This window comes from Mytilus edulis, chromosome 8 (assembly GCF_963676685.1).
Source record: "Mytilus edulis chromosome 8, xbMytEdul2.2, whole genome shotgun sequence".
Classification (NCBI taxonomy): domain Eukaryota; kingdom Metazoa; phylum Mollusca; class Bivalvia; order Mytilida; family Mytilidae; genus Mytilus; species Mytilus edulis.
The window spans coordinates 52,383,606-52,455,694 of NC_092351.1; the positions used below are offsets into that span (position 1 = coordinate 52,383,606).

At 30.4% G+C, this 72,089-nt stretch overlaps 1 protein-coding gene across 1 annotated transcript; it reads right to left on the bottom strand.

The window, feature by feature from the left end:
* Positions 1-8,300: 8,300 nt before the first annotated feature.
* LOC139485842 (transmembrane protein 272-like) lies at positions 8,301-45,247 on the bottom strand. Its single transcript, XM_071270484.1, has 4 exons — positions 44,507-45,247; positions 12,301-12,475; positions 9,835-9,894; positions 8,301-8,961 (listed from the first exon to the last, which is right to left on the bottom strand). The coding sequence occupies exons 1-4, from the start codon at positions 44,720-44,722 to the stop codon at positions 8,522-8,524; spliced, it is 891 nt and encodes a 296-aa protein (XP_071126585.1). The 5' UTR covers positions 44,723-45,247; the 3' UTR covers positions 8,301-8,521.
* Between the last annotated feature and the right edge of the window lie 26,842 nt (positions 45,248-72,089).

The window sequence follows — 72,089 nt, forward strand, 5'->3', positions numbered from 1 at the left end:
AAACAATTTATATACTATGTCGTCTGTAACTAGAATCAACGTTTAACAACTGTATAGGTGCGTTTCGAGGGTAAACTAGTTACAGGCGTTATTTACAACGAAACATATTAGAAACGCATGGCGACAGATCAAAACTGTATCGTTGACAATTGTTTGTAAATTTTAAATACTTATCCTCAAATTGATACAAGGAACCGTATATCAACAGCTACACTTATTTTACAACTAATGATATGTATTGTCTGTCAAATACAAAATTATCACGGCAAGTACAAACAAAACTGTCAACGAGTTGAGTAAAGTATTGTGTTGCTCTTTGTGATGTATGCATTTATATATCAAGGATTCATTTATACTGCTTCTCTATGGTCTTCATTTTTAAATTTCAATTGCTAAATATCATTAGCTACATAGTGTGCTAGTGACCTAATACGATATATATGGGTTCATTAAATTCCATATGGGTTGAGAGCGATTCTCGAATCCAAATATGGAATTTACTGACCCCATATACTGTACACCAACTAATTTTCGCGAGTGATTTATTTTCGCGACTTTCGCGAGTAGAAAAATATCGCGAAGTTAAATCGTCGCGAATATGTAAAACTTGGATCTTTCCGTATTTAACAACATCAAGTTAAATAGAAAACTGCGAAATTAAATTGCCGCGAAATGGACTCGAAAGGGCTAAACGCGAAATAAAGTATCCGCGAAAATAAGTTGGTTTACAGTTTACCGTATAACGTCACTAGCACACTGTGTAACGAATTTATCTTACCGACTATCTGAACGTGTGAAATTAAGACTAGTGACCTATCAAATAATGCAAATCTTCAATACTGTTAGCATTAAGAAACTACTTCCATTGATCCCACAAAAACAGATGCCAACAATAACAACTTGTAAGGTTTAAACGTTTTATGCATTTATTTTCATCCTAATCATCAATTTCTTCGTCTGTTGAAACCGTTAAGCTATTTTCTCAGTACTATTTTGTTTTTATAAAGGAACTAACTGTGTATGAAATAAGCCCCGCCTCCCTTCTTACCTATAAAAAAGAAGATGTGGTATCATTGCCAATGAGACAACTGTCCACAAGAGACCAAAATAACACAGACATTAACAACTATAGGTCATCGTACGACCTTCAACAATGAACAAAGTCCACACCGCATAGTCAGCTATAAAAGGTCCCGATAAGACAATGTAAAACAATTCAAACGAGAAAACTAACGGCCCTATTTATAAACAAAATGAACGAAAAACAAACATGTAACACATAAACAAACAACAACCACTGAATTACAGGCTCCTGACTTGGGACAGGCCCATACATAAATAATGTGGCGGGGTTAAACATGTTAGCGGGATCCCAACCCTCCCCTAACCTGGGACAGCGGTATAGTGGTATTACGTCCCTTTATAATTCATATAAAGGGACGTGACATCACTACTAACCGCGTATGAAATACGCTCCGCCTCCCTACTAACCTATTATGAAATATACACGTTGACGCTTTGAACCAATTATATTCATAGAAATGTATAGGAGGTAAGATAAACATATTTGTAAGACTCAGATCGACGTCCGGCCTCTAATCGACGTCCATTCCTCAAATCGACGTCCGTTCCTTAAATCGACGTCCAAATCTGACGTCACATTCTCAAATCGACGTCCAATATTTTTATACTCTAATCAGACTTAATGTATTGCCAAAACGTCGTCCGATTGGTTGTAGTCGTCTTTAATTCATGTTCAATATCAATAAATAATAAATTACTGGACTTGATTTACACTTATACGTAAACATGTTTTGTAGGGTTCTTATGACAACTAAGTTTTCAAACATTTATACATACTTTCCATATACATTTCTTCAAACTGTTACCTGAGGACATACATGCTCCCTTGATGAAGGCGTAACCTTGAACCATAATGGTTTACTTTTATACATTGTTATTTGGATAGATAGTTGTCCCATTGTCACTGATACCTCATCTTCCTATATCTACATTAATGTTTATCTTGATAAAAAGTTAATACAATTGATCCACATTATAGTGTGTGATTCCTATTCATAATGATACATTACATGCATGTGAATGTATGGCAATTACTAAGCAACCCAACGACAAAGAAAACCAAACGAAATCTAGAATCTTTATTCAGTCTTCAACAATAGACAAGAAATTGTTAAGATGCACAGCCAATTGTTTTGAGAATATTATAATCCGGACTCTGTAAGGTTTTTTTTCAAACAGATTTCTTGAAATTTACACGGGGAATGAAATGTAAACGCAGGAAATTGGCATTATGTTTTGCTGTTACACCACTGTGTTAGATAAAATGCGGTGCTCACTCACATGTTTAACCCCGACATATTCTTTATGGGCCTGCAGTGCATTGGTTTTTCGATGGTTTATGTCTGTCATATTTGTTTTTCGGATTTTTTTTATATATAGAAGACCGTTAATTTTCTATTTTGAATTGTTTACATTATTTATGTCGTGGCCTTAAATAGCCTTAGTTGTATGGGTTTTTATCATTGTTGAAAGCCATATGGTTAATAATTGCTCACTTTCATTTTATTTGAAATCTTGTGTATAGTTTCGAAATTCTCTCTGCAAATCATACCAATCTCTATAATTTATATAAAAATTGATATCACAACCTTTTTACATCCTTAGTCTAGTATGTATTAATTTGAAAGAAAAAAAAACAACACACATTTCTTTTTAAATAGATTTTATTTGTCTCACCTAATTAATATGTTTAAAGGTTTAAATGTTTCAGCTGCCATCGGTTCACTTCTGTTTTTAAGTTTGTGTCCAAAACGGACGTTGATTAGAGAAGCTCAAGATCGGACGTCGATTAGAGAATGCCAAAAAAAAGGACGTCGATTAGATAGACATAAAATTGGCCGTCGATTTGGAATGTTATTTCATTGTGACGTCAGATTTGGACGTCGATTTGAGGAACGGACGTCGATTAGAGACCGGACGTCGATCTGAATCTTACATATTTATTACATTGGTTGCAATGAATTACACTGATTTCCAAGTTAAATAAAAACTAATAATTTTGCATGTGAAATAAACGTGGTTATTTGACTCTCTGACGTCATACAACAAAAGGCGTTATCACGACTTCGATAACGGTGGATTAAAACAAATTGTGAATGCATAGAAAAAAAAGTTCCTTACATGTTTTACTTTAATTTCTTTAAAAAGAGCCATTTGCCAGTGTAATAAAAAGAATAACTAATTACAGAATTCAAATATCGAAAAATATTCAACTCGTGACGAACAACACTGATAAATAACTCATGCGTGTCAATTAATGTGTTGTTCGGTCACTAGTTGAATATTTAGTTATTCTATAAATCCACATATTTATAAACATTTTTAATAACATAGACTTTTTATTTTCTATTACCGGTGCCGTATTTAATAAAGTGGTGTGACTGGTGTTTGTCTTTTTTGTGTTCCTAGTTCACACGGATTGTTGGTTGATTTTAGTCGACTTGTTAATCTTAATTGTCCATTGTTATTTCTGTATTTCCTAAAAATCGTACTTGCTTATATTATTATACCTAACGAAATCTTATCTGGGTCAAGATACGTATTAATTTCTCCATAGGCAGTTATGGTAACGTTTTCTTCTGGTGCACAGTCCATATCGTTAACTAGGATATGTGTGATGGCTCGTTTCAAAGCTCAGGCATTTGCACATATGTGGTTTAATTTTCGGGGCACGAAGTGAGATTACCTTTTCCGAAAATTAGCAAACCCCGAGTGTCCTTTTGTGATGCGGCTCCTCGTGTTACAAAATCCCATTTTTAATTCTTATAAGTTTTGTCACAAAGACAGACAAATGCTTCTCCCTTGTAACTTAGCCACCTTCATTTAAATCTTTTATATTAGAAGCAATGAGTACTAGCTAACTAGCTTAATAGTTGAATAGGTGCAGAAATATTATTTCAAAAAGGTTTGACCCTCACCCTTTTTCACTGAGAAATGACAATATATTTTGTTTTGTTCGAGTACATTAAACATAATAATTCAAGATTTTCTTAATACAAGTAGATGTTTTTTTCTGTTATTTGCATATGATTTTTACTGACCAGGGGTCAAATCATTGCATACAAGCACATGTGATGATGTTTCTCACTTTACTCGTATGGAGTGTGTTATCTCTCTTGATTATCAGATATTCCTGTAGACCAGAGTTATAGTCACATAACAAAGACTATAGTGTGTCATGTTTACTTACAATTTGATAATATTTAAAAGTTATTTCTTCAATATAGTAAATTAATTCCGTTCGGATCTCTCTGTGGAAAACAAAGTTATGATTGTACCTAAAATAAAATGTTCAGCCCCGTGCCAGTAAAGCATTTTAAAAGCGAAGATTTCATTCGTATTAGTTTTTCCATATGCAGTAATGGTAACGTTTTTATCGTTAACTTGGATATGTGTGATGGCTCGTTCTGAAACTGAGACATTTTCACATATGTGATTAAATTTTCGGGGCACGAAGTGAGATTATTTTTCCCGTAAATTAGCAAACCCCGAGTATCCTTTTGTGATGCGGCTCCTCGTGTAACAAAATCCTATTTTTAACACAATAAGTTGTTTGAAAATTTGATAACTCCATAGATTTTACACATTTATTCTGTGTTACCCTACTTTCCAAATTAACACAAATGGCTAAGCTCAGTCTCTTGTTTATCATAGAAAAGTGTCAAATATCACTACACAGAGATTTTTTGTTTACACGTGACTTTTGAGTTCCTCATTTCAAGGCGCATTAGGGACAATGTCCCATCTAATCATTATTTACAATACATTGCATATTGAGATATATTAGCTAGCAGTTAGTTTTTGTGGTAATGTTAACGATGTTTATTATCAAAAATGTCATGTATTGTGTACACGGTATCACATACTCAATAAATGTATTAGCATTATAAAATTTTAAATTACAAGCACGTAAATCATATTAATATCAGATCAATTTTTTTAAAATTATAAATGTAAATGAATACTTGCTTTTTTTTTAATTGTAAATGGACAAAATAAATAACGCTTATAACCCCTTATTGTATTTTAACTACAACCATACAACTCAAAAGCATTAACAAATATAACGGAAATGCTATATCATGTTTAATATTAGATCAAACATGTTCGTGAATTTAAATATTTATACTTGTTGTGGCTGTTAATCTGACAAAAAAGCCGTTTAAATCCATTTTGAAAAAGGAATAATAGGGATATGACCATGTTGAATTCAACACAATAACACATTTAAGCTATGTATGTGATTGATGATTCAAGGAAAATGTAAAACAAAATGAAATGAGAAACGTTTGTAATCTGGTTGTATTTCGGTGTACGCGGTATATCACAGCATCTCAGATAAAATTGCAATTTCGTCAATTGGATCAAACTCGGAAATACAATAATAAAAAGTATTCAATCCATAATATTGAATTAAATTGAATACAAATTGAGAAATTAATAACAAAACTGAATACAGTACAAGCAGGAAGACCATTCAGTCCTTAAACCGCAACCATATACATACTTAACTTAAATACAAATTTAACACATAACATGTCCAATATCATAGTTTAAAAACTAATCATGAGATTAAAGATAATTCGTTTGACGTTTCTGTCAAATTCCAGGAAGGAGCGTATCATATATTGTAAGAAAAATGGCTGTAATTATATAATATATCATTTCAATTTTTATTAGAAAGTTGTCATTTTATAGCATATTTGCAATTGATATGTATTTCTTAAAACACTAAATGTTTTCAGATACATTTGTTCCATATACGACAAACACCAACATATGAATCTATCTTAAAAATGGAAACAACATGTCAATTTTAAAGCACGCCTCCGGGTGCGGGAGATTATCGCTGCATTAAAAACCCCATGGAGGTCTTCAGCTGTTGTCTTCCTTTTAGTCGGGTTGTTGACACTTTGACAAATTTCCCATTTTCATTCTCAATTTTGAATTATACTGTTATCTGATATTTCCTTGATATATATAGTTATGCGTTTATAAGGATGAGATTTAAAAACATCAAAATTGACATGGCATTTACATTTTTAAGATGAAATCATATATTGCTGTTTGTCGTATTTTGAACAAATTGTATTTATTCTAATTTTTTATAACAATATTCGTTAACCAATTTTTTGTAGAACCATGTTAACCTTGAATTGGTTTACATCCAACAATGTCTTGTCATTTTTTTGTATAGACATGACACTACTCTCGCGTACCCACCTGAAAGAATGTATTCGAAATGCTAAATCAAAGGCTCAAACACATTAAACGAACGGAAAACAACTGTCATATTCCTGACTTTGTTAATATATTGTCTTAGGTAGAAAAATGGTGAATTACACCTGGTTTTATAGCTAGCTAAAGCTCCCACTAGGTTGGAAGTCGCAGAAACATATATGTCGTTGCAAACTAATGAGCAAGAATTGGCTTGAATATATAGGCTTTCAGATATATTAAGAAACGCACGCATTATTCATTTATTTATTCGACATAAACGTATAAATTAGAAAATGCAATATTAAATAATACCTCATTGCCATATATGTATAATGTATAAGGTGTATATAATACACTGATTTTTGTAAAATAGATCAACGTATATTGGTTGATAAAAGACGACTTGCTCGTTTGGATTAAACGTTTATAAAATATGTCAGTAAAATGTATGACATAGTGATATTTGACAAAAACTATTCAATATAAGTAGATTTTACACGTGCGGATGTTTGTATAACCCAAGGAACGTGGTATGAAGCAGCAACAGCTAGCAAATTGGTAAAATTAACACATCAACAATATATCTATCACATATATATAATCGTTGTACAATTAATAGCGGGAACCATTAATTTATACACGTATACCAGTGATGTATCAACTTCAGAAAAGAGTCAACTCAACTTATCGCCAGAATACAAATATATGTGTTAATTTTTCACTTAAAGTTGACTTGCCATAAATACACATGCATCCTTATGAGTTTCTTGGACATCGTAATTTGCAATTGGAGAACATATTTTTTCGTGACTGACTTGATTCTGATCTAAGAAAACATGTTGTTTTTTTCTATTTTTTAAATGTTTATACTGCGACGAGTATGAACTTTTATTATTAATAATACAATAACAAACTAAACCAAGACTATCCCCAATTGTCACCTTGATTACTGGTCATGCTTTGATATTTTTTGTGTGCATGCTCATTTTGTTTTTGATAGAAGTTCCCTTATGGAAATATAAGCCCTCTGGCACATAGTTGTGGCAGCAGTATTGATATGCTGCGGCTTTGTTGCTGCAAACTGTTGCGGCTTCGATGCAGCGATAGCATATTTCGTATGCAAATTAGTTTTCTGGCACCATAATTGCGGCTATATTCTGGCACCGTTGCGGCAATATTCTGGCATCATGTTGCGGCACTGATGCGGCTAAAGCGTATTTCGTATGCAAATTAGTTTTCTGGCATTATAATTGTGGTGCTGTTGCGGCGCTAATACGGCTATATTCTTGCATCATTTTAGTGACAAAACATGCGAATAGGCCGTGCTTTGTATAAAATGTATTGTGCCGGCAAAAACAAGTTGTCAATACATATATATGACATGCATTCATGCATTATAAATTTGTATGCACAGGCACATAAAATAAATGTCAGTGTTATCTGCATAAAAAATAATGAAAATTTTTAATGTGCCCTAAGTTTAGCAAATAATATTGTGTTATTTACCAAACTACAAGTATGCAATTAAACTGCTGCAAAAAAAAAGACATCACAAACTTCACCGATACATGTATAGTGAACTCAGATGAGGCCATGTTATTGAAATACACAATGCAAGATTGATCTTTTCTATACATGCAATTACTTGATATGAGTTTACTTACAAGTCTTCAAATCTTCAAAAAAAAAACCAGCTAGAACACCAAATTCTTCAATACAATTATAATCACAAGCAACATGGTGGATTTCTAACACACTAGTACAGGGAATAGCTAAAAACGCAGGAAATGACATCATCAAATTTTCTGGCTATATTGTGGTGCTCATTAATTTTGAAAGGAATTAGTGTCGCAATGATGCCAGAACAATGCCGCTAGCAGCATCATCCGGCACTACTCCGGCAACAATCTTCTGGCAACCTGATTAGGTTGCAGCTTTAAAGCCGCAACGCTGCGGCAATGCTGCAGCAACATTTTAAATTTCATAAGGGTTGTCACTATTTGCTTTATCCAAGTATTTCTTCTCAAAGTCGTCCAAACTACAGATGATGTTTTCGCCAAAAAAAGTTTAAATATAGAGTAAGTAGTCAAAATAATTGTTTATGAACAATAAAAATATTCACAAATTACTGAAACGTAAAGTTCGTCACAACCTTGTAAAACGTTATGCAATTATATATATGTATAATAAAAAACGTGAACATATGAATTCGCTCATATCACGCATGATCAAAAATATTTGTAAATTTGTAACAAGAACCCAACACACACATTGTTAATAGTAGAAAAGCTAGAAAAGCATAACAACCAATTATCTGATATACAGCAAACATGTACACGTGTTTATCACACCAATTGCTTGGTTCATGTAGCAACTGTTTATAATGTGGCTGCCATATTTCAAAAACCCAATATGTACCAGCTATTAACCATGCTAATAAAAAAGTTGAAATTATCATATCCATCATGTGATATGTTTTTACTGCAAATGCACCATCGCCTCCATGGCTATCATAAAAGCTATCCATGTCGTCATAGCGACGGTATCGTATATTTCGCCATATTGTTCCGAGTACTTTTAGCATCCCAAAGCACCCACCAACTAGTAAGTAGACTGGAACTTTTCTCTGTTTTGGACATTCATTCAGGTATTTGACACCTTAAAAGTAAACAAAAAAATTTGAATACTAGATATCAACCATTGTTATTCATAAGTATATGCATATCTTGTGAAGATTTGAAATAAAAATAACTCTCATATGACATGTACATTGTATGACTCTAATGTCAATCAAGTCAGACCTGCACTTTTCGAAAGGTTGATGAGCTACATGTAGCTAATTTTGGTCATTCACATTTAGTACTATTACTTTGCAGTTGAATTATAATTGAATTGTATTAAAAGGTATAAAGCATATATTGGATTTTGCACGCGATTGAAGTTCACTGCAGATGCACGAGCGACGAAGATCCACAGATATTACTTACTTCAAATCAGTTTTAATGCAAACGTATATTCAAATTCAATACTTTCAATATGCACAATTATCATTCAAATATTGATGCTGAATGTTTCTCGCTGTGCTGAAGACCCATCGGTGGCATCCGATTGTTTTCTTAACTCGGTCGGGTTGTTATGTTTTTGACACATTCCCAATGTATATTCTCAATTGTATGTATTACACTATATTGTTGTTTCAAGGCTTAATTCAGGTTTCAATTACGTTTATGTTTCCATGATCAATTTATTGATTGATTGACGTTTGTTTGAGTCGTTCATTGACATATATAACATGCATTTTCGTGTTGCATTGTACATATACATATGCGAAGATAATTGTATATGCCAATGGCAGAGTAACCCAACCCGAAGACATAAATGCTATATATGGTTACAGTTTCCACATTATGTACCGCATATTATTTCGTTAATACATTTTCAGAAGAAGAAAAAAAAACATAATTACTGGCAATATTCTAAATTTGAAGTTATATTGCTCTCACTATTGATAATTGATCTGGATTTACCTACCTACTGACATCATGGTTATCGGTAAGGCCATTGATAAACCAACAATCACTGTTACAAACACTACAAAAAAAATGAAATTTTATTCACATCAATCAGTGCATATAATATTTGAACAATATTATACGTTCTTTCTAATCTCTAGATTAGTATATTTTCATATATTAATTAAAATGAATGCAAATGTTGTAATGTCGTGTAATCATACGCGATATTCACGAAGTGCATATATTGCAGTGTTTGTTAATCAAATATCAGTTTTAAGCCAAATGTATAGTGTCGATATGTATGCATAACTATTCCACTGCAAGTCTCTCCAAGGTTAACATTGGATTTAGTACCAATGAACACGTTAACTTCCTCCCGATTTTATACGTGCAGGTGAAGATTCTGTAATTTAGTGGTTGCTGTTGGTTGATTTGTGCTTTTGTGTTTTGTTACAAAAGTAATCAGTAATTGATCTGTATTAAACTGTATTTATATGCTAAATAAACTATAGTCGTTCCATGCAGAGACTTGCAATGTGCCTGTATACAAGATGTTTTCCCAACTCTTAACATCAACTGGACTTAACGCAAGAAATTGGCATAATCTTGTTACAATTTGCAATTATTATGTTTGATATCAATAAAATATCAACATAAAAAATCCGCGTCCTCAGATTTATATCCAACAAACAAACTTCACACATCAGGTTTTATTAAAATGAATGTACTCATAAGATCTATATTTATCAATTCATTTACAATAGCCGTGATCATAGACCATAGTGTAATGCATCATATAGTCAAGGTTGTCTATAATTTTTTTTGAAACTGATTGTGAATCAATAAATACGCGTTATAATACAATATGTATGTGTCGGCATTCTCCTGAAAGTATGGTTTAACCTTATAAATGTCTAAAGTATTATCAAAAAGGTTCATCATGCAGAGAAATACAGTCTGTTGTTTCACTATAGCATAATTATCTCAGTTATTGACAACATTGAGTTTTATAGCTAATGATGTTTAGAAAAAGAATGAGACAGCATTAATATGAAAACATAAAATACTTTTAAAACAATTTTATATGTTTATGTATATTCTGACGAACATTTATATTCATTACATTCCTGAGATTTCATAGCAGAATGTTTTTTTCTGTTTGTTTTTTTTTACTTTTTATGAAAAGAATGTAAATAAAACGTTGCATGTCAACTGTTTACGTGAACATTATAACTCATATATTTACGTTTGCGTAGCAACATACAATAAGTAAATGGAATTATAAGTATAAGACCGCCGTCCAACGGAATCAATACACACAATATATACAGACGGATAGGTACAATCTTAAGTGATATAAAAGATTCCAGAAAAAAGGAAATGAAATGCATACACGTGCTTTCTTATTGCACTTGTTTTGTCGACATCAACGTAAAAACTATTTGCTATCATTGAGAAACGATATAGTTATTTGCCAGTTGTTCTGAATGTTAAGAAATAGGATATCGTATGCAACTATTGTGTAATATCAATTGATATTAACATGAAACAGTCGCGGAACATAACATATGGACATACAAAACCTTTAAAGATTGAAAATGCGATTGTAGAATTACGAAACACGAAAAAAAACAATCAAGTCAACCAACAAAAAATATGAAAACTTAAGTCTGATAGGCACAAATCCCTCAGCAATCGGGACTTATTTTAGGTCCTTCGGAAAGATCTTCTTATTATTCGTTAAATGTTATACACAACATGTTGGTCATGGATATAATTAAAGTGGAGATAAGTCACCTTCGTGTATATTAACATTGAATATGACAGAACCTTATATTGGTTATAACAAGTATGCAATAGCCGTGTTAATTTTGGACAAGATCCACAAAGTCTGAAGTACATGTATCGTAGTGACATGAACTTATATACGTTCTTAGCGGGAATATTGCTACATGCAAATGGATAGTTTATAATGTGTAATTTGATATTATCTGTTTTGTATTACTCTTAACATCGATCTCGTCAAGTCAGTATAGCATAATATATATAGAATTAGCTGCATATGTGTAGTAAATATTGCAAGTTGTACAGGACTGAGAATAATTGCGATACAAACTTATTAATCAAATCTGCTCTGGAAAGAATAGCCAAATAGGCTCTGTATTAGCGAGACAAATTAAAACCGTATGTAGGAATTATTAAACATATAAAAAAGAAGATGAGGTATGATTACCAATGAGACAACTGACCACAAGAGACCAAAATGACACAGACATTAACAACTATAGGTCACCGTACGCATAGTCAGCTATAAATGGCCTCGATATGACAATGTGGCACAATTCAAACGAGAAAACTAACGGCCTTATTTATATAAAAAAAAAATAAGAAAAAAACAAATATGTAACAAATAAACAAACGACAACCACTTAATTACAAGCTCCTGACTTGAGACAGTCACATACATAAATAATTTATTTACCTGTATGACACATAATTTTACTACTTCTACAAATGAAATCGCACGTGTTTTCAGCCTCTTTGTTTGCCTCCTGGATTTGTATCATAATAGCTTCATATTGGGGCTCTTGGTCACAATTTTTGTTTTTTCTCCAATCAATGGATGTTTTACAGAGCTGCTTTTCATCGTCAAATGACTGAAAATTAAAAAAAAGGCATGTTAAATATCACAAAAAAATAACAGATTTAAAGATTAACTTTAGCATAAAACACATATCTCGTTTTCTAACATACACGTATGTTGGATTTATATCGATCAAAACAGATACCAATACAGCATTGTCGTGTTTTCGTACTAATCATATTTTGTATAAGTATCGGCTAACGCTGTTGACCAGGCATTCATATTTTAGCTGGAACTTTTTAATGCGTCTTCTGTCGACTGTTTTGATATGCTACAATTTATTGATCAATGCTTACTGTGTATTTTTTATCATATCAAATCATTTTGCTAATAACGTACTTTTTATATTACAAAATGGCTCAACGGATTAGTTTGGTAATTTATTCTTTTAAAAGCGACCTTCAACATGTTTTATATGTATCACATTTTGTATCATTGACATTCTAAAAATAGTAACGAGAAGCCACGTCGCAATGTAGGTGCGTATAATTGAAACTGACGAAATATGGATGATACAAAAACATCATGCACATGTGACGTACGAACATATATGACGGAGGACAATTTATGACGTGCACAGCCATCTGACGTGCTATAACATATGACACGACCATATGCAGTTTGTAATCTTATGTTTACAATATAATCTATAAATAATCGATCGACATCCTGCATTTTATTTATTTTTCTTTTTTTATATTTTCATAAGAAATTCATTGACTTCCATCTATTGTGAATTGTTAAATTATTTTTAACCAATCGACATATAACATATTGTGTATGGTTGGTGTGTGCAACATATAAAATCGTTAAAGGAAGCATAACGATAATGTGAACAAAAGTAGGAAAATAAAGTTAGAAATAAACACGTTATACTTAGTTATAAATAATAACAATTATAAAATATCTGGAAGTGAGTGTACACACGTTTGTGTGTATGTGATTTGTGTAATAAATCAAAGTTTTTTTGTTTTTTTTTTCTCAAATGCTTATATTCAACTAACACTGATTAAAAAAAGTCAGAGAAAAAATTGTATTGCGCTTCCAGATAATGATGTTATATTTTATAATGTCTTACTTAACGTAGATGTGTAACATATAGCGTAAATAAACATTGATGTTTGTGTGCTTCAATTTTTCAAGACATTTCAATTATTTTTAACACGTTTTCTTTAAATAGTTCCTCATTAAAATATGAATTTAAAAAAAACAAATAAAAACCTTAAACGTGTTATCTCTCTCCAATACAAACTATGTAATTAATTATATTGATATGTCGGTTTCCAATTTTACCATTATATAGTTAACACGTAAATGTACATCATTAAGACACGATAAGCACTCAGTATTCTTGAACCGTAGTATGTTTTTATTGAATAAACAATTATTATGAAAATCTCGTTGACGGAAATCCATATAAATATACTTGTAAGATTTTAAGTCTTGATTGATTCTTTTCTGTCATATTGTCAATCAACAATCAATTAAGGAAGCTTATTAGATAAAGCTGTTTATTTTGTAACATTAGAATTATCAAACAATATGGTGCATGAAATAGATTTATATCGTAAATCGGCTTCAAGCGTTTGATATATTTTCCCATAAAAATAAATCTTTATTTAGTTTAACAGTACATATTTTTGTTTTTGGAAGCATTTCAGACTTACTTGTCAAATAAAAATGTATTGGTTTTCATAAATGTAAAACGAAGCGTGTGTACATGTACAACAACTTGAAAGATGTTTAGCATCATTTTGCATGTTGTGGGGATCACGCATTACTCATGTTGATATGCTTAATACATTATCATATTCCTGTTCACAAAACTTAAGTCTCGTAATTGTCCGTGTGTATAAACCGCTTCCCGCATTTTTGAAAACAAAATAATAATTATCACCCAATAAAGTGAATATCATTCAGTAAAGTGAATAAAAAAATTTCTAATAACATGTTGGCTAAACTTTTCCCAGTTTTAATCTGACCGTATAAACTTAGTTATTTTAACTACAATTCATCTAGATCTTGTTATTATGGTTAATATAACCCAATGATGTCTAGTTTTTTTTTTGTATCTGGTATATGTTTATCACTATGTTCATGAGTTGTTATATATTTTGGTTTAAACACATTACTACTGTACTACAGTCATAATTCCCCAATGCCTCCTAAATGTGTCTGATTAAAATGTAAATATGCATCTCCTTTAGTTAGGGTGACAAAATATATTTCAAACGAATACTATAAATAAAAACCCTTTATTAATTTAACAATTGCTACTTTTTAATCTATAAACCAAAAGGAAAATATTATAAAATCTACAACAGAGTTAACATTTTTCAAACTGTTGGCTTCCGGTTTAAAGATAATTTAACCGCCTTGAAAAATGCGCAGTAAAATCTATTCAGTCCGAATCGCTTGTACATGTCAATAATGTCGATGTGATAAACATACTTATCATCCGATGCCCTTATTCATATTCGCGGGAAATGATATCGCAAATTAAGAAATGTTCGTTTTTTGGGTTGGTTTTTTTTTTGGTAAAAAAACATAAACACTCGTCTCACAAAATTATGTACTAATATCTTTTATCTTGAATAATATACCTCATATGCTCTGTATGATTTTCGAACGCTTTCTCTACCACTTCGAAAGTTTTAGTGCACGTTGATAACAAATGAATTTATTGTTTTTAAGATATTATAAAAGGTTATCACGAATTAACATGAAATTGTCTTTTAGATATTTTTAAAAAGTTAAGACGAACGGCTACCATAAGAGAAACAAAGGAATTGGTACACTTACCCCCTTTTTCCCGAAACATGTCATTTTCACTTTGACAGTTTCCAACCCGATATCGTAATGTGTAGTAAAGTTGTAAATGATAAAATATTGAACTGTGTTAATCTCGATCGAATGTGTAACAGTTGTGTTCTTACATCTGGTGCATTTGAATGTACAACACTTTTGTAAAGAGTTTTATTTCTATTTTATATATATAAAAAAAGAATATAGTTAATAATACAATGTGGATCATTCGGGAGAAGAAAAAAAAAACTGATCAAGGATTACATTTTTTAGAAAATATTGTCAACAAACCTGCATTGTGAGATATATGAGGTTGCACGTGTATCCTATTTCCGATTTAAGGATTGTCATAATTTGTAAATGTATGTTGACGGACTGTATTTCAATTATATGTAGAATCACATACTAGTTAGTATCTGACAAAATACATGTTGTGGGAAAATATTTGTAGAAAGAGAATATGGATAGATATACACATGAATGACACTATTGACTTGGCATTTCTATAAATATAGAGATACGTAAAATGGTAAATGTATTTAAGGAAAAAACATAACTGTAGGACAAATTAAACATTGAATTGTATTAAATATTCAAATTTGAATATGACTTGTACATGTTATATACTTAAATTGCTAAGTTGTACTCACAAAGAAGTGAACTTGAATTTTTTATTAAAAAAAATCCTTTATACTATCAAAATATCTATAAATGTACCGTTATTAATTTTTTGGATTTCCAGACACAAATTAGCAATCTTTTGTTCGTATGAAGTGACCTTAATTAAGAAACCTCTCGTTATAAGTTCCGTGATCGTACATCGCAAATGCAAGGGTAAAATCGTTATTACAGAATGTATACACGCGTGTTCTATCAGGTAAATATAAACAATAGATTTTAAAAGAATAATTGAAACATTAGGACGATTTTATACTTTACGATTATAGTCAACCACTTAAAACTGTTCTCGCATGCAATTTTCATATTATACTGGATTCATTTACTTCAAATGAAACCAGATTACATATAGTTGATTTGCATGCAAATTGTTCCTTTTTTCTTTATTAACATTGGATATGAAAGAAGAAAGATGTCCTCTACATTTGATGCATTTATGTACCTACCTGCGTAAATGAACGACAGGATGACAAATATCATACAGCTTATTCCATTTGTTATAAAAAAAAATGTGTTTTGTGTTCTAGAGTTCGAGATCACACATTATGAAGGTATTGCAACTGAAAATAGCAATTATCTTTAAGACAGTAAAGTTTTGCCTGAAAAACAACATCAAGATATTCATGTATCAAGGATTGACTTTTAATAACATAATGAAAATTGATCCTAACAATGACAGTGTTCTTCTCATTATTGATTTTAACAGATCCGTTGGGAGAAAAAAATCAATCAAAGGTACAAAATGTATCTGTTCAGTTCATAATTTGTCGTTAATTAATTTTTAATATGAAAATCGTGAGAAACACTCATGACGGATTTCGTGAAATTATTGATTAGTGTTATTGGCAAGCAACGAAAAGTGCCGCACCTCTTAAAGCGAGGACATATGCGTTTAGTTTGACGGAGGTTTTCTTCTTTAAACAAGAAAAATATTGTGAAAGAGATTCCAAACGCACAAAATGGACAATATATAGTGAAAGAAAACACAACGCACTTCATCAACATCTATCAAAAAGTCTCAAAGAAGGAATTAAATTGCTGATTAAGCTTATAAAAAGGCATAACGCGGAACACATAGTTTGTGTTTTTTAAAGAATCAAAATTATCTGGTTTTATTCTCGATGATTTTCGAACACTTTTTATACTACTTCGTAGTTATATTGATCGATGAGGACAAGTTAAATTGTTAAATTAAATTGGGTTATGTTCCTGATTAAGATTTTATGATAGATTATCACGAGTAAGCAAGAAATACATCCTCAAATTATACTTGAAAGGTAAAGAAAAATGACTATCTTCTTAGCATAAAAAGTAGTGACAAATTTAAACATACCCCCTTTTTACAAAACCATGTCATTTTCACATTGCTAGTGTCCGACATGATATCGTAACTTGTAGTAAAGTTGTAAATGATAAAATATTAACTGTGTTTCTCTGGATCGAATGTGTAACATGTGATAACTAACATCTGGTGCATTTGAAAATACAAAACGTTCGTATTGAGTTTTATTTTATTGTATCTTTAGAAAAAAAATACAGTTGCAATCACAATAGGGATCACCCATAATAAAGTACAGATTACGAACTTCATTTGTGAAAATATAGTTATCTTATTTGCAATGAAACATAATATGAATGTCCACGTGTATTTTTCTCAGGTAAAAGGAATGTAATTATTTCTTCATTTATGTTGACAGACTGTATCTCTATCACGTGAGAGATCAATGAATGGTTTATTACTTTTTAAAGTTATGTTGTGGGAAAAAACTTTATGAAACAGAATATGGACAGATTTAATATACATGACAATATCGATCCGATGTTTTTATAATAATAAAAATATGAAAATTATAGATATATTCATGATGTAGATGAAATTAAACGAAACATATTATTTATGAGAGAGAAATGAAAAATAAATAGTAAAATATTATTCTTATAGATTTGTAAATAGAAAATTAATCAAACTGATAATACTCCGATTTTACCTTGTTACATTTGTACAAAACGAATGCACTGAAAAACAAAAATATCGCATACATGTTATACCTGATTATATACCCACGTAACAATTAATGTCAAGGTTATAGTTCATATATAGCAATGCTAATTTTAACCATTCATACAAAAATCTTTAAGAAACAACAAACAAATAGAAAATAGATGACAGTTAAACCCTTTGATACATTTTGTTTATCGATTCAACTACATTTGTATTATTCCTTGCCTATTTTGCTGCTGCCACTAAAACTACTAAGACTGATGAAAAATCGACCAGACAGACGACTTCAAAGTCCGTCTTGTGACAAATGTATGATTTGTAATAAATGGTACGATTTTAGTTTCCCGTTTATTCGACGAAAGTTACAATTTCTGGGGTTTGAAGACACAACTGTATGTACGTTGAACGATAATGATGTGGTTTTATATTGATTTGGAAATAAGTCTATGACCCCTTTCTTTTTACGTCTTCAATTAAGATGTTTTAAATTGTCAATTAATTCATTTTAAGTAATCTTTAAACTCCAAATGTCGCATTTATGTACCCACTTGCGTAAATGGACAATATATATGACAAATATCATTTAGTATTATTTCCTTAACTATATAGAATCGAATATTTGTGTTTAGTAATCAAGAAGTCCATATTTCAGGAAGTTATGTCAACTTAAAGAAGCAATTATCTTCGATAAACGACATTATTCCCTGAAGAAAATAGTAATTCAGTGGTTGTCGTTTGTTTATGTGTTACATATTTGTTTTTCGTCTTTTTTTTTTTTTTTTTTTAAATAAGTAAGGCTGTTAGTTTTTTTGTTTTCTTGTTTTACATTGTCTTATCGGGGCCTTTTATAGATGACTATGCGGTATGGGCTTTGCTTATTGTTGAAGGCCGTACGGTGACCTATAGTTGGTAATGTCTGTGTCATTTTGGTCTCTTGTGGACAGTTGTCTCATTGGAAATCATACCACTTCTTCTTTTTTATATCAAAAAGTTTACATTTCAAAAAAAAAAAGAAATAATTACAGTTGTTTTCTTTTTGTAAAAGGGTTTCAAAATATCCTTTTACATGATAAATAGATATTCGTCTGTTATACAAACACGACAGCAGTGGTTTTCATTTGCTTACACTTGGACATTCTTGTTTAATTGGAAATTTTCTAGAACCAATCATAAGTAGGGAAATCAGGAAGCTTTGAAATGGTTAACATGACTTGCTATCTGTATATATTGATACGTGTGAATATATGATTGCATTATAGTTCGCAAAAATTCATATTCAAAAGAATAACGATGAAGATTGTTGTATTTGAATTTAAGACCATCATTATATTGTCTTTAGTTTTATCGTCGTGACTAAATGTGTCGCATGGGTTTATATATGTATTCATACATGTACAATACATGCTTTAACAAACAAAACACGTCTACCTAACGCTTTTTTAGTTGACTACCTTTAGATGGAGCCGGTTAAGTTATATGTATATTTAATGATTGGAAAATACAGCGATAATAAAATATTACTGATTACAAATTCTTGTAAAATAACATAGTTACGCTTCCATCAAGCTCATTGTCAAAACTAAAAAAAAACAAGTACCAACTGATATTGCAGTAACAAAAACAAAAAAAAGTATGATATATAGTATGTATGTGGTCAATAACTTTGTTACTACATCTCCTAATTTTTTACTTATGTAGGTTTGATTTTGATTATTAAATAACGCATAAGCAATGTCCATGACCTCCCACATCTGAAATAAAAGGCATATAAACCACAATAAAAACTGGTTCAATACGACAATAGTTCACCAAGGAGTTTCTGTTTTATTTCACGTCAATTATCCCTGGATACGTTCATGTACCAAATGATGAAAACTGTACTATATAAGTCTCATACAAAAACATATTCATACCTTAATGCGTTCAATATTCAAAACTTAATGCTATAAATAATCAAAACGTAGTACTATCAATATTTCAACATGATTGCTATCAATACTCCAAACTTACTGCTATGGATATTAAAAAAAATAATGGTTTCAACATTAAAAATAGCAAAACAGGGAACATTCAAGTACCTAATGTTAGATAGTTCAAAACCAAAGAATGGATGTTGTACACCTTTTGTATTAAGATACATTTGCCATTGTTTTTTGACTACGTTATTGTAATACCAATTTGATTAGAACATTTAAATTCAATTGGCGTTCACTATAACTCATTATAGGAAGTTACATGGAAAAGTTAAGATAACTCTCATAATTTGAAATTTATTTACGGGAATCTACAACATGCATCACTTTTCTTTCTATCAAGTCTATGACATGATGGCGTGTTTTGAACTGGAAAACACAATGTTGTTGTTCGGTTTGAAAATTGTCCCTGTGGTCAATAAAGCAGATGTCAGAAATTGTCATGTAATTCATTTGAAGTAATATGTTCTCCTCAAGTGATGCATTTATTTACCCACTTGCATAAATGAACAAATATCATTTAGTTTTATTCCCGTTACTATAAAGAATTACAGTTTGTGTTTCAAATTCTAACATATCACATTCTGGAAGTTATTTTAACTGAAAGTAGCAATTATCTTTGATACTCGATGGTTTTCCCTGAAGGAAACATCAAGAAATTCATATTTAAAGGATCGACTTTTGATAACATAAAAAAAGATAAAAAAGACAGAAAACTCATCAAAAGGGATTTAAAATATCATTTTACATTATAATTGGTGAAGTATCGTCATAGGTAGTGACACCAGGAAGTGTTACAATAGTCAACATTTCAGATTCCAAAAAAAAATGTGGCTTAAAGATATCAGATACTTTTATGAAAATAATATAACTCTAAATAGTCAGTTGAAGTGGAATTAACATTTTAGGAAAGAACTACAATGGGGAGATATTTGGCACACTTTGAATAAGAATTTTGCAAAAAGGAAAACTAAACAACGCCAATGGAAGTTACTACATAATATAATTTACACGGAAGAAAAAGTCAAACGGAAAGTGTCAATGTTGTAATGAAAAAGAATCACTGTTTCATCTGTTTATTTACTGTAAACTGATGGAAGACGTTTGGCGGAAATGAAATTGAGAAAATATGGCAATTTTTGTCATAAATTGGAATCGAAAAATTACATTATCGGAAACATCGGTATCATTTTTGGTGTCATAAATGCATATACTTCTTATTCTCAAAGTTTAGGTACGGTGCTTCTTATCACCAAATAACTTATTTGGAAAACAAGAAACATCGCAAAATATGAAAAGAAAGGGATAATTAAATTGAGGATTCTCAATATGATAAAACATGAAATGCATTTTTTGTTCAAATCTCTAAACTAAATACAAACAATGAAGCCTTTTCTACTATATGCGACACTTTTTGTAAATAAATATATTTTTCTGAGTGGTCAAGCCATTGTAGTGACCTCTTTAATACGAAATTGATTATCTTAAACATTGCTGTCAACTGTTTGTATGTATTATGCATTTTCTCTTGTGTATGTAAATTTTGTAAATTGAAAATACTTGTAACAATGACATGTAGTATCATATTATAACATATATAACAATGATATGTAGTATCATATTATAACATATTATAAGCAAATATTTACTCACCATATCTTTGAAAAATAAACCTTTTTTGGGAAACACAATCTTAAATCCAACTTTTATGAAAGAACTGTACACTTCTTTTAAGTTTATTTTTAACGAATAGCATTTGCCATAAATTAAATGTAATAGAAATTAACATAACAAAAGATTGGGTCGCAGTGCTATAAAATTGAAACTGTTTATAAATAAATACAGGTAGCTCCTTTGGAAGAGAGAAAAAACGTTAGAATGCATACTTTATTCAAATGATTATATTTAGTTTGAGGTATAAATACATAGATATGATTATATAACATGTACATTTGTACAAATATATATGACATTTATTAAGATAGATGTTACATGATTATTTAAAATGACAGTATTTTTTTCTCATGAGTTTTTTCCCGTCAAATGAGCCTGAAAACATTGGGGACCCCTTAGTTGCTTCTTTTGGCAACTTATGGTTGGTGTAACAGGTGATTATATATAAAATATGTAAAAAATCTAAAAAAAAAAAAAAAAAAAAAAACATTTCAGATTCAATAAATAAAGGCAACAGTAGTATATCGCTGTTCAAAACTCATAAATCCATGGACAAAAAACAAAATCTGGGTAACAAACTAAAACTGAGGGAAACGCCGTAAATATAAGAGGAGAACAACGACATAGCACTAAAATGTAACACACATAGACAAAATCCCACGAGAATAACAAATATAACATACATATATAACATCAAACTAAATACATGAATTTGGGATAGACAAGTACCGTGACTCGTCTTATCGCAATGTGAATTTACACTAAAAATAAGAGAAAACAAACGACACAACGTTATAATGTAATACACACAGAAACGAACTATAATATAACAATGGCCATGTTCCTGACTTGGTACAGGGCATTTTTAAAGGGAAAAAATGGTGGGTTACCTGGTTTTGTGCCATGCCATACCTCGCACTTTTATGGCCATGTGAAAAATAACATCAAAATGACAACACAGGACTACAATATAAATAAACTGGAGAACACAATTGACAAAGAATCACACGAACAACAGCCAACTAAAGGCAACAAGTTCAAAATTTTAATACGCCAGAAGTGTATTTTGTCCACACAAGACCTACGTGTGACGCCCAGATACAAAAGTTTGAAAGCCGAAACGAGTACAAAGTTGAACAGCATCGAGGACCAAAAGATCAAAAAGGTTATGCCAAAAACGGCAAGGGTTCTCTGTAAGTTACCAGAAAATCCCTATAATTTAGAATAATTTATACTTTTGCAAACAGTAAATGTTATAAAATGAATATTCAAAAGATGTACATGATAAAACTGAAGTATTAACTAATTACAGGAAACAACTGAAGTACATTTACATAACCAGATATTTGAAACACAAAAGTAGACACATCCGAATAAGTTTAAACCTCTACGCCCTATTTGAAACTGAAAAATGACGAAAAAATGACGTCATTTGAATTTGTAAAACAGATCATAAAAAAATGAAAAATGACGTCACATAAGAATGAATAAGATAGAATTGGGATTGATTTATTTTTTTTTATTGATTTAAGATGATATATTTGAACTAAATACTGATATTGCATTTAATAACAAAGCACATTTTAATACTTATTAATATCAGACTAAGGTAGCAATTAACCATATTATAAAACTATGTCCTGTTTGTTTTGAATCTAACTTCAAACGTAAAATATCGTACTGATTACGTTGAACGAAATAAAATCTGATAAATGAAGGCGGTGATTAATTTTCTTTACCATAACACATAAATATAATAGAAAAGACGTCAACACATTTGACAAAATCCGATGAGAATTACAAATATAACATTAAACATTTAAACTAAATACATGAATTTGGGATAGACAAGTACCGTACCACGTCTTATAGTAATGTGAGTTCTTATTTCACAATAAAACTACAATGAAGACATATCATAATCCGTAAATTTTAATCTTATAATTCAAAACCTTGAATAACTTGTAACATGGATAAATACATGTCTGTATTCGCGTCCAATACATTGTGAAATACCACAAAACAAGCATAAGTTTACTACTCATACATGAAAGTGACTTAAAATACACTTGTATTTAATTAATGAAACATGGAAAACATAGTATTTTTTTCATTGGACTGCTGGCAATTTGGATACAATGTTTTAAAATGCTTATAAAATAGCATACGATCTCATAAAACATATTGTCAACACTTATAAAATGACTCTAAACTAAGTATCATCAAATATTGGTCTCAAACAAGGTTAAGGTGTTTACCAATTGGTGGTCAATGACCTGATGATTACAAGTCCAGACAGTTAATTGATGTAGATTAGATTTTAAGTTATAGTTATTGACCAAGCAAGTCGGTATATGTCATTTAATCTGCACAGCACGAGATGACCCAATAACCCGAACGACGTAAGAGTTCGGGTTAGTGGGTCATCTCGTGCTGTGCAGATTAAATGACATATACCGATTTGATTGGCCAATAACTGTTTTAACACATGACGCAATCAATTTACGAGAACGTTTTAGAAAATGTGGACGTTATTCTGCAATCCACGGGTCCTAGGAAAGTTTTTTGTAGGGTAAAGTAAGGGGGAAATACGACTTTGGTAAATTTTAAATTAATCTTTTTTTATATTTAGATCCATTCTAAAATAGCGATTTAATGGTATATGTTTTTTAATCGTTTCCGTTAATTTATTCCAAATTTTTATTTAATTGGTGTCGATTAAGACTTCGATAAATTGTGTACTTTCAAATCGGTGTATGAAAAGAAACATAACTGCAAGGGTTATTGATTTTAAATAAGATTAATTGCTTTTGAATTTCTTTCCCTCAATGATATGATTATGAGAACCGTGGAAAATGTTATATTACCTAAATTTAAAATGTTAAATAAACAGAAAATACGTTTCTCTTTTAAAACCTTTTACTCCCCGTAATTTCAAGGCAGATGGCGAATTCGGGGGTGGGGGCGAACGGGTCGTTAACTGGACAAAGTATCGTGTTTTAGCTTAAAATCGTCAATATTGTCTTTAGTCTCGCTACACTTGCTGATATTTTTTTTAATTTGAAAGAATAACGCCCCTTTCAAAATCCAGGAACCTCCCCTAAAGGTAAAAATAGATTTGAACTGTGCAGTATATCTGAGGTAGTTAATGCACACCTTTGCTGTGCATTATCCAGATTATATATAGCACAGTAAGAACAAAGATGTTAATTATCAAATAACGCATAATTAAACTTCATTTCCGTAAATCTCTGAAATAAAATGCATATTAGCAAGAATAAAAACACATATAACATATAACATGTTTTATCAGACAATAGTATAGCAACGGTTTCCTTTTCTTATTTCACTTTATCGTCAATATTTCAACACTAAGACACTATTTTCAATAAGCTTAATTAGTTCTTAAAAATGCAAGTTAAACAATTAACCATACATTATGTCAATGACCTGATAAGAACTGCTCTAGAAGTAACACTGCTGTATATTAGATTTTAATCACAAAATACCGATTGCTCAATATTCATGTCCTATATCAGTTTCAATAAAATGCATATCTGCTACAATACCTTTTGACAACATTATTGAAACGATTTATTTTTTGTATTTCCTATTGAGTTTCACATTGATATTTACAGATATATTTATCTGCATAAACTTTTATATAGTAGAGAGTCAGCTGTGCTAAAAGAATAAACGTGTATCGTTAAACAAATAGAAGTATAGGAAAATATCTCCAGGGATTTTGATAACATAATGTTCACAAACAAACAACCTAAAGATAATCATGCATTTTTTCAAACAGTTTTTCCTGATTGATATATATTATGATATCGACAATACATCATATGGTCTGGTTATATGATGTTACCTCATTGTCTCATTATAACTGATAACTGTTTGAAAACCTTTAACACGAAATTGACATGAGCTGCTGAAAAAAAACAGTAGTCTATGTTGTATTGGAGAAAAAAATTTCAAATTACTTTGGCTAGATACACAGATTAGTATTTTATACTGTGGAAACATCGGATAGACACTCATATTAGTGACTTTGACCACTAACATAAAAAACATAAACAGTACTATCAGACTTTACAAATGATAAATGAAATAATGGATAAAGTTTGAAACACAAGGAAAAACAGACCAAAGCATCTTAAAATACAATCAATATTTCGTAGTCCATTACACCTGTCACTTATAGTTACTTAATCACTATATTTCTTGATATTTACAAACATATTAGTTTTCCGCATGCCAAAGATTTAAACATATTAAAGCAGATCTTTCATAATTATTAAAAATTAGCATACATTATTAAGTGAAATGCTAAACTGAGCAAGCTCACAATATGTTAAAGGAAGATTATTGGTAACATTTTTATGGATGCATAAAAAAGTCTATACTTCCGTACAAAACTGGCTTCATTGGCGGGTTTCTCTAATTGTTCAAGTGTATACTGTGTTCTTTAATTGCTTTTATCGTCAACATTTATTTAAAGATAAGCAATATACGTATCTGTTTCTTTAAAAAAAAATATACAATTTGAGCCATTTTTCTGAAATAATTGGAAAACATGAACGATAAAGCTGCCAATTTGCATATTTCGGATTCGTTCAGTCTTTTAAATCGTTGCAAGTCATATATAAATGCAAGAATCTAACAATGAGCAATACTCCAATATGCCATCACGGTTCAGCATTCGTACAGTAAGTACTGTGATGAAATTCAAATCATCTTTGAACGCAATTATAACATTTCCGCCTGGAAAATCTCTCTTAAAGACTTATAAATTGACAAGAAGAGTGCAAAAAGGAAAACATACTTTCTTTGAAATCTTAAACGAAATAACTTTGATGTTTAATCTATATTGCAAAATGCATTGAGGTAAAGTTGAACTCATCAAAGCATTCGGAATGAAATAGAATTATTGGAAACTGTCTGCTCTGTTTAATATTTATTAATTTTTTTTTAAAACCAAAAGAAATTTTAACTGATTGAAGTTCTAATCTTATGATTAATTGTCAATAATATATAACATCAAAAGTATGTAAAAGCATCATGACAAACAATCGTTAAACAAAATAGTTATTGTATCATACACACACCAAGATAACTACAGTATATAGATAAAAGAAGATGCGGTATGAGTGCCAACGAGATAACTCTCCATTCAAGTAACAAATTGTAAAGTTAACCATTATAGGTCAAAATCTGGAGCCTTCGCTTAAATGAAAATGTTTCAGAAAGCTAGCGAATTTCGAAATACTTCGTTTCTGTATAGTACAACCGTAGAAAACTTATTTATTTTATCAACCATATTACAAAACGCGTACACACTTTTGAATAGTGCGTTACCGCTCCCTATTTGATAAACATTGCAACGAATAATGAAACTTTATTGTACACCAATGTCGCTAATAATACATGTGCATTATCAAAGGCTGAAGTAAACAAACATACTGTTAAAAATTATGCCACAACAGAAACAATATTTTGCATTTAGTGCTATCAGGAGCGGGGGGAAATATATGAATGATCGCTTGAGAGTTTGTATGCTTTGTTCAGGATTGTTTGCTATACTTGTAGGTCAAAGATATTCTTTTTCCAATGCATGCGTCATAAACGTAGCCAGATCACGTATTTCAGTAATAATGCATAATGCAAATATGAAAAAAATAAAAAAGTTATATGTTATGATCAAAATTATGCTTTCAATTATGGATTTACTGTGATATGAAGTTTAGAACATTGTGAACAAAAATAGGTAATTTTTGTAAACGCAAATTCAATCATAATTGTGCAGGCTTTATCAATTTTGTATAATTTTATACATTGATAAGCAAGAAGAATGAGCAGAAATATGTTTCAATTGACTGAGCTGTACATTGATAGGTCATTATAATCTGTGATTCATAATCTTTAGTGCCAAAAGCTTTTAAATAGCGATATGTTTTATGCAAAATTAGGCATTACGTATAATTCGATAAGTAAAAAAACTATAAATTTCTGAAAATTAATTCTACGATTGATATTTGATAGTGTTTGTGCTAGCTCATACAATATGGTTATCACGTTTCTTATTAAAACATGATTACATTTTAATTCGTTCATTTGTAAGATTATTAGCAGAGGAGTATCATAAAAAACATTCATCTTTTCTTCTTTCTTGTTGCAATTTTGACATTTCGAACTTTCTGTTTGACATTTCTCAGCTTAAAATACACGTTAATCAGTTTCAAGTTGATAAATTTGCACGTCAAGGTTGACATAATCAGTTCCTTGTTATGATTCCACAATTTCATGTTGTCGTTTCTGTTTTCTTGAAATTGATACATTGGTCACTTGAACCTAAAATAGGTCAACATAATATAAATATTGTCCAAGCACACTATGTTTAATTTGGATTTATTTAAATAAATAAATTGGACCAACTAGAGTCATTCAACTCAATTATAATCAATTAATGTATAAAAAAAAGACGTATATCCAACATTTGTTCATCTTATGTAGTAAATGTGTTCTATTATACGTGAAACGTGTTTGTACTATATATTGTTCAACCCTAATCTTACTGTTCAAGAAAAATGATAAGACCGACCTTACTAAACATGTGAAGCTACACATTAGACCACTGCGATACTAACATTGCACATTTGTCTGCAACTACTTTATAATGTTACTTATCTAAGTAAGTTCCACGTTGAGACATTGAAGCAAAACACCGTTTTGAACATATAAAAAAAGGGAAGCATATTATCAAAATTACAGAAAGAAGTGATTGTATGTCCATCCATTTTTGCCTGACATTAATTTTATATTGTTCCGTTTACAAGTGCATACTTATTGGTGCTAGGTAAAACTCCATTAACTTAATCTTTTATATTTAGTATTAACAATTTTGAAGTGGTGTTTTCCTTGTTTTGCATTCATTAGTCATTTGGTTTTTGCATCGAGCATGATGTAGGTACAAATTGGATTAATTGTTATTGTAGATTATTATAACACCAACTATGAAGTCATTAATTCATCCTTTCAAATATGTTAAGAGGTTGATATGGGTTGTTTTTCCAATTCTTGATTTAATTAGTTCGTTTAACAGGATACCTAAATGCATGTTACAGTTTTCATGCCCAGATAAATGGGGAATCGAGACACTTATATATACTGTAGAAAGACTTTCAGTGAATTTTCATCACATATGTACCTTCACCTCCGGCAGTTATCAATTTTAATCATACTGAAGTTCAATTTATCCACATCCGATTAATCCAATTGCAGATTGATTGATTCCCGATAATACCTAAATTCATAAAAAAAACAACTAAATCAGCTTATGACAATACTGTTTGTGATAGCTTAATGATTTATACAGTATGTTTAAAATAAATTATATGCTACCAACTGTATGCATTGATCTGACCATGTAATGGAGATCAAAACCCAACACCACAACATACAATTGAACGAATTAATATAGGTGTCAGACCACCAATTAAAAATCCCTATCTGTTCAACCAAATTTTGCAATTCTCACAGCTTTCTAAATATTTTACCTTAAGTTTAACTTCAAGGAAACCAGGTATATCCTGAATTGTACATGTATCACCTTCCTACATGCCAATTTTCAACCAATGTTTAAAGTCTTGTAACAAATTTCTGATTTTGAAAAGACAGGTACTACCAAAATAACTCCCGGTTTTCTGGAAATCTTAAATTAGTGTACTATGTAGCGCATTAATCCTGAATTTTTAATGCAAACTCATAGACAAGTGAATTTTGGCTCAAAATGGTCTAAATATATTTCCCTTTCACCAAAAGTTTCATTTCTGCAAATTTGTTGGTTAGTTTAAGTAAACAATGACATCAAAAGCACTATTTTGTGTCAAAGTAGGACTACGTTCTAAATTGGAGGGAGTAATTGGTGGTCTGACACCTAAAGAGCCAAAAAAGTTGCTCAGAAATCTTTGCTTTGCTTTATTCTTAATCCTTAGTCAATTTGAAGTCAGAAACATCCTATCTGAGCATAATGTGACTTATATTACAAATTTCACAGCTCAATTTAAACTGACTGTAATGTATGACTTTGATAGAAAATACTTGAAAATTTCATTTTGGACTACAGGAACATAAACTTTCAATATCAAGATCAGTTTTGTTGATTTTTTTCTTGTTTGTTCTACTTCTTAAAAGACTTTCCACAATTTTTACAATGGGTTAAGTAAAAAATTCAAGGTATTGAAGAGTCAAGGAATATTGACCCCCCTTTTTTACACCTGGTGTAAGTAATGGGACTATTAAATGATCAAAAGTGCAGTCATGGTCATTTAACTGTTTTTATTTTCTATCAGTTGATACAACTTAATGCATAAAACTTTCATTTGAGATAATAAATGGGATTTTTGTGAGTTTTTGCAATGTTTACATCAGGCTATGTTATCTGCCAAATCTATTCTATGACGCAATGATATAAGGGATAAAAATCTAATAATTTCATTAACTTTTGATGACAAGAACTTTTTTTGGTGGTAAAATAACCATGTTTTAATGTTAATACCACAGACACATCTTGCTGTGCATTTATAACAATTTGGGACATTTTTTTTATGTGAAAGCATATTGTCAGGGTGGGAAAAGCTAAAAATAGCACAAATTCAGGTCTAAGGCCCTAAATTTGCAATATGTGACTTTTTGCCCCCAAAAAGATTAAAATGTGACAACTATCACTTCATATGATCAGTTAAGTACAAAAAATCAATTGTTTTCTGAATTTGGGGTTTCACCGCATTTCCCTTAAAGGTGTCAGACCACCAATTAAAAATCCCTATCTGTTCAACCAAATTTTGCAATTTTCACAGCTTTCTAAATATTTTACCTTAAGTTTAACTTCAAGGAAACCAGGTATATCCTGAATTGTACATGTATCACCTTCCTACATGCCAATTTTCAACCAATGTTTAAAGTCTTGTAACAAATTTCTGATTTTGAAAAGACAGGTACTACCAAAATAACTCCCGGTTTTCTGGAAATCTTAAATTAGTGTACTATGTAGCGCATTAATCCTGAATTTTTAATGCAAACTCATAGACAAGTGAATTTTGGCTCAAAATGGTCTAAATATATTTCCCTTTCACCAAAAGTTTCATTTCTGCAAATTTGTTGGTTAGTTTAAGTAAACAATGACATCAAAAGCACTATTTTGTGTCAAAGTAGGACTACTTTTACATACGTTCTAAATTGGAGGGAGTAATTGGTGGTCTGACACCTATATGTTGCCGCAATAACATTGACCATGACTATTACTTGTATATATATCTAGCGAAAACTCGTGATTTCATGCGAGTTCGTAATTGACAGGCTGACTGCAGTACATTATCATGATTATAGCGGTGTGTATTAACGAGCAACTTTAAAGTACTAAGATACCGTATATATCAGCATTAACGTTTATGTAAGACCTCCGGATTCCTGTAGATCATTTTAAAATAGGGATTTATCTTAACTACAAGGTAGCACTAACTCATAACATAACATACACGTTTTTTATTTCGCTTAATTGTGCCATGTTTAAACATTTCGGTAAACTAAATTATTGTTTTTGTTCATATTATACATCATTCAATTTTTCATATCAATGTTTCTAAGATCATATATTATAATTTAAGATCTACATTGAAAAGTGCAAAATTCTATAAATCATTAAAATAATGTAATCAGACTATGATTTATTACGATATGGATGCAATCAGTCAGAATATCAAACAGGACCATAGCCTATTACTGTTCGGTAGTATATTATAATGTCTGCATTGCAGCTTACTTGAACATGTTGAAGACGTGACAATTAAAATACTGTTATATGCCTAATGTGTACAAGAGTACATTGTTGTATACAATGCACAACAATTGATGGCATAATGATTGCTTTCAAATACGGTCAGCAGAGCATTCAGAATGTTAAAAGGAGATTACGTCCGTTAATTTGATGCTACCAATACTAATAAATAATGTTGTAAATTTTCAAAATTTATGTTATCAACATTTATAAAAACTTAATTCTATTATTTGTCAGAACATAATGCTATCAATATTCATCATTTGATGCTTTTGCTATTCAAAACTTAACGCTATCAATATTCAAAACTAAATTCTATAAATTTTCACTATAAATATTCAAAATAACAGAATAATAAATGAAAAAAGAACCCTAAGGAACCTGTTGTTAGATATTACAAAACTAAGGATCGAATGAAGTACTTGTTTTTATTTAGATATACAAGCCATTTTTTCTTAATTGCGTAATCGTAACATAGATTTGATTTGAACACACTTTTATATTTAGTAAAGGTTCACCGTTACTCATTAAATACAGGTATATTGCAAATAATTTTCAGCATTTCATTTGAGATTATAAACGAGAATCTGCAATATGCATCACTTTTCTAAATTATAATGGCGTGAATTTGAATTTTAAAACACAATGTTCTTGTTTTCTTTGTAAATTGTCCACGTGAGTAATTAAGCCAATGTTTTGAATTATAATGTACTTTGTTTGAAATTATATTCAAACTTTAATTGATGCATTGCTGTACCCATCTGTGTAAATGGACGATATCTATGACAAATATCATTTAGTTTTATTTCATTTGCTAAAAACCAATTAAATTCAAATTCTAAAAGATTACACATCAGGAAGTTATGTTAACAGAAAGTAGCAATTATGTTTGATACAAGACAGTTTTCCCTGAAGGGAACATCAATAAATTCATATTTCAAGGATTGACCTTTGATAACACAAAAAAGATAATGAGAGAACCCTTTGAAATGGGATTTCTAAATATCGGTTTACAATATATTCGCTGACGTTTTGTCAGATATACCAACAGGCAACTATAGGTCTTAGTTGTTCAAATCTCGTAGATTCATTTAAATATGCAAATTTTGAAAATCAATCCTGAGTGAATTATCTTTAGTCCATACGTTCCGAAACCAGGAAGTGTTAATATGGCCATCATGTCTTTCTATATATTATATGATTTCATCACACTTCCTACAAATCCAGATTTAACAATATAATGATAAAGTAATGGACGTTTCGTCCCCGTGATTTTCACCAGCCCAGTAGTCAACACTTCGGTGAATTTCAATTATATTATCATATTTCCTGTTTTCAAAAGTATGAATTTTTCGAAATAATCAGGATTGTCTTTATACCAGACATAGATAACTTGAGGTCGTATTTGGCACAACTTTTTGGATTTGGGGTCCTCAATGCTCTTTAAATTTGTATTTATTTGGCTTTATAACTATTTTGATCTGAGTGTCTCTTATGATACTTATGTAGATGAAAACAGTCTGGCGTATTAAATTAAAAGTCTGACAACTATTTATAATCTGTAAATTTGCAATTCAGACGACCATCATATTGTCTTAAGATTGAAACCATGACCAAACGTGTCACATGGGTAAACACATGTTTTTATACAGGTCCAATGAATCATTGAAAACCACAAAAAAACATATATTTTATTCACTATTTATACAATGTTTTAAAATGCTTGTAGAATAACAAATGATCACATTAACATATTGTCAACGCTTAGAAATGGGAAGACTAAGTACCAGCAAATATCGGTCTAAAATAAGGTCAATGTTACCAATTCGTGGTCAATGACCCGATGACTCCAACTCAAGATGTAGATTAGATTTTTATTATCAAACAACGCATAATCAATGTTCATTTCCTCCAACAGCGGACGTAAAATGTATATCAGCCACAACAATAAACATATATCACATGAATAACAAGACAATAGTATAGCAACGATTTCCTGTTCTTATTGTACTTTAAATATATTGAACTTGTTTTCAAGAAAAGGTTTCATGTACTAGCTGCTGTCCGGTTATACTTGTTACACCGTAATAAAGAATAAACGACCAATTCATCAATTAACATCGTCAACATTTCGACAACATTACCACTATTTTGAACAAGCTGATTAGTTCTGAAAAAAATGCAATGTTAAACAATTAACCGAAAGCTTAGCCAATAACCTGATAATAACAGCTCTAGAAGTAATACTGCTCTATTTAAGATTTTAGTTATCAAATAACGAATGGCAATGATTGATCAATGTCCATTTTCTGTAACAGTTGCAATAAGATGCATAACTGCCACAATACAACTACAATGTACACGCTGTGTGACCAAAATATCTCAACAATTTCGTTTTGAATATCATAGATGCATTTACAGATATATTAAACAGCATAAACTTTATCATAGTAGAAAGTCAGTTGTGCCAACAGAATTTAGTTATATCTCACAAAAAGAAGGAAAAATGATATTACCTCTTCAGAGATAATGTTAACATAATGATCATAAAACTATTAACCTAAATACGATCCTTCTGTTGTCAATCAGAATTTTCTGATTGAAATAAATAACGATGTTCACAATACATCATATGGTCTTGTTCTAAGATGTTTCCTCATTGTTTCTTATTGACAGATAACTGTTTGAAGTCCTTTTACTCAAATTGACATTTTTTGCGGAAGAAACAGTGCTCTTTGTTGCAAGATGACAAATGTTCTTTGGATAAAATTATCGACAGTCTATAGACATAACCTTAAGACAGAAGGGTATGGGAACAACGATGATATGAAATAATGACAACAGTGCCTATGACTAGTAATATAGCAATAGTCAGTGTAACAATAATTATAGTTCATTAGCAATACACAAGATTATCAATAACTGAGCTGTGTTTTTAAAAATTAGTGTAGGTACAAAGTTTTTCAAAAAGTCGCAAAATCAGTCAATTCAGTCTTGTAATTATTAAACTTCCTTGTATACATCAAATATAAAAATATTTTTTCTATATACATATTGATTTAATATTAACAAAAACTGCATATTACTTTATTTAGTATTCTTTCCCCCATTCAATGTTTCAGGCAATACTTTCAGCAATGTTTCTCCCCTGAAAAAGGTGTATGTGTATGGTAATATATTTTCCACAATTATTTACTATTCCAATAAAGATTTTTTCTCATATTATTCTTTAACTTGAAATTTCTGTAAATCTCAATGTTCATGTGTATTTCAAAATAAGGCAAAAATAAGTGAAATTACAATACAATGAAAAATTCAGACCTGTCAAAAAGAGAACATAATATAATTCAAAATATTCATTAAAGGAAATAAAGAAAATTCGCAGCACCATTTCAATGGGAACACGTTCATGAAGCACGTTGAAACAATATATGTATTTGTTTGGCTTTTTAACTATTTTGATCTGAGCGTCACTGATGAGTCTTATGTAGACGAAACGCTCGTCTGACGTATAAAATTATGATCCTGGTACTTTTGATAACTATTATAATCATGCAAACCGATAAACGGACCCTTGATTTTTAAAACGGAAAATGTATAGACTCACAGGGTTGTTTAGATAATAAGCTATCAGCCTAACACCTTTCTTAACTTTTTCTTCTATACCTTTTATTACTTTCCTACTTTAGACGTTTCAGTGATTAGTCTTCACGGCTACTTCAGATCTACTGACTATTTTACGCGTCAGTTTATATTCGAGATGGACGCTGGAGTCTCAGGATAGACATATTGGCATCTGCTATTCTAATATTGCGTTCTTCTTTCGCTTTTGAAAGATATCCATGTTTCAATTATTACAGAACATAAGCTGCATGTGATTTAATTCACAATTGAAGTTGCAAACTGAATTGTTTTAAGCAAGAACGTCATTTTTAAGAGTGCAATATCTTTTTTTAGACAAATTTCCCAGTTTTTAATTTTTTTTAGATCAAAATTGTTTTTGTGAAATGGTTCTTAAGTCATTGCTACTTGATTTGGTTTGCAAATCGAAAATTAATGAAAGTTTCTGACAATGAGCAATATACTAATATGCAATCAAGGTTCATTAATGATACAAGTACATGTATAAGATGAAACGGAATCATCTTTGAAATCGATTATAACATTTCCGTTTGAAAAATTTCTACCAAAGACTAATAAATTGACAAGAAGACCGCAAAAAGAAAACATACTTTCTTTAAAATAAAAATGGAATGTCTTTGATGTTACATCAATATTGCAAAATTCTCTAAGGTAAATTTAAACTCATAGGATTAAAGCCATCGGAATGAAATAAAAAAAATGAAATTTCCACTCTGTTTGATATGTATTATTGTTTTTTGAAAACCAAAAGAAATGTGCCCTGATTGAAGTTTTGATCTAATGATTACTTGTCGATAATGTACAACATCAAAAGTCTATTTCTGATTATGACAAAACAGCAATATACAAAATATTTCATGCATCATACATACACCAAGACAATAACACTATAAAGACATACTAGCATGTGGTATGAGTGCCAATGAGACACCTCTCCATCGAAGTGCCAATTTGTAAAAGTAAACTATTATAGGTCAAACAAAGGCAACAGTAGTATACCGCTGTTCAAAATTCATCAATCGATTGAGAAAAAAAATCCAGGTTACAAAATAAAACTGAGGGAAACACTTTAAATATAAGAGGAGAACTACGATACGACAGAAACACACACATAATCGAACTATAATAGAACAATGACAATTTTCCTGAATTGATACAGGACATTTAAAGAATAAAATGGTGAATTGAACCTGGTTTTGTCAACCATGAGTATTAGCCCACTCCTAACAGCAATCTAGAAAGATCTAAAATAAGTTATAAGGTTCTTTCTAAGTTGTTTGAAAAGAGTATGTTCATATACATAATTTTTGTTAAGGTAGTTAAAAAAAACTATATGAACATGCAATGTCTAGTCTTTGTCACGATAACATTATTTGAAATTATTACGCGATAGGATACTTGAAAAACCAAACAAAGAAATTGAAATGAATATGATTATCCATTCAATGGATTAAAAATACACAGAGTTGAATATAGTACTAGACACCTGTCTATTGTTGATGACTACATATCACATCATGAAATGCTAATGTTTCAAAACGCTAAAAAATGTAGTGAGTTTTGAAATAACTTGTTTCTAGGTATACTTATGCATGTAACATCTATAGTATACTTATTTATTTTATCACCCATATTTTAAAAAGCGGACACACTTTTTTAAATGTGTAACTGCTCCATATTTTTTTAACAATACAAAGAACCGTTAAAGTACCATGTACGTGCATTATCAAAGCCTGAAGTCAACAGAAATACTGGTGAAAACTATGCAACAACAGAAACAATATGTTTACATTTAGGGCTATACTAACTCAACTGCATACGTTTGCCTACACATGTAGCACATACGAAATCCTAATATGTATTTTAGTAACATGCCATTATGCAAATAAAAAAAAAATATTTGTTATATGTAATAATTTAAAGCAAAACGATCAATTATTCATTTCTTGTGATATGACGTTCAAAACATTATGAACAATACTATTTTTTTTTGCTGCATATGCAAATCAAATCATACTTTTGCAGGCTTTATCAATTTGGATAATTGTATAAATTGATATGCAAGAAATAAGCTGACAGTTCGTTATAATCTATGATTTATACTCTTTAAGGATGTACTTGGATGAGGTTAAGTAAAAATTAAGAAATTAAGAAATTAAAATTGATACTTTAAGCTGGTAGAGCATCAGTTAAGGATAACGATAAGCTAAAAATATTTATAGGTCATAGAGCTCCTTTTCGAGATATATCATTTATAAAATATGGCGGGAAAAAGCTGACTCTGACTTTTACCTTATGTTTGCATTGGTATCATTTGGGTCTCTAATCAAAAGAAAGAAAATCAAGAATCTGCTAAAATTTTGTGAAATGACCTTTTATGAGCTATTAAGTTTTATGTTAAAAGAAAAATAGGTGTTATGGGGCAAAATATTTTACCTTGTATCATATGGAAAAACACCAAGGAGTCAAGTTTGACAACTATTCCAAAACCTCACTTAAGTACATCCTTAATGCAAAAGGTTTTTAATCTAAAAAAAATGTATTATGCAAAATTGGGTGTTACGTTAAAGGAAAAGGAAAAACTAAAAGTTTCAGAAAATTAGTTTCATGATTGGTAATTTAATAGTGTTTGTGCAAGCTCATACAATATGTTTATGATTTTTCATATTACAAATGATTACATTTTAATTGGTTTATTTGTAAGATAACTGGCAGAACATTATTATGAAAAAGTTGTTATAAAGTAAAATCACAAAAATACTGAACGTTGAGGAAAATCAATTCGGAAAGTCCATTATCACACGGCAAAATCAAATAACAAAACGCATAAAAAAAACTGGACAAAAACTGTCATATTCCTAACTTGGTACAGGCATTTTCAAATGTAGAAAATGGTGAATTAAACCTGGTTTTATAAACATTCATCTTGCCATTGTCATTGCCATTGTGACATTTCGAACTTTTGACTACACGTTAATCAGTCCAAAATTAATAAATGCGCATGTCAATGTTAACATTTATCAGTTTCTCAGAATGATTTGACAATTTCTTCTTGCCGTTTCCTTGAAATTGAACAATAGTAGCTTGAATAAAAGAATAGTCAACTTAGAATTTGAGATGCGCCAACAGTATTGTATGTGACAACATCGTTCATGAACAATATGTGTGTCTATCTCTATAAGAAACATAACTAACAGAATATCATAATTAATTTCAAAGACTTATAGATTATCGGTAATTAGAATCCTGATGTGCAATAGTTGTTGTTTATTGATGTAGTTTAGAAGTGTTTCTGGATTCTCGTTTATTATATAGATTATACTGTTGGTTTTCCTAATATAATCGTGTTCCAGTAGTCATTGTTTGTGCCATTTATAGCTTGCTATTCGGTGTGATCAAAGACTCCGAGTTGGAGACCGTATTTGACCTTAAAAAAAATTTCTTTTACAAACTGTGACTTGGATGGAGAGTTGTTTCTTTGACACTATACCAACATTTTAGTATATATATTAGATTTGTTTATACCAATTATTCAGTTAAAAACCTACCGATTATCAGCATAATTATATTATAAAATATCAGCTTTTTTCGTGTAAGGTCCATACTGTGTTTTGCCGGTGGTATTTTACAATATCAATAAGCTGACAACCATACACTCGAGTTATTGAGTTGTTTTGTCTATGATAGAAACAAAAGTGCGTCCTTGTTTTATCAGCAAACCGGATGACGTCCTGATATGATCTGGTCAACCTTAAGTAAGAGTATTTCCTTCTGGTGTCAACAATGTTTGTTAATTATTTACAAATAAAGATAATATTGAAAAAACAAACGAAAGAATGCGGTGATTCTATAACAATATATGTTTGCCTGACATTAAATTTATACTGTTCCTTTTTTATACGAGCGTCACTGATGAGTCTTATGTAGACGAAACGCGCGTCTGGCGTACTTAATTATAATCCTGGTACCTTTGATAACGATTTCAACTGCGTACTTATTTTGTTTATTGAAACTTCCATTAGATTAATCTTACTTTTACGTGTTAACAATATGAACAATTTTGAAGTTTTGCATTTCTTTTTTGCGTTTATTTTTTTAGGCATCGAACATGATGTAGGTACAAATTGGATATACATGTAATTTTTGATTATGAAAACAACAGCTAAAAAGTCCTTAATGCATCCTTTCAAATATTTTAAGAGGTTGATATGGGTTAGTTCGTTTTACAGGATACATTAATGCATGTTTCCGTTTTCATGTCCAGGTAAATGGGTAAACGAGACACTTATATATACTGTGGAAAGTCATTCAAATCGTTTCAGGGAATTTCATCGAAAAAGTAATTGAATTTGTCAATGATTAGTACGTTTTGTTATCAATACAACAACATTAGATACCATTAGTGTTTCAGATATAATGATTTTGTGAACATTTAGTCATGCTGTGATTCAACACGAAAAGCGTAAAGTATTGCATATGTATTCCAACTAACACCTGACCATACTAGTACTTTATACATCGGAAACTATCACTAGATGTTATATACGTTAATCATACCGAATTATGAAAAATCCACATCTGTTTAATCTAATTAAGAATTTCATGCTATAACTTGATAAAGTAAATACATACAGACGTATATTTTAGCTGATGATGATACCGGTACCAATTCCACTGTACCATTGAATTTTACTAAAATAATGTAGCTTTTTTGATAGATAAATGGTGTATACAGTATGTGTTATACAATTTATGTATTACCACCTGTATACAAACAAACAAAAGAAAGTTTTTAACGACCTTGACTGGCTAGACAGCCCTTGCACGGTCGGACCTGTATGCAACGGTACAATCACAAATACATATGAACATAAACACCAACAATGCCTACAACTATAACAGATTGGTTTGAAACTACCACTTAAATTTAATGATAATGTAGGCCATTAGTAATAAACGATTATTTGGTGTAGTTTTTAATGTTCTTATTCATTAAGGACTATATGAATTTGCATTGTTCACACCCTGTATTGGATATCACAACCAAGTATCACATTAAATACAATTTAACTTATATATACATATATGTAGGACTCCATTATATGTCATGTTCCAGATCTGTGAAATATTCTTAATGTATGTTAAATTTAAATTTTAGAATCCTGTTTTATTGCATATTTGTTTACAAATGAAGAACTAGTCAGAAAATATCTGAGCAATAATAACAAAATTGCCTTAAACGAGTCAAACTGTCAAAAGTTAGCAACCAAAAGCTGCTTTCAAGTAAATGTCTGTATCAGAAAAAAACTTATTCAGAGTATGACTAGGAACCAAACACATTAACATGTGTGAACTGAGCATAAACTTTAGACGTGCAATGATGTGCCCAGAACAAATAAGCATATCTTACTATGTTCATGGTCTATGTGTGTTCCTTGACAACCACAAAAAACAGCTAGATTTGTAAAATCATTTGTATTTGAACGTTAATGAATCTTTTTTACGGATTACAATTTAAACAAAAGTCATGTTATGAATAATGATTTGCCCAAATCGGAGACTATCTAAAACAAATATTATTTCTTCAACAGTACGGTTATTTGACAGAAAGATAGCTTAGCATAATGTTCATATTTTTAGAAAGTGGATTCTTTTAATTTCAAACTTTTGAAAAAAAGTTATTTGCTACATTAGTACAATTGGTCACTGTTATAATGCTGACAAAAAGGTATTGGTCATGTAAAAAGACAATTAGAGAGTACCATAGGGATTCAAAAATAACAAAAAAGGCATAGCATAACGAAAGTAATGAAAGAAAAGCGAAATAAACATTAAAAATTCGTACAATTAAGGGAAGGGGCAACAAACGGAACATTAGAACAAGAAAAAAGAAGCAAATACAAACATGAAAATTATCACCAAAAACAATAAAATCATATTCTTTTGCATTGTGTCAATGAAATGCATGTTATTTTATTCATACACTAGACCAATTATACGATTTCATTTTATTTCATTATTCTAAACAAAAAACATACAGTTAAGACAAATAACCGATAAAAAAAGTTAAAGCATTCCATTTGTTCATGCTGACTTCATTACATTGCGGTCTTGTTTGTTATTACTGATGATAAATTCAGTATCAAACACAAGAACGCCATTATTCTATATTGCCCAAATTACACTGACCATGATATTATTGGTATATATATATATATATAACGGAAACAAGTGATTTTCTGAGAATTCGTAATTGACAGGCTGGTTGCAGTACATTATGCGGTCTGCATTAACGAGCAACTTACAGTACCAATAACACGTATATATTAGCATTAACGGTTTACGTAAGACTTCCGGATTCTGAAAAATCATTACAAAATAGGAATGTATCGCAATAACGAGGTAGGACCAAGTCATTGTATAACAAAATTAGAAGCCATAATAAATGTTTGAAATAATTTGCTTTATTTCATTAAATATGGCAAGCCCTTGTGGAATTTATTCCCTATTTATTAATATTAATAAATCATTTATTAATATTAAATATTATTTTTTAATATTAATAAATCGAATTTTTAATATTAATAAATATTTTTTAATATTAAAAAATCGTCATTTTTTAATATTAATAAATAGGTTTTATTTTTCAATATTAAAAAATCATTTTTTAATATTAAATATTCGATTTATTAATATTAAAAAATAATATTTAATATTAAAAAATAGATCCTATTTATTAATATTAAAAAATCATTTTTTAATATTAATAAATCATTTTTTAATATTAAAAAATCATTTTTTAATATTAATAAATCATTTTTTAATATTAAAAAATCATTTTCTAATATCAATAAATGGTCTTATTTTTTAATATTAAAAAATGAATATTTAATATTAAATATTCTGGTTGATTTTTTAATATTAAAAAATCATTTTCTAATATTAATAAATACGCCACCTATATGTAAGAGTTGTTTGAGCGCTTTTATTTACGATGATCATACCTTACTGCAAGCATGTAGCTGAACTAGATCAGTGGAAAATATGAATAACAAAAACATCTACGAAACACCTGCTTTTATCCGGCAATCAGCCAATTATTGTAAAAATAACAAGTTGAAAAATAAAGTTTGTTTTTGTTTATAATTATTATCACATTAATTGTTATGAGATTATCTATGTACTTTAACTCCGCAATTAAAGTACAAGCGTCTATTTATCATGAAATAATAGAAGCAGACATTGATTCATTACGCTACGCATAAACTAAGTCAGGCAAGAAAGAAGGTCCACGGCCAATTATCTTCTGGTAGTATGCTACTACATGTAGCTCTTCATTGCAGTTATCTTGAACACGTCGATGACATGACAATTAAAAGATCGCTGCATACCTAATTTATCCCAAAAGACATTGTTGAATACAATGCACAGCTATTGCAGTCTTGAACTGGTCTTTAAATACAGCTAACATGTCTTACAGTGTGATTAGCTGAACTGATTATGTAATCTATACAATCGAAAACAGCATTGACTTTTCTGATATTTGAATACATCGGTTTTTAATTATGTTAGAACATGTTTTTCGTCTATAACAAAAGTATATTTATTATCCTTAGACTAAAATTCTTAAGTGTAAACACAATGCCAACTGAATATAGTATTTAGAAAGCTGCCTTTTATTTGCATAATTATTTTATTAATTTATAAAACCTGTTCGATGACCTTGAGACCGGAAATGATGACTGAGTTCAGACATATACTCTTCTAATCGACAGTAGAACTGTTACAAATGTTGGGCGTCGTTGTAGCTGTGTGGAGTATATAAATCTGCAAATTCCTATTGTAAAGAAGGCCAAGTTTTCTGTAAATCTAATATATCTTAAAACTACATTTCAGTTGTCCATTACAGTACTTTATTCTCAAGAAAGCTTGACTTTCAGCTGCATTCACCAAAGTTAACGACCGACTTAGCTAATAATTAGTATAAAGGGATCGCCTTTAGCGTTTACACGTTTTTCTTTTGTTTAGTAATTCAACAAAAGTAGAAATGAAACGTAATTCCATAATAATACTTTTGGAGTAAACCTTTCTTCAAAAACTAATCATAGTATATTTAATATAGCTTTGATATGATACATCTATTATCAGATAGTCACGATTGGTATAAAAACATTTTTTAATTGAAAATAAAATGATATAACATGTATAAGAAATATTTATTTTGGTGACATGAAAAAAGAGTTCATATGTTTGCCGTTGCATTAGTTGATTATAATTAAGCTTTGTGACATTTAAAGAATATGATTAAGCTTTTTGTGAGTAAAATAAAATGCTATTCAAATATCATTGGTTGAATTCATTTATACTCAATTTATCAGTATTTACACATTCACGCAAATTCACCTTATTCATTTAAAGATGCGGAGAATAAAGTGAGTAGTGTTTTGTCATCGAATATGTTATTGCAATGTATAAAGCGATTCCAACTGACCTTGTGATAACATGAAAATAATGTATTAAGATATAGCTGCAATCCACCTGGATCAGTTAAATTAACCAGTGCATATACAAAACAAATATCGCATTTTATATAAACAGGTTAGTTTAACTACCATGAAACCCAAAACTACCCTCTGTCTTTGGAAGATTGTCTATTATAATTTCATTTTCATTGCACACTTACTTGATTAACGGATGATTTTCAACTTTACTAAATCAACATCATATTTGATATTTATTTTCTTTATTTTATATTCATGCTATTCATTTGTTTTTAATTGAGAAATACATATCTTGTAGTAATTCGAACATTGGATCATTCATTTACATAACAGGTTCACCGTCTTTGTAAAAGAATAAAATGACAAAAAGAGCAATTTTGAAGGAAAATTCAAATGTAACATCGCCCTCCTGGAAGCCAGTTCAATGTTATGTTAATACCGCTTTTATAAATATTTCATGGAATAAACATGGCATGTTGAAATACCAAACTATATAGAAATGACACGAAACGTACACATTTAATCGTTTAAAATTTGTAATACAAGAAAAACATTAGAATGCAAAATGCAAACATGAAAAAAGATAACAAATAAATTTACTAATTAAAATTAGAGTTAAGTACAGTAACGTCAACATATCAAATCATGATCGAGGCCTAGGTGGTCGACTGTTTCATGTCTAAAATCCTAAAACTACTAGGTTTCACCTGTTGAAATCGTATGTAAAAACTGATCTTTCAACTTAGATGTTTATAAAAATAAAACTGTCGTTTTTATGTGACAAACATTACTACCTCGTACATTTAAAAACACAGTTAAATAAAAAGGAAGAACAAAATAAGTGATCAGTACTAGCAAAATGATTAATTATGAACACAGTGCTCTGATGATAGTTTCCTACAAAAATAATGCTGGAAAAATAAATACTTACTACAATAGTGCTTGCAACACTCCTTGTCGGCGACGATTGGGGATATTGAAATTCGTGTTTTTTGACAGCAATGACACGAGGAGATTCTGGCATTTCCGATGTTGTTTTTTGTTGTTTCCTTGTTATGGATCCGTTTCCTTGTCTCCGAACCGATTGTCGTTTTAAAGACCCTCGGTTCTTACGAACCATCGTTCCCTTCCTGGTCAACATTGACATCTCCTAGTTCATCACACAAATATGAAATGTCGTCTAGTAAATTAAAATAATGTTTGTGTTGTTAAACAATCTCACATCTGTATTAAAATGACGAGCTGCATTAACATCTGCATTTAACTAATAGGGCGCATTTAAAACTGTATTAAACGTATGAGCTGAACAACACTGTCATTTCGACTAATCCAGTTTTGTCATATTTTCATTTAATTGATCTCCAGATAAATCAGTGCTTATGTATATCCAGATAATGTGTTTTCTTATTGAAAAAAAAGCAAATGTTCCCAGGTACACGACTTAACTTTGTCATTTCTTACTATGATGAATATCCAACGGCTTAATCACCAATACTGAGATTTTAACGATCTTACTGGCAGAAAATGTCAACGATGTGAATGTTTTTTCATAAAATATCAAGGAATTATCTTAGAATTTCCGATATATTCTGATACAGTATAATGATCCATTACCTTGTGCTGGTAAACAAAGAACAACTTTTTTATTGAAATAATCATCTTCTGAACATTCTCAAAGCTAATCTATTGATGGCGAAGACAAAAAATGACACAAGTGAAAAAGGATTATTTCCAATTAAGCGATTTGCAATATTAAAAGCCAGTTCCAATCAGCTGGTGCTGCCGGAACATTCATGTAAATGCAACAGAGTTTAATATGTGAATGACTAGTAAATTTAAGCGTATTGTCCCGTATTTCTCCGGGAGTCAACATTTCCCTAACTGAAACAAATGTTAATGTTCAGTACAGCGCTTTTGATCGATCCCTTGAAGCAATTTAACATCATTATTTCAAATAATGGCCAATGTATTGACATATAGATTTTAACTTATTCATTAAAACGGTATCTTGTGGTTTTGTTTACATATTTTATCTGTTCATGGCGCTTTGGTCTGATTCGGGACTTCTTATTTGTTGTCACGGTTGAGTGAATATAATTATTTATCAAAGGTACCAGGATTATAATTTAGTACGCCAGACAAGCGTTTCGTCTGCATAAGACTCATCAGTGACGCTCATATCAAACTATTTATAAAGCCAAACACGTAACAAGTTGAAGAGCATTGAGGATCCAAAATTCCAAAAAGTTTAAAAGCGTTAGCGTGTGATCTAATTGCATAACTGATGCTGTGAAAACATCAACAGGAATAAAATCAAGCATCATATCGATTAGTTGTTTGAAACATATTTGTCACTTTTGACAAAAATAGATCTATCATATGTTTTGAGTGTCAAAAGTCAGCATGACAATTAGTAGATGCCACCAAAAATGCCCTGTCATCGACATTGTGTGGTTAAACAGAAAACTCAGAAATGTTTCATTAGTTAAAAAGACGGCATATAAATATATGATAAGCCTCTATTCCCTAATCGCAATGCCATTTTGATTCAAAAAATGCTTTAAACAGATGTTCAAAACATCATACATATTGTTGTCTTATGCGTAAATATAATGATAAAACAAATATAGGAAACTAAGTAAAGATAAGGTGGCATTTTCTAAAATGCTTTACATGTGAAATGCGATGTTTTAGGCAGCTGTATGGGTTCAAATATTGCAGAGAAAGGAAAACAGTAGCAGGGCATAATATAAAATGCACAAATGAGCAAATACTTGCGTTGAGGTTAAACACTAATAAAAATGTATAATTTTACTGCTAGAAAAATATGAAGATATTTCATTGTTTCAACATATAAATATGATACACAGCAGGTTGTGAATTGTTTTAAAAGTTAATGTAATTAACATGATTTAAGATAATACAAAGCAAAGTATATGAAACCTACTTAATGTATAATTATTTAAAGATATAGGAAGATGTGGCGTGAGTGCCAATGAGACAACTCTCAATCCAAGTCACAATTTATAAAATTAGTTCATTATAGGTCAAGGTACGGTCTTGTATACATCTGATATAAGTCGAACTTCTATTTTTATTTAACACTTAATGGATTTTAATTACAATTGTAATTTAAAGTACAAGTCAATGATATAGGATCCGGTTGAGTTTACAACAGATTATTCAACAATAAACAAAAGGTGCACAATAGCAGAATATTTTAAATTAAAAAGAAATGACCCCCCCCCCCCCCCCCCCCGGCTCCCCAAAAAAAGAAAAAAAAAGATAATAATGAGGTGCAAAAATGTAACAAATAGAGACCACTTTTAAACATGTTAAAAAAGAGAATTAATAAAAGAACTACCCCTATAAATGCTGATCCAAGGGATTTCAACTCAGTGCTCGTGAACATCTAGTGGTTAGGAAAAAATGGCACAACCATGTATATTGTATTTCAATATTCAGATTAATTTATTAATTTGTTTATCACTGGTTACAACTTACCTTAAGGCAAACAACGTACTGTAATCTTGAAATCTCATTTGTAGATTGCATGTTCCTTGTATAACTATACATGTTGAACGATCACGTCCTTGATTCATTTGATGTGAAGGTGTAAAAATGAAGATCTATAGTCCCAAGTCTTTGATTCTTTTACAAATGGAAGTTTTTAACGACCTTGACTGGCTTTACAGCCCTTGCACGGTCGGTTATATTCTTTTCAAAGGTAGGTAATACATTTATTTATATTACCTGTTTGTCTGATTTTTCATGGTTTTCTATCGTGATACCAAAATTCAAAGTACTATGTTTTTCGATACAAAGTCTATATGAGCACGTTACATGTTGTTTTTTTTTTGTAACATTTACCATCTGGCCTCAAGGAAACGCGACATCAGCCTCTTGATACGTGCCAACGACTCGTGATTTACCTTGCGTCGATCTGAGTAAATACTTAAGTTGATTGTTGTCATGAAACAACTGTATCTTACTTATATGTTTGCGCGTCTGGCGTATAAAATTATAATCCTGGTACTTTTGATAACTATTTAACTGGCCTTGTGACGTAATCAAGTGTTCAAATGACAAATTAACAAAACATTAATTTGACCCAGAATCATGTTCAACAAGGAAGAAACTGTAACTTTCCCGTAAGTTGTACAAAGGGACAAAAGAGACTATTTCAATGAAATTTAATATGATAGGGTAGTGCACTCCACCTTCAAAATAAGAGTTTATTTTACGTATATTCACTATTATCGGTTTAAAATGAGTAGACTCTTTCGAAAACCCATGAATTTAAAATACACGTCAATGTAATAGACTTAATGAAAATCTCGGCTGTGGGGATAAGTTTCTGATAATGTTACATACTGAGGCAATAGCAAATATCCGAACCTTAGCACACAGGAATCCGCGACAAATTAAATAAGAATCAATTTCATAAGTCTTGTTAAACCATTTGTTTTGATTGTAGGTTTTCTTTGATTTGATGTAAATAAAACAAAAATAGATTTTTCAAATTGTGCCTCTCCCTGAAAAAATTTGTATCCACCCTTACCAATCTAGACCCTCATTGTCAATTGAACAACTGGTTTGCATCGGTTAGTGTAAACACATTATGTATAGTCAACACGTTGAAACACCATGACCATATGTTTTACATCATTTAATTTGTAACACAAAGAGGAAGAAACTATCAATTTAAACAAAAATAGATTAAGTCCGAGGAAACTGAAAATTGTAGACGAATGATAAAGATTTTAACATGTTCATTGAACATTAGTAACCTCTAGACATGCTAGACAGATTATAAACATGTCATTATTTTCTCAAAAACAACGTCGATATCATAATCCTTTTATTTTACATATTTAGATGTATATTATCAATATTTAAGCATGTACTAAATTTTAACATAACATCTATGTACTGGTTATATACGGATATTTGACCTTAAACCTTGTCAACTGGAAATCTGTTCGATCAAATAAATTTAAATTATTGTGGAAATTTGACCCCGTTAAATCCTTAATCACTAGAACTTAGAGTAAGTCGCAATGTGAATTTAAATGACAAATTTATGGATGCATCTTGCCGTTTATCAATACAATTAATTAGAATCAACACATCGTCTTAAATGTAAACAAAATGACTTTTAAATTAAAACTTCAACATGGTCGAGTTAAATTCTTTTTTTCTGGAATAATAAAGTGTAGTTCCATTCAAAGAATAATTGTCAAACCATTTGACGTGAATTTGTGATTATTTTGTTTAAGGTGGTACCCAACAATTTAGCTAAAATTTATTTGGGTCGTTTAATATTCTTAAAATTTTGACAAATTATTTACTTTGACCCTTTTACAAAAGTATAAAAATATCAAAAAATTTGAACCAACCGTTTTATCAAAAAAATTACACTGGTTATATAGAAGTTTGACAAACACTTATTTTGATCATTGAGAAGCTTAATATTCCCTTAACAATACAACGTAATTTAAACGTTTATCTGAATTTACAGAGTTATCTCCCTGTAGTGTTAGGTACCTCCTTAACAAACAAGCATGTTTGCAGAGTTTTAATGTAACAGCAGAAAAACAAACAGAGAGAAGCAATAATTAGATACGAATAAATGAAAACATAACTGTTGAATTGCAATTGTATTATTCAGTTTAAAAACACGTATGGAGTGGAAACTGGTATTGTCAGGAGGCCATTTAGTAAGACATAACCAACAAAAAAATCACCACATAACTCTTTGCAAAACTCATATATATTAAGCCAAGAAAGTCCTGGCATGGATAAAACAAAAACGATTAACCCATAATAAAAATACAAAAAATAGCCATGACAGTGCGTTTATGTCACATTATAATGTTATTTGTCAGTTGGAAGTTTACATACATACACAAGAAAACATTGAAACAGGAGGAACAATTTTCTATATTGTTTGCAATCATGACCATTGACACTTGCAGTTTTCACTGATGAATCGATTGGTTGTAATAATTCAACTATTTTACGCTATCTAAAAATAAAGTAAAATTGAGAATGGAAATGGGGAATGTGTCAAAGAGACAACAACCTGACCATAGAACAGACAACAACAGAAGGTCACCAACAGGTAAACACAATAGTCATATTTGTATATACGCATGTTTCATAATAAAACGTGATTTAGTTAACAAGGAACGATGCAAATATAAGAACAGAAAGTATTCAGTAATGATACATGTAATAACTGTAATGTTTAGAAAAAAACTTGCTAGGATTTCTTTATAGAGTACATTATATGTTTTATTAAAATACGATATTAGCAATTATCCATTTTTGACAGACGGGTCTGGAACATTATTAAGAATGCAATTGATTAAAATGTAAATCAAATAAAACGCATGCAATCTTTTTTTTATTTTGTATTATTGCATACGTATATGCATATATTTAATAAAATGAGTAAATCGTCGTTGGCATAAAAATGAATAAATTGACTGTAAATTGATATCTCTTTTTATTTTATGATTAATTGTAATAAGTGCAAAAGGTTTTTACATTAGTATTCAAAACTAGGTGTGACATTTAGATATTCAATGTGATAAGGACACTCTATGCATTTTTGAATAATTTCACGATTGGTGATCTGGTGTTGCTTATGCAAGCTCATGTACGATGTTTAAAAAGTATATAATTTGAAATAATAAAAGGGATACAATTTTGATTTGGTTCATTTGTAAAATTACTAAGATGACACTTCTGTGAAAAACTGATGCATTATTAAATTCGCGTTTTTTCATACCCTTTGTACTATCATTTTACATTTTATGTTTTGTTCATAGTCGCGATGAATAGTAGCACAACAACACGTAGTACGTGCGTTTTGTACATGCACACCTTGTATCAATGAAATAAACTACGATCGCAGGCATAGCATAAGTAACCAAATGTATGAAAGAGTTGACCCCATTTTCACATATTTATACATTATACATTTCAGTGAATTTAATGGGTGTGTATGATCATACATGACAGCATTTCATCCTGTAATATTTCAATTTCAAGTGTAAAAAGATAACATGTGTACTTAAAAGTCAGCATTTAAAAGTACAAGCATCTACAAGTCTGGGAAATATTTAATCATGGCTGTGAATCATAACGATAAGCATGCAATCAGTCAAGACGTGAAGAAAGAAGACTGATTATTACGCTTTGATAGCATTTAGGTAGTTCTGCATTACATTCAATTCGAGGACGTGACAATTAAAATGTCGTTATGTAAGCTATCTTGATCGAAAAGACGGTGTTGCATATAATTCGCCCAACTGCATGGCTTAATAATTACGTTTAGGGTTGATAATTTTAGTATGGTCTTTATAAACACATGGTTTAAAAGAAATCGACTTGTTTAATAGAAGAATCATCGGTTACTATCTCTTTCTCATTATGTTTGAATTCAAAGATAAGAATTGTCAAACAGATAAAAACAAAACATTGCTCATGAGTATGTTAAGATATAGTAAGGTGCTAACAACCGACCAATGTTACATTGCATCGACACAGCTTACTATGGTTTGTGTAATGATACTATACGTTTATATAATTTTTTATTAATGTTAAAGTATTATTACATTTATAGTATGTTATCAGTATTTAAATGTACAAAAGTCTATCAATTCTAGATACAAACAATCGAGACTGTGATCCATTACAAAAGTCAGAATACAAAAAAGAAAGACATCGCACTACTTCTCGGGTATATATGTAGTGGTTCTATATTAATTTCATCTTTAGGTCGTGAAAATACAAATTTATATAAATCTATGTATTCAGAAAATATACAGCAGTTAGTGACTTTTTTATTATTATTATCTGAAAGAACTAATACAGAAGGTGTATGAGTGGATCCACATGAAATGTCAGCCAAATGAAATTATATTTTGCATTCAAATTAAGATAGCCAACAGAAAAGAAAAAAATAATATTTCAAGATGTATTTGATTCAATTTTGTAATTTGCAGTGCCAGTTTTAGTGCAAACAAAAAAACTTCTTTGAGTTCATATATGGTGCCGTGATTTACAAACCGATTCCTGTACAATAAGGCAGCACGAATTTACAAGCTCCTCTAAAGATCTAGAAATACATTAGACATAAACACGTGTGTAAAACTTCTAAACTCTGGATTGTTTTTTAATTATAGATATACATTTTGATAACGAAGCATCGTTTTAATATGAGAGACGAACTTCAATTATATGAAACTACATTAAGATAAAGGTCGTTGTGTATGATTTTAGTCGGACTGCCAAGGAGTTACAAAAAAGAATGGTTTCACATATATTTTGCTATTCACAATGAAAATACATAGAAAACAACTGAGCGAGCAAATGACATGCTGATATATATATACCAGCTTAAGATAATCCGCTTATATCTAATCTGGCATAGTATGATCCAAATCTGTGTAATGCGACTGACGTCTATCAGATAAATGTTATGATCTCAAAAGCGTTATTAAACATGTTCCTATATGTTGGTGCAACAAACAAGCAGTACACGTGACATATATCCATGTTTAAACTTTATAAGTAAGGGTACATGTATATATGTATACATGTATATAAAATTAAAATGAAATTAAAAAAATATATATAATATATAATCATATGTTATACAGAGAACTTTATATATCTCAACTTATACGATTCGCTCGTGTATGTAACAATGTTTTCGATTTTAACGAGAGAAATTTATGTATTACTGAATAATTATTACACCAGGGTTTTCGATATCACAAACTAGTCAAAACATTTACTAAATTTTATCATCGGTATAAAGACATCATTCGTAAATATAGCTCAACATGCAGACTTCTAATACGTTCAGGTATTTCACATCCAATTTTTTATGGTAATATTCTTTATAAAGCACAAAGGTGTCAGTATTCACCTCAGAAACTTACAAAACCTTTGAATAGACTTATTAAGAAGGGATATAATTACGATACTGTTGTCAAGTCATTAAAGATTGCATATTTTGGCGTTAATATTGAGTCTCTGATAAGGTCTTTGCATCGGAACTAAACACATTTATTCTAAAAACAGTTATTGGCATGACACGGGTTATGTTCTTCTCATATATGTTATGATGGTATGATACTAAACCCCTAACGGGAAGGATTGTGCCTGATGTTCATATGATGAAATCATAATCTTTCAGTCAGTTTAATTGAAGTCTGGAGCTGGCATGTCAGTTAACTGCTAGTAGTCTGTTGTTATTTATGTATTATTGTCATTTTTTTTTTTCTTTGGTTACATCTTCTGACATCAGACTCGGATTTCTCTTGAACTGAATTTTAATGTGCGTATTGTTATGCGTTTACTTTACTGCATTGGTTAGAGGTATAGGGGCAGGGTTGAGATCTCACAAACATGTTTAACCCCGCCGCATTTTTGCGCCTGTCCCAAGTCAGGAGCCTCTGGCCTTTGTTAGTCTTGTATTATTTTAATTTTAGTTTCTTGTGTACAATTTGGAAATTAGTATGGCGTTCATTATCACTAGACTAGTATATATTTGTTTAGGGGCCAGCTGAAGGACGCCTCCGGGTGCGGAAAATTCTTGCTACATTGAAGACCTGTTGGTGACCCTCTGCTGTTGTTTTTTATTTGGTCGGGTTGTTGTCTCTTTGACACATTCTCCATTTCCATTCTCAATTTTTTATGATTATAAATGACACAAATGATTGTGTTTATGATTAAAAAATTGCTCCAAACAAGAAATAAGCAGAGATCATATTCAAGAAGGATCAATAGTGTTTCGAATTGAGACTATTATATACTAAAATAATACTTTAACTACAAGATGTGCTTGTGTATCTACGTGTGTTGTTAATAAGAGTCTAAATGTTTTGTTGTGTTTCCGCTGAGACGTTAGATGTATATCTATTTTATAAATATATCTACAAATTATATGTACGTTATACTCATTCAATTTTAAAATATAAGCGGAGAGTGAGAAATGGATATAGACTGACACACAATAGATATGCCCGAGAACATTGACAAAAACTGAATAACTAATATCGGAAATGGAACTATACTGAATTGTATTTTAATTTCCAATAATGTGTTGCTATCAGATATCTACATTAAATTAGATAATAACGTATATTATATAGAAGCAAAATTGTATATTTTATGTGTTTTGTTAGCTCATAATAGTATTTCAAATTAATTCTAAAGCGATTGGATGACAAATCGTGAGGTATGGTCATTAACATATAGGTTTGGTATATTTAATTACTCATTACATGATATATACATGAACGTCATTAAACATAGATAAATAACTGCTTTATTCGAAAAAACGGTTTTCAACTGATTAACTTATTTAACAATTTAAAAAACTAGAACATTGTAACGTTATCTCAGCATTCCTTGCATAAAAGTCAAATATAGCAGTGGAAATCATTGCAACAGAGAACGATAACGGAAATTCCGTGTCAGCAACTTACAAATCATGTTATCAACTGTAATGTGTTTACCACATTAAAAACAGGAAACAAAAACATAGAGATCACCAGTGTTAGTGGTTCGTATCAGATAGTAAATGCCATCTTGTCTGTTGACAAATATAAACATATAAACTACACATACAAAGCTAGAGTCGTAAATGACACCAATATACTTCAAAGTACTTGAAACATAGTCTTTTATTAACTCTGTGATTGACAAATAAGTATTTACGAAAACTGAACTTATGTCATAAAAGCTTAAAAAAATCAAGAACTACAATAGTGCTTGCAAAACTTATTGTCGGCGATGACTGGGGATTTGAAGTTGTTGTTTTTTGACAGCAAGTACAGTGGAAGATTTGGCATTTCAGATGTAGGTTTTTGTTGTTTTCGAACCGATTGTCGTTTGAAAGATCCTCTGTTCTTGCAAGTTATCGTTCCCTTTTCTGAATCTACATTGAAATATCATAGTTCATTACCCAAAAATAAAAACAGTGTGGTTTAACAACTTCCCATCTTGATGAAATTGATGACTTGCAGTTATAACAATTTCATACACATGTACTTGTAATCCAGTTGTGTCATATTTTTACTTAATAAATCTGCAGATGGAATATTGGCTTTACATATCCTGATATTGTCTTCCTTATTGGAAACATATTTTCCCACGTAAATGATTTTAACAAGTCTAACTTTGTCATTTAGCGCTATGACATATATTGTATACCCAGTGGCTAAATCACACATAATGAGATTATAACGAATTTTTCGAAAAATTTCAAATACCTTGTCAAAAATTATAGAGTGTTTTGCTTATAATGTCTGATATTTTCGTAAACAATATATTAATGCATTAATTGTGCCTTTGAACATATCCGACCTTTCTTATAAAATATCATTCATTTTTACATTAAAAAAAATAGCTATAACATATCATGTTATACAGCAAATAAAACAAATTGTATTGCAGTAGCTATATGATTATATTTGTATAGTTTTATAATACAGTAAGCCTGATTCGACCAGATAGTGCTATCGGAACATTAATGCAGATGCAAAATGGCCAGATAAGTAATGATCATTAAATTCAGGACTATGGTCAATAATTAATGTGTGACAAGACAATTTGCCATCTGAAGCTTGACAAAGTTCAATACAACACGTTTGACCGATCTCATGAAGAATTTTACGCATCACTAGTTCAAATATTGGTCAATGTATTTGCACACTACCTTTACTTAGTTTAATTCAACAGTACCATACCTCTGAGTTAGAATTTAATGAATATTGTTATATATATGTTGTGCTATCAATGTCCTAGTTATTCTGTTTGAATTAAAACCCATTATGTGATATAATGGTTGTATAGATATCTTTTAATGTAAAACTGTGTGACGTAATCCCTAAACTAATACTTTGACATTAAAATGACAAGTTACATGATACTGACATATGTAAGTGGTAGATTAACGTTTAGTAGAATCATCTGCATGCATGTTTGCGATACATTGTGTTTGCATCATTATAATTTACAGTCTACCACTGCTAACACAGTATGACCCACAATCTAAACTATATTTTCACTTCGTTTCTAATTAACTAATTATTTTTTAAATTACACCTCCCAACTTGTGGTCTTCCCAGTTACTCAAACTATGTCCCAATTCAGGAGCCTATTATTTATGGACGTCGGTTGATGTGTGTTATCTATTTATTTTTTTTTAAAGTTTTTTTCATAAATTAGGTCGTTATTTTTTCTCTTTTGAATTGTTTACATGTGTCGTTTCATGGTCTTTTATAGATGACAATGCGGTATGGGCTTTGCTCATTGTTGAAAGCTGTACGGTGACCTATAGTTGTTAATTTCTGTGTCACTTTGTCTCTTGTGGAAAGTTGCCTCAATGGCAATCATATCACATCTTCTTTGTGTATTCTTCCAAAAATCCTTTATTTTCACAAATTCACAAATTAATCCGTGTAAGACACTGTGTGGGCCAATAAGAATAGGTGGTGTGATAAACTTAAACATTTTTGCTGTGAAAGTGAAAAATAATGAAATAGATAGTTCACAAGATTACATTGAAGATTATATTTCATTATTTGAAAATTATAATTCAGTTACACATCGTTATATTGGTTTATTTGTTTATTTTTATTTAATAAGCATTTGTAATGTCATGTCACAGTTAACAAATACAATATTATACTTTTTAAGTTTAATAATATTAGTTACACAGTGTGCAATTGTCCTAAAAGGGGAATTTATCGGGTCAATAAAATGTATATCGAGTGAGCCGAAATGAATGTTATTGACCCGATACATTCCGTTTTTAGAAAATTACACACTGTGTGACGAATTTATCATGATGTTGAATTACATATTATTGTAATCAAATACAATTATAAGGACAATAGCAACCAAATATATTTAGCGATTAAGAGGAAAAATATTAGGACTTTAAAACACCTCAATTATTGTTTGTATCTATTAGCTTAAAGGTATAAGGGAGATAATGTCAATTGACGTAATAAAACAAAATGTACTGACATTTATTAGGACAATATCATCCAATCAAATTCCGAGAAATAAATTAAAATTAGGATAAAAGGTTTCACTTTGGTAATACAAACTCAACGGAGAACGGCAAACACTCAATGGAAAAATAATAATTGATATATGGTCTTTTTCAGTCGTCAAAAATGAAATTCATAGAAGTGCACTCACACACAAATCCAATACCTTCTCAAAGATAATGCCATGTTTTAAGAATAAAAATATTATTTAATTATAAAACTTGTAAACAGAATCAGCAAAGTACATACTCGTATGTTTCTTTCTTTTATCGAATGGCCCTGATGCAGAGTGTACAAAAGTCAACCTACATAATACGACAATTGGGCACTATTTGTTTTTTTGTTCGTCTTTTTCTCTTTTTTAGCCATGGCGTTGACAATTTATTTTCGATCTATGAGTTTGAATGTCCCTCTGGTATATTTTGCCCCTCTTTTTAGATAAAATTGAGAATGGAAATGGGGAATGTGTCAAAGAGACAACAACCCGACCAAATAAAAAATAACAGCAGAGGGTCACCAACAGGTCTTCAATGTAGCGAGAAATTCCCGCATCCGGAGATACATTGTAAAATTAAAAATCATAGATCACAGGGATCATGTTATATACCCTAATCAATTCTAATGCATAACACGTCAGTGTGGATACACATACAACTTCATCTTTTTCACTGAAATTTTAATTTCTGCCAAGCAACTGGATTTTCAATTTTCCCAAACAACTTTATATTTGATACATTTTGGTATATTTCATTTATTCATTTTACCATTTTGTTATGTTTTCACTGAGATATCTTCATACTTGATCATTACAATCACTCGATCGTTCAATAATTTATCCAAATACTGGGTCTAATATCTTTGGAAGACTGCGTACTCTAAAATCATTGTACGCTCGATCTACTGCAATTGCAGTTTTAAACATTAACAAATATACCATTTCCTTATATGAACTCAAGCATGATTCTTTATTTCTAGTGCATTTGATCAAACTGTGTCACTGTTTGATTCTACTCAAATGCCTCAATGGTTTGAATCCATTTTTTCTTTTGATCTTTCCAAATCTTGTTTTTAAGGTTTTATTATTCTTCTTTAAATTATTTCTATTTTTTTTATTTCTATCAATTACGATCCATTGTAACGTGAACGAATTGATAAAAGCACTCTAATATCATAGTCCAAGTCGATATCCTGTTATACCATACTTGGCAATTTGGAAATCAATTCTATTGGCCGTTTCAGAATCTAAAGCATCATGGGTAATTTCATTGTTCGTACCCCAAAGTGAAAATAACGTTACGTCATTGGTTGAATTTCCATTGTTTATAACGTTTTAAACCAATCAAAACGCTTTGGTGTACGCTTTTGAAAATATTACCCAGGATGCATTAGATTCTAAAACGGCGAATTGATGGGTCACTATGCGACATTTCCTCACCTGCGTTATGTAAATGTTCAGTAAAACGATACATTCTTGACTTATACATATATTATGTTTAGCGTCACTAATGACTACAAATACGTGAAAAGGGGCTTCATATAGCAAATGTACGAAGTGTTGTTGTCATGGAATAACCTTTTCTTCTGTATGTCATTCTATTATGAAATCGTTTTCAATATTGTTTATATTGAAGCAAAATTTGTGTAACGTCTTAAACAGTGTGTTTGTCAGAATTTACAATAATGCAAATCTTCCCTATCGCTATATCGGCATAATGAATATATACCTAGAAGAATTAAGCTATTTTCTGTGTGAATCTTTCTGGAAAATGATATGTATCAGATTTACTTTAGCGTCTACATATTAACGTTGTATTCCATTTAGATAACATTTCGTTAAAGTATTGTTGACATTTTTATTAAATTATAGATATGATGAGCCAGGGTTAATGATGTATTGACATGAACGAATGACTATATTCTCGTCTTTACTACTACATGTCTGACAGTTTGTATTGGATATCCTCTGAGTTTATACGATTTGATCTTTTGTGCAGCAGTTACAAATTCGAAAGGTTAATCAGATTGAATAGATTGACTCATTGATTAGCTTTGCAGACAGAACCAATTTAACATTCGACGTGATATGCGCCTAATTACGTCTTCTGCTTTACAAACAAAATGAGTTATATTTTAACGAATAAATGTATTGTTGATATTGCTATCAGTGCATGTATACTCACATTATTTGTGCAATGTAACACGTCTTAAATAAATGTATTTGCTATCAAAACCAGAAATGTTAAAAGCGAAATGTGTCAAATTTCATTAACCAACTTTTCGTCTACAATAGCTATCAAAGGTACCAGGATTATAATTTAGTACGCTAGACGCGCGTTTCGTCTACATAAGACTCATCAGTGACGCTTATATCAAAATATTTATAAAGCCAAACAAGTACAATGTTGAAAAGCATTGAGGATCCAAAATTCCAAAAAAGTTGTGCCAAATACGGCTAAGGTAATCTATGCCTGGGATAAGAAAATCCTTAATTTTTCGTAAAATTCAAAGTTTCATTCATGTCGTATTGTCTATGACCCGATGTTTGTACATCGTTAGATATCAAGTGAAGTTTTTAAACAAATCACAACAAACTTAATAAAATGTCCGATGCACCAAATTTTCAATGTGTTCTTTTTATTTTATATGTTATCTAATACCCTTATGTATTATAAATAGTAAAAAAAAAAATTTATATTTATTGGCTATGTTTTAAATTTTTATGTATTTGACAATGATCAATATTTACCTCGGTTGGAATAGATGATAACTGAATGATCTACGTATATTTCATTTTGTTGTTATTTAGTTTTGGCATCAGTGATGTCCTTCAAAGATTGTTGTATATTTTAAAAAAAAACATATTTGACAACATGTTTTCTTCTCGATTAAATAATAGTATGACAAGAAAAATATATATACAAAGGGGTAAATAATACCAATGGAAATTTATCAACATTCATTAGACAGATAAAAACCGAAAATACTATAATGTAAATAAACGAATACAAAAATATCAACACGCCGTAATAAAACATGTGATAAGGAAAGAAGAAACGTTCAAATTTCATATGGATATTTTTTTCCTGTATATCATTCAAATTCGCTGTGTGATAATGTAAGGTGCTAACCAAGTAGAGGTGCAAAAAATAAATTTAGATTTATTAAATCGCTAGTTGTTCGTTTCAATGTTGTTGATTGGGTTTTTTTTAAGGAGGGAGGGGGTTTATAACTTCCTTTTCCGTATGAGTCGTGTACAACTTAGTCCTTAGTTTGCTTTTACATGGTAATACTGCCAATACTCTATCAATTCCTGTTCATCTTTTGAATATGGATTGATATTTTATAAACATTAGCTTTATAATAAAACATTATGGAAAAAAGCTGCCACGTCAGTAGACCTCAGAGACAGTCTTCATTTAAATCAAAATGATGAATTCCTTGATGTTTCCCCTGTGTATTCATAACATTTAATGAAATAAACAACTTATTTTGAATTATGTATGTCTTTATCAACTTGAACACTTGAAACACTGATCATTAGTAGTTTTATTTATATTTTAAGTTTGGAACAATGATTCTATTGATCCCTGCTGCGAATTGTGATACTTTTTGAAGTTATGAAATCATTTAGTTGAATAAACAACAATGCTTACAAGTTTACATTTTATATAAATTCATTGACAAGAAAAGTCAAATGAAAAGCCAACGTGTTTCCAAATCTGCAGTGTTTGGTATAAAAGTTATTTTTTTTAAATAGTTTAAGAAAAATCAAAAAATATTATGACCTAAAACGTAAACAACAATGGATCACCGTTCAAATCTGTGCAGAACCCTTATGTCATAATATGACATAAGGCTCCGGAAAACGCACATACAATTTCATCCAGTTGAAAAGAATATCATATGCACAAAAATTAAAATGGAAACAAATGCTCTTGAATTGAAGAATCATGCTTCAGTTCATATAACTAAATGATATTTTTATAACTATCAATATTGGAAACTTCTATTGCACTTAATCTAGCATATATCGTGTTTTTCATTTTCAAAGGATACATGGAGATAATAACTTTCAATTCAACAGTTTTAAATGATGAAATGTTCTTTTATAATGGACAATTCAAAATCATATACATGTTACGCGAATTGTAATCATATTATATTCTGTGAACGGATTTCATCACAGTTGCAAAATTATAATTGATAGAATACAAACGGATCATTAAATAGAAGTATACTAAAAAGGCAACAGTAGGAAACTCATAAATCGATGGAGAGAAATCTTATCCGGGTTAGACAATGCAATATACATGGAAACGAACTATTTAATAATAACTTCAAAATTCCTGACTTAGTATAAGACAAATGGACGATTGAACCTGGTTTACTGGGTAGAAAAACCTTCCGCTTATATTGCAATGTTTAAAATACCGTTCAAAACAAAACTTTACATTACAGTACAAATAAATTCAAGAACATCCAGGACAGAGAAATACATAGATAACTAATATAATAGTACATTTCGACATGTAAAAGCTTGGAAAGTGGCCCATTAAAATATGTATTTAAAAATCGAAATCATCCGATTCTATTCATTAAAAAAAGACAGTCGAAGGAAATCAAAGGTACATTCAATAATAAGCTGGAAAAAAAAACTGAAAAAACATGGTCAAAGAAGGAACCGTATGAATGATTGAAACCAGCCCAAGATTGAAAGTAAAATATATCCATTAATACACATTCGACGTATATCAATAGAGTACAAAGTCTAATACAACGAGTGTTCGGAAGCTGTAAAACATTGTTACTACTTGCCTGTAGAATGGATAGAAGATAACGAAAACATTACTTAGAAAACGCTTTAAAGGAGCAGGTTAGGTAAAGGCCGATTTTGGCTACATATTTAAAATTCATCTAATGAAACATTTTGGACACTTTTCAAACACTTAATAAGTGTCAACTTCAGTCGATTCAATCAGTGTATGTGAAAGATTTGAACTGATTTAGTCATTTAAGACGCTCAAATTCAAGGTTGAATATGAAAAATCTATCAAATATGCCATGATATGTCACGTTTCCGAAGGGTTTGTCATCAATGAATATGTTTACTTTACACCCAACCTTTATATGTGTTATATATTATCATTAAATACAACTAACGTTTATATTTAAAGAATGAACTCAAATGCAGTCACTTCCAAGTAATACGCAAACCGTCTAAAATTTTACTCAAATGCTAAATTTGTTAAGATTTCAGTAATTTAGCATGACTTACTGATGCTTGTACCCGATATATTTGTATTGAATTGTAAAAAACAGCCAAAATTTAAGTATCAGAAGTATTCTACTTTTCAATAAACATGATAAATAGCTAAAGATTTACATTTTAATAATTTTATAAAACTGATATATTTTTGGGCCAAAAAGGGGTCTTAATGGAGAAGTTTCAACATAAACTATTCCAATTTGACTGCCCCAGCCACGCCATTCGACACTGAATACTCGCGGCCATAATATCAAAAATCCCCAAACCATTCCAAACGTTGAAAAACTGATCAAATCTAAAAGGATCTATAGTTAAGCTTAAATTGGACAGTAGTACTAAATTATTAACATATTTGTTTCAATCCTGTAGAATTTGTTCATGATCGAAAAACAAAGTATTGTATTTGTTTAGACACCCAACAAACGTAGAATCATGCGCACACATCACATTGGATGTGTATGTAAATACTCATTATATACAAACTTTAATGTCATAATGTCTATTTCATATGTTAAATTCAATGGAACTGTGAAATGGTTTCCTTCAACTGTGATCTAGTATAAATTTAACAATTCTTGTCCGACCTTCAACCTGCTACAACCGTTCTAATTTATAATATTAACATTGTAATTCCTTGTTTATGCGGTAACAATAAAAATACAGACGTATTTAGACGTAAAGATGCATAAGAAACTTATGGATTGTTTTATTGTCTCGCAGTACTATATCAAATGTCATCAAGCCAGTAAGCAAGCAGTTATGATATTTAGAAGTACTCGTCGATGTTGGTGCTCTTAAGGACAATTTATTACTTTGTTTAACTAATCGTGTCTGTGTCAATGGTAGCATTTTATTTTTAAACTGGAGCTGTCTGCAATTGATCAATATGTTTTGATGATGTTTTTATGACATTAGACTGTAAAGAAGCTATGTACTACAAAAAGCTATTTTCAGACTAAGTCGGTTTATAAGACAATTTATAGTATAGATATATTTCTGAATTTTATACTGAACTTCTTCACCAGGAAAATATTTCAAAAGCAGAGGTAATAACGAAAACATTACAGTTGCATCTAAAAAAATGATAACTCTATAGAACACATTCACAAGATTAAGAAACGAAGTCCTTTTGAAACACAAATAAATACAAATAAACGTAACGAAGTTAAAAACTATGGACAATTCAGATGTTTCTGTATTTCTTCCATTGTTTCTTAACCTGGAATGCCAGTTGAACAGCATCAGTTGGACACACTAGATGCATTGATCGACAAACTGCAAATCTTTGCAAAAACAACTTAAAGACCAAAAGCGATGTTATTAGTACTCGTAGCTTAATGAAAGCTAGTAAACGCAATTTTAATAGAATACAATATGATGCATGATATGGGTTCAACGAAACAGGCATTTTTATTATTTCAGTTTTGTTAAAGCAACGGTCAGTTACTAACTGTTTAATATTGAATTCCATAAAAAAAACAACAATATTTGTTATATTTTAAACAAGTTAAGAAATCACAGTATATTTGTATATCGAATATTACCTGATCACATTGATATAATACATGTAGTATGATATAGTGTTATTGTGAACACGAATTTATTGATATCTGTGTCCTTTTTTTCATATATGTTACAGAAGCTTTAATACAACGTATGATGTTTTAAAAAGATATAACCAGTTAAGATTTTTCTTTAAGTTTACTACTGTGCAAGATTATTCTGTGTACAATGTAGCATGCTATATTATAAACATATGTCAAAGTTATCAGTCTCAAATCTATTCATGGTACTGGCCATGGTGGTGGAACATTGTCCGATTGTGAACATGATATACATGAACACATCAATTGTTTGTAAATCAAAGGTACCAAGATTATAATTTAATACGCCACACGCACGTTTAGTTGTCGCATTGAATAGCAGTACAAAAACACGTTGTGCGTGCGCTTTTTACATGCAAACATTTTATCAATGAAATATTTTATGAACGCAGGCATGGCATAATTACACAAATTTATGACAGAGGTGACCTCATTTTAACATATTTATACATAATATATTTCAATGATTTCAATGGGAATTTATGTTCATACATGACAGCATTTCATATTGCTATCAAGGGTATATTCAAATATCAAGTGATAAAAGATCACATGTGTACATGAAAGTCAACATCTAAAAGTACAAGCATTTATAAGTCTGAGAAATTTTAATAATGTCTGTGATTAATTACGATAAGCATACAATCTGTCAAGATGTAAAGGCAGAAAACTGATTATTACGCGTTGATAGCATTTTAAGTAGTTCTGCATTGCATTCAATTCGAGGAAGTGACAATTAAAATGTCGTTATGTAAGCTATCTTGCTCAAAAAGACAATACTGCATATAATGCGCAGCACTTCATGGCTTATTTATTACGTTTGAGGTTGATGTAATTATAGTGCGGTCTTTATAAATACATGCTTATGAAGAAGTCGCCTTGTGTAATTGATTTGATCGGTTTGTATCGTTTTCTTTAATATTTGAAATAAAGATAAGATTAAAGCCAACAGATGAACACCAATTGCGTTTGTGTGTGTTAAGATAAAGTCAGGTGCAAACAACTGACCAACAATATATAGCATCGACACAACTTGCTCTTGCTTGTGCAATGGTTCGTTTTTATATATGCTCCAATAAATATTATTCCATTTGTATTTTATTATCAGTATTCAAACGTAAAAAGTCATTGAATTTTTTAATACACAAAATCAAGACTGAGTGCAAAAGGAATAGACAACCCATTAATTCTAGGTAAAATTTTGTTGGTTCTATATTCCTTCATGTCATGCAAACATACATGTACATACATTTATATCAATACATTTTTAGCAGAACGTACAGAAATTCTCGGCTTTTATTTTTCTTTCGAAAAACTTACACAGGTAGTTTATGAGTGGATCCCAATGAAATTCAACAAATGTAATTATATTTTGCATTGAAGTTAAAATAGCCAACAGAAAAGGAAAATCGAACTTTAAAGATTTATCTGGTTTAATTTTTAATTTTGCAGTGCCAGTTTAGTGCAATCTTTTTTTTCCCCGGAGTTCATACTAAGGTTCTTAATTGACCATCCAAAAACAGTAAATAATGCTGGTGTGAATTTACAAGCCACTTTTAGGATCTAAGTCAAACATTTGCGTTCACATTTGTTTTATACTTCCGGACTCTGAATTAGTATTCCAAAAAAGATATACCTCCTAATATCTAAGCAGCATTTACATATAACGACTCGAACGTCAATTATGCAATACTATACTAATGTAAATATCAGTAGGTATGATTTAAGTCGGACTGCATAGGAGTTAAAAAAACGAATAGTTTAACATAGATATGTCTATCAGATGAAACTCCTATTCACAATGCAAGTATAAGGAAAACAACTGAGCCAGCAAATGACATGTTGATACATATACCAGCTTTAGATAATCCGCTTACTTCTAATCTAGCTTTTCATGATTCAAATCTGTGAGATATGACGTACATCTGATAGATAAATGTCAGAATCTCAAAACCATTCTTAAACATGTGTCTATATATTTGTTTTACAAATAAGCATTGCACACCATATGCATGTATATACATGTATGTTTGCACCTGTCCTAAGTCAGGAATCTGATGTACAGTAGTTGTCGTTTGTTTATGTAATATATACGTGTTTCTCGTTTCTCGTTTTGTTTATATAGATTAGACCGTTGGTTTTCCCGTTTGAATGGTTTTACACTAGTAATTTTGGGGCCTTTTATAGCTTGTTGTTCGGTGTGAGCCAAGGCTCCGTGTTGAAGGCCGTACTTTAACCTATAATGGTTTACTTTTTAAATTGTTATTTGTATGGAGAGTTGTCTCATTGGCACTCACACCACATCTTCCTATATCTATGACATGTATTAGTTATGGGTACATATATCATTGTTTTCAAAATTAAAATTAAATTTCAAAACCACATAGATAACCGTATGTTATACAGAGAATAGTCAACATTTATCAAAGACAAACAAGAGATTGGTATTTATGATTTTAAGGCTGCTGATGGGGTTAAAAAAATACTTTCTTAAAACAAGAGTAAGCCAGTGTTTTGTTTGCAAATCCAATGACCTTATTCCAGTAGAATCTGAAGTTGTTCGAATTAAGACTTTTTTAAACAAAAGTAATACACTGTGTCTATTGATAAAAAAAGAGTCTTGACTGTTTTGTTGTATTTCCGTTAAGACGTAAGAAGTATATGCATTTAATAAATAAATCTACAAACTGTATGCACGTTATGCTCATTAAATTTCAAACTGTAAGGTGGAGACTGATAAATTATCATTAGACTGACAAACAATATAAAATTATAAGCACGAGAAAATCGGCAGAAACTGAATATAATCATATCGTAAATGAAACTATAATGGATGACAATGTGTTGCTATTGTAAATCTACATTCATTTATATGATAACGTTTGGTATATAGGAGCAATATTGAATATTTTATATGTTTTGTTAACTCACAATAGTATTTCTAATTAGTTATAAGGCTACTGAATGACAAATCGTGAAGTCTGGTCATTCACATATAGGTTTGGTAATTTTAATCACGTACTACATGATTTAAAAATTAACTGCATTAAGCATCGTATAATCTGTTGTATAGATTTGCGTTAGCACATAATACAAAATAAATAAACTGCAAATATAAAAAATACCCCACAAAATGGCAAATTCGAATAGATTTTTACACCACAAAAGGTCAGTTTTTTTTTAAACCGACGATGTTCAACAATTTTAAAAGCTAAAATATTGTAAAATTATGTTAGAATTCTTTGCCTAACAAATCAGACAACAGAGAAAATCACTGTAATATAGTTCGATCACGGACCTGTCTCAGTTCCGTGTCTATAACCTATACATTAATGTCTATAACTGTACTGTGTTTTATCACACCATAGACGACAAAACAAGAACATATATAACACCAGGCTTAGTGGTTCGAATCAGATAGTAAAAGCCATCTTATATGTTGACAAGCTCGAACAAAATGATAATGCTTTCAACATTCATTGTCGGCAAAGACTGGGAATATTGAAGCTTGGTATTTTTACAGCAATAACATGAGAAAATTCGGAAACTTCCGATGTTGGTTTTTGTTGTTATTTTGTTATGGATCCGTTTGCATAATTCCGAAACTATTGTCGCTTTAATGATCTTCGATTATTACGAATCATCGTTTCCTTTCCAAGTCTAGATTGTGGTCTATTATTTGTCTGTTTTTTTTGTATGTTTTGTTTTAACCATGGCGTCGTCAGTTTATTATTCAATCTATGAGGGTGAGTATGAGTATATCTCACGCCCCTTTTATCATATCCTACATCATTACTCATACATTAAATGTCTTCTATCATATCAACAGAGTGGTTATCTATGATGAGTTTATTTATTAGCTACTTCCAATCTTGATTAAATTGATGAGTAGAATTGACAACAATGTCATACACATGTACTTTAATCTAGTTTTGTCACATTTTTACCTAATTAATCTGCAGATGGAATATTGCCTTAAAAGTTTACATGTACATATCTCAATATTGCGTCCTTTATTGAAAACATATTTTCTCACGTAAATAATGTTTACAAGTATAACTATGATGTATACCCAGTGGCTAAATTTCAGATATTTGAGATTATAACGAATTAACTGGCGGAACATGTCAAATATCTTGTCAACAATTATATAGGATTCAGCTTTGAATCTCCGGTATTTTCTTAATAATTTTATTAGTTTATTAATGCATAAATTGAGCTTGTGAACATATGGTGATCTTTCTAATAAAATATCATTCTCATGGAACAGAGCTAATATATATCATGTTTTTACAGCAAATAAAAAAAGATATGTAAGAAGGATTATATTTGTATTGTTTCATTTTACAGTAAGCCCGTTTTGATCAGCTGGTGCTTTCAGAACATAAATGCAGATACCGAATAGTCAGATACTTTAATAAATGACCATTAAATTCAAGACTATGGTCGAGTATACATGTATATGCGTGATGCGATATTTCATCATCTGATGCATGACAATGTTTAGTAAAACGCATTTGATCAATCTCATGAGGCATTTACGCAGTATTATTTCAAATATTGGTCGATGTATTAAAATGCTATATTTACTTAGTTTAATTCGACTGTATCTCAATTCTGTGTTAGAGTTCAATGAATATTGTTATATGTATGTTGAATTAGCAATGACCTAGTTATTTTGTTTGAATCAAAGCCCATTATGTGTTGTTACGGTTGCATAGATATCTTTTAACGTGAAACTGTATGACGTAATCCCAAAACTAATACTTTGGCATTCAAACGACATAAACACAGCAAGTTACATATGAATGATGTACTTAAAAATGTAAGTGGTAGATTAACGTTTAATAGAATCAACTGCATAAATGTTTGCGATACATTGTGTTTGCATCATTATAATTCACAGTATACAACTCTTGCATAACACAGCATGGCAATAAATTTAAGCTGCATTTCAATTTTAATAGAATGTAACAAAATATCAAAATCTACAAGGAAGAAAAAAACTACTTGAAATATATTGTTTGGGGCAACAATCACAGGCGGTGTTATAAACTAGAATTTTTACACAGGCAAAGTGAAGAATATTGAACAAGAATAAACTGAATTTGATATTTCATCATTTGAAAATTACAATGCAGTGACAGATTTTTTTGTAAATTTATTTGTTTATTTTTAATTTAAAAAAATAATTAAAGTATGTCCCTATCTGCCATCATGTCTATATGCACAGTTAGCCAACTCTACATTATACTTGTAATTAAAACTCAACCGAGAACGATAAACAGACACTGGAAACAGAATAATTGATATAAAAATTATGTTTTTTTTTCTTTAGTAGTCCAAAATAAAACACACAGAACAAGTGCACACACATACCAATTCCATCTCAAAGATAATGACATTTTTTTTATATTCAATTATAAAATTTGTCAAAAGATTCATCAAAGTACAAATTTATTTTAATGACCGTGATGCATATACAGTACAACATGACGTATTTGACACCTAAGTAATTTAACATCCCACTTTAACCGAAACAGTTTTTGTTCTCAAAATATTCTTATCTTGGCAGAACCTTACAATTTTTTGTTGTGTATTCCTGAAAAATGATTTGATTTCACTTCTACTTGTATTCATTGCTAAAAATTTAGTTAAACAACATTAATTGAAATATGATGAATAGTTATTTACAATATTTATCGATATTTTCGTATTGGAGAAAGTTCCTCTATTGTTTAAGAGTTTGTGAGATTGGTTAGAGTATTGTGTCCATTGCATACGATAATGCAATGTAAACACGTATGCTAACTTTAAGGGAGTTCGCTTCTCAGTTTCAAAGTAATTAACTTTTCAATGCACTAGTTTATATTGATAGGGAATTGATAAAGGAATCCAAAGAGCAAAAAAATTATAAAGGTCACCGTGCTTGTTTTCGAGATATGAGCCATTGAAATTTTGGCGGGAAAAAAATCTCTCTTGACTTTTCATAGCTTTATAATTGACAAGTTAACGTTGTTGAAAACTGTTAAAAAGTAATTAAAATTTTATAAGACTTTTACACATGGCTTATCATTATACATGTAAAAGAATTTCAAAAAGAAAAATGGGGGTCAGCGGGGAAATTTTTTCAAGGCATTAAAATGGATAAAACCAGCGGATTCCGAAAATCTGACAAAAAATCCAAAACATGACAAGCCAGCTTCCTTAAGATACATAGTAAAATAAAAATCATGTATACATTGATTTGGTCATATCCCCTTATAAATTATATTGCATAGCATGTCGGTGTGAATATATAAACAGCTTCATCTTCTTCAATATTTATTAGTTGTATTTGAGATTATGCCAATCAACTGGATTTTAAATATTCCTAAAAAAAACTTTATGTTTGATACATTTTGGCTATTTTATTTATATATTTTACCATTTTTTATGTTTTTAAATGAGAAATCTTCATACTTGATAATTACAAATACTCGATTATTCAATAATTTATCCAAATACCGGGTCAGGAGCCTGTAATTCAGTGGTTGTCGTTTGTTTATGTGTTACATATTTGTTTTGCGTTCATTTTTTTACATAAATAAGGCCGTTCTCTCGTTTGAATTGTTTTACATTGTCTTATAAGGACCTATTATAGCTGACTATGCGGTATGGGCTTGGCTCATTGTTGAAGGTCATACGCTGACCTAAGGTTGTTAATGTCTCTGTCAATTTGATCTTTTGTGAATAGTTGTCTTATTGGCAATCATACCACATCTTCTTTTTAATATATCTATCGTCTTTGGAACACTGCGTACTTTACAATCATTTGAATGTGTTATGCATTAACCAATCTGATTACAAGGATATTCAGCTTGTTTAATGCTTATGTTTTGACCATTGTATATTTTACAGTGGAGTGTAATCTTTTGTTATCGTTTTTTATTTTATAGAACTCTTTGTGAGTTTCACTATCTGATTCTATCATTTACATTGATGCTTATGTTCTAAAATCCATTGTTCCTGAGTTCAAAATGGCATCATATAATTTTTTTATAAAATCTATTTTGAATCACCAATGATGAAAGACCATTTCAGCATTTGAAACTGTTGAACTCAACATATTATTTCCTATTAATTTTTGAAAGAAATTAAGATAAAACCATTGTATGCTCGATCAACTGCAATAGCAGTTTTTAAACATGAATAATTATACCATTTCCCTATATGAACTCAGGCAAGATTTTATATTTCCATTGCATTAGTTCAAACTGCGCAACTGTTTGATTTTACTCAAATACCTAAATGATTTGCATCCATTTTTCTCTAGAACTTTCCTAATCTTCTTTTTTATGTTTTGTTTCATGTATTATTTTATTAAATGATTATTAAATGATTATTATTGTTTCTATTCAGTTACAATCCATTGTAACTTGGATGAATTATTGAAAGTACTGTTAAAACATATTTTTTGTCAATATATCATGTTATGTCATACTTGGTAATGTTGATAGTCAACAGAATGCTTGTTAACATAAAATTGATATTTTTTGGTCAATCAAAGATAATTGTATAATGCGTCATTTTGAATAAAAGAATAATCACATACTAGATATATAGCGATAACCAGTAGATACAAATCGGACAATTATTGTCGACGAGTGGGGAAAACTCGACTAACAGTGTAAAAAAATACCATTAAATCCAAGCCCATGTTCGTGTGTATATTAGCTGTGCGATATTTGCTCACCTGGGACATTTAAATGTTCATTAAAACGCTTTTGATCAATTCCATTAAGTATCTGCACGGTTTGTTTCAACTACTAGTCAAGTATTCAAATACAACTTTTACTGAGTCCAATACAACTGTTTCAGGCCACTTTGCTAAGTTTAATGAATTATGTTAATTATATGTAACTAGCAGTGGCTTAGTGATCATGATTGAATGGAGGTTCGCTATGTATTGCCACGGCTCCCTAGATATATATATATATATATATATATATATATATATATATATATATACACAACTCGTCTAAACATCAACCCCAACAATGTTAGATCTGTAAATTTGCTTTCACAAATTTTTGGTTCTTCCCTCGCCGGGATTCGAACCCATGCTACTGTGATATCATGACACCAAATCGCCTGCACTGCAGCCGTCCCGCTAGACCACACGACCACCTGGGCTCTCAAAAAAAGAGCTTTCGCTGGCCGTGTGTTACCTTTCCTCGTCAGTTTTAATCTAGCGGCGTACTACAGTACATGATATATAAGGCATGAAGATGTTATTGTTACAGATCAGCTAAATTATCTATAGTAAAGGATCCTACAAATTAATGTAATATACAGTCACAGAAAATAATTATATTTATAAGTACGTCTGAGTCAGTGACAACTCTACAACAGATGTATCCATGGCCATCAATGATCAATATATATACATGTTAAGTCGTGTAACGTTATTCCTTAACTGATGCTGTGAAAACATTAAAACGCAAAAATATAGCAAGTTGCATATGAATTATGTACTTAAACAATATTGTTATTGGTAGTTATACGATTAATAGAATCAAA

Excerpts from the sequence above, each read along its gene's own strand:
- LOC139485842 (XM_071270484.1), bottom strand. The coding sequence starts at position 44,722 with ATGTCAATGTTGACCAGGAAGGGAACGATGGTTCGTAAGAACCGAGGG. Across the intron at positions 12,476-44,506 it reads GTGTTGCAAGCACTATTGTA|TCATTTGACGATGAAAAGCA; the intron begins GTAAGTATTTAT and ends TTTAATTTTCAG. Across the intron at positions 8,962-9,834 it reads GATAACCATGATGTCAGTAG|GTGTCAAATACCTGAATGAA; the intron begins GTAGGTAAATCC and ends TTTACTTTTAAG.